Source organism: Microcebus murinus, chromosome 11 (assembly GCF_040939455.1).
Source record: "Microcebus murinus isolate Inina chromosome 11, M.murinus_Inina_mat1.0, whole genome shotgun sequence".
NCBI lineage: Eukaryota > Metazoa > Chordata > Mammalia > Primates > Cheirogaleidae > Microcebus > Microcebus murinus.
Window position 1 is genome coordinate 67,072,455 of NC_134114.1, and position 72,089 is coordinate 67,144,543.

General features: G+C 40.2%; 1 long non-coding RNA gene across 1 annotated transcript; it reads right to left on the reverse strand.

Annotated features, from left to right (window-relative positions):
* Window positions 1-31,570: 31,570 nt before the first annotated feature.
* Window positions 31,571-33,553, reverse strand: LOC105880426 (uncharacterized). The gene is made up of 2 exons (XR_001158225.2): window positions 33,144-33,553; window positions 31,571-32,895 (listed from the first exon to the last, which is right to left on the reverse strand). It is a non-coding gene; the product is annotated as an uncharacterized LOC105880426 (long non-coding RNA).
* Window positions 33,554-72,089: the final 38,536 nt, after the last annotated feature.

Below are 72,089 nucleotides of genomic sequence, written 5' to 3' on the forward strand. Positions count from 1 at the left end.
GTGCTGCAGGCCTCAGAAGCAGGCCTCAGAAAACACAATCTCTATCTTTGTTCTCCTGCTCTCCTTTTTCTCCCCAAGGCAGGACTCTAATCTTCTTTTGCCTTCCAGAAGGGGTCCTGCCCCATACCCTGGAGGAAGAAATGCTGCACACAGAGGCCAAGAAGAATCTGAACAGACAGGCCTTACTGGGTTTCCCCACTCAGTCTATTAGTAGTAGATCATACCCTTTTGTCCAATCACATTTCTACATAGTTGTCAATCACACCTGTCCAACGAATTCTCCATAAAAGGCCCAACAGGATAGGATTCAGAGAGATTCTGGAGAGCTGAACACGTGGATGTTCCCAGAGGGTGGTCTGCCTGGGGAGGGCATGGAAGCTCCTTGCCCTCTCTCAAATGCTTTCCCCTATGCATCTCTTCATCTGTATCCTTTGTAATATCCTTTATAATACAATAAAAGGTAAACAATGTAAACAAGTGTTTCCCTGAGTTCTATGAGTCGCTCCAGGAAATTAATTGAACCCATAGAGCCAGTCATGGGATCCACAGTTTATAGCCAGTCAGAAGCACAGGTTAAACCACCTCGGGCTTGCGACTGGCATCAGAAGTTGGAGAGGAGCAGTCTCCGGGACTGAGCCCTCAACTGTGGGATCTGATGCTATCTCCAGGCAGATAGTGCTGGAATTGCATGAGAGGACACCCAGCTGGCGTCCATTGCAGATCTGACTGCGTGTTGGGTATGTGGGGAAATCCCCCACCCACACCCACACACACACATTTGGTCACTGAAGTCTTCAGTGTTGACTGTTGTGGTGTGGAGAGCAAAGAAGAAACAGTTTGTGCTTTTTCCACACAATACTCCACTATTTTCTCTGCTATGAAGAATATTCATATAGTCTTAACAATGCAAATGTCGTTTAAGATTTTTTGACTTTCACTGTCAACCTGCAGACAAACCCCAGAACAGTTAATTAGGTAAATGTTGTCAATCACCATAAGGTAAAAGGACAGATGACAGAACTTAACAGGTACAAAGAGAAAAGAGAAAGATGCGGCACATACGCCCTCTTCTAACAAAGTAGTTATTTCATATTGTCTGTCATCGATAAAAAAATATTTTTCGGCTTAATGTCACAGGTGACGTAAGAGACTAAATCCTCACCTACCACAAGCAGGATAACAATGAATAATGTAGTTCCAGGCACATGATATGCCCTCGAAAATGTCATTCCTTTATTTTGATCAAAATCCATTAAAGAATTATGTTTCAGTACAAAATCCTTGCCATGATATTCAAGAATCACTGTTACTTCAAAACAGTTACCATTTTGGATTTACCTTCCCTGTGCTCCCCTACACTGCAGTCAAATGAAACCATAACCACCATGCAACCATAAGCACAAGCCAGTGAAGAGAAGGAGACTTATAAGAGTAAACAGTAAGGATTTTTATACATTCTAGGAAATGTGTCTAGGTAAAAAAAAAAAAAAAAAAGAAAGAAAAAAAATTTAATTAAAAAAAAATAAGAGTAAGGATTTTTGAGAGGCCGATATACCTTGATCAAATTAAATTGTATCAGGAGAACTCAAAAGACACAAATTTAGTGTTGGCCAATATGAAAGCTTTAGGCTAATGTTATATTTTTGCTTGAAGAGAAAAGATCACATACAGTGACTCTGTTTCTTATTATGTCAATTAGCTCCTTGGTAAAATAGCTCTAATGAGAAACTTTGGAGCACTTTTCTTTAATCTCCTTAATATTACAAATACCGTGAAAACCTCAATGAGGAATTGAAGACAACGTAAAGAAGATTAGTGGTGTCTACCACTAGCATAATAAGAGAGATTGCCTCATTTGCACCCCTTGGCAATTTGGGTCATTAGAAAGGAAAGAATGACTCAGCTTGAAATATAGGGCTAGGGTGTTGCCTATAGTCCCAGCTACTGGAGAGGGTGAGGTGGGGGGATTGCCTGCGTGCAGGAGTTTAAGGCTGTAGAGTGAAATGATGGCATCTGTGAATAGCCACTGCACTCCAGCCTGGGCAACATAGCGAGACTTTGTCTCTAAAATCGCTCAATAAATAAAAATTTAAAAAATATATATAAGGAAGCTGGGTGTGGTGACTCATGCCTGTAATCCTAGCACTCTGGGAAGCTGAGGTGGGAGGATGGCTTAATCCCAGGAGTTTGAGATCAATCTGAGCAAGAGCGAGACGCCGTCTTTACTAAAAATAGAAAAATTAGCTGGGCATCGTGGCTCGTGCCTGTAGTCCAGCTTCTCAGGAGGTTGAGGCAGGAAGATCACTTGAGCCCAGGAGTTTGAGGTTGCAGTGAGCTATGATGATGCCACTGCACGCTACCCAGAGCAAGAGCAAGACTCTGTCTCATAAAAAAGTATATATATAGTATATGGTAATAATAATAGCTGGTAAAATCAGTAGACATAAATTGAAAAGAGCTTTGTTATGTTTCAAGAGTATGCATTTTATTTATCTTGAATATAGACTACTATTTCAGGTTGTCTTATTGGGACAGCTATAGACATTATGTGTTCTCCCATCAACATGTTTCTAGTGGTTAAGTTTCTTTGTAAGCAATAGAAACCAACTGAAGCTAACTCTTGGCTCCATTAAAAAGAACTAAAAATAAATTATAATTAATTTAAAATAACAATATAAAAATAAGTTAAAAATGAACACTGAAATTCAAAATTTTTAAATAAGATAATATTTGACAAGATACTAGGTAGATTTTAGAACAAAAGGAAGAGTTCAACAATCGGGACTGGGGGCGGGGACAGCAACTAGGGTTGCTCTGGGAATCTCGGTGGTAAAACAAACAAAACACCTAGTTGGTGTCTTTGAGCATGACTGGTGAGCTGACTCAGCTGCAACCACCTTCTGCATTTTTGAGACTCCACTCCATATTTAGATGCCCAGGACACAAAATAAAGAGCCCTGTGTCTCACCCTTGAGGGGAGGGGCAGGAGGAAGGGAAGCACTGTGGCTGGCCCTCCTACACAGAAACATGAGCCAGGACGCCTGGAGGCTTCTCAAAGGAAAGAGGAAGAATGAATACTGGGCAGACAAAAACAGATGCCCACTACAGATTGTCAAGGGCTTTTAAAAACATAATCACTACTGTGGAGCTGCCTCTGTAGTTCTACTCTTACCCTTTCCTGGCGTTATAAGGATTCCCTTTACTTTCTCACCCTGATCCTAAGATATTTCCAGTTTGTCTGTCAATGTGGTTACAGGTTCAGCTATAATTATGGGTTTTCCTTTATTTTTAGACCTTACTTTTTATGGTCAAACTAATTTCGTTGTGGTAGGGTTTTGTCTTGCCCTGTACAATAGATAGATTTAAACATGTGAGATTTTGAATATATGCCCAGTAGTATGTCATAGCTTTGCTAATCATCATTAATAGATGCTGATTTCTTCCTATCAACTTGGCATCATCTTGTAAGGGATGTAAATTGCCTTTAGAAAGAGTTGACTAACTATCTAGCCTGAGAGAATACAAGATAAAAACTGTGAAATAACACCCAATGGGAGAGAATGATATATGATTACTTTATAAAATAAAATCAAATTATTTTAAAATAATGCTTTTTTGTTTTGTTTTGTTTGTTTTTTGAGACAGTCTCATTCTGTTGTGTAGGTTACAATGCCATGGCATCAGCCTAGCTCACGACATCCTCAAACTTCTGGGCTCAAGTGATCCTCCTGCCTCAGCTTCCCCAGAAGCTGGGACTACAGGTGTGCACCACCATGCCTGGCTAATTTTTTCTTTTTTTTAGTAGAGGCAGGATCTCACTCTTGCTCAGGCTGGTCTCAAACTCCTAAACTCAAGCAATCCTCCTGCCTCAGCCTTTCAGAGTAATAGGATTAAAATCGTGAGCCACCATGCCCTGCCAATAATGGTTTTTTAAATATTATTTTTCACATAATGCATTTCCACTTATTAATAAATCTCCGGATTTCCCTATTATGGGTTGAATTGTGTCCCCCAAAGAGATATGCTGAAATCCTATGCCCTAGTACCTATGAATGTGACCTTATTTGGAAATAGGGTCTTTGCAGATATAATCAAGGTGAGTTCATTACGGTGGACCTTAATCCAATATGTCTGGTGCCCTTACTTTCTTATTTTTACTTTTTTCTTAGCTACCCTTCACAAATGGTATCCTTAAGGAAGGCCATGTAAAGACAGACACAAAGGGAGAATGCCATGTGAGCACAGTGGCAAAGACTGGAGTAATACAGCTACAAGCCAAGGAACTCCAAGGATCCATGGCCATTCCTGGAAGCTAGGAAGAAGCAAGGCAGGATTCCGCCCAGAGTCTCACAGGGAGAATTACCTTGATTTTGAACTTCTAGTCTCCAGAACTGTGAAAGAATAAATTTCTATTGTTTTAAGCAGTTTGGGGTATTTTGTTATAGCCCTAGGAAACTAATACAAGCCCCACTGGACTCCTATTTTTTCTTTTTTCCTCCACTACCAGTCCTAGATGGAATAAGTATAGTAACTCCTAATGGCTGGGTGGTGACTCATGCCAGTAATCCTAGCACTCTAAGAGATTGAGGCAGGAGGATTGCTTGAGCCCAGGAGTTTGAGTTTGCTGTGAGCTAGGCTGACACCACGGCACTGTAGCCCAGGCAACAGAGCAAGACTCTGTCTCAAAAAAAATGTATAGTAACTTTTGCCATTACTATAAGACAGTGGTGCCCAAATTTTAATATACACGTGGATCACCCAACATCTTGCCAAAGTGCAGATTCTGATTCTATAGTTATGTTCAGAGTCTGAGAGGCTGTGTGTCTTCCAAGCTCCCAGGTGATGCCCATGCTGCTGGACCAAGGACCACACTTGGAGAAGCAAGGGTATAAAAGAGTCAGCAAGGAGATGCCTTTGTTGGGCATATGTCAGATCTGGGCTTTTTGCCACAATACCAGCAGAGATGAAGTGGAAAAACGTATCCAGTGAGATGAAAAGAAAATGATTAAACAAACTATGCAAGGGGAAGAAAAATAAGGAAAATTGCAAAATAGACTCACAGATTACTCTCCAAACACTACCAATCCACACGCACACAAAAAGATTTAGAATACAAAGATTTCAAACTTGTGTGAGTCTATAATAATAAGTTGATTATTTTATGTGGCCACTTTTAATGTTATTTTTTAGGTGATGATTTCAAAAAGAAACACTGCAGACTGAGAGATGAGTGAGTACCATAATGGACCAATACAGGCCACCTACGCTGGAGTTAATCAAGGTACTATTATACTTGGAAATATATAGTTGTGGCTAGAAAAGATTCATAGACTAACTTTGGAAGCTTTTCAAAAATGTCTACTTTAGGACTTCTTCACCTTCAAGATAAGAGTTTCATTAATGCCTGGGGTCTGGCCCAGGAATTAGAGTTTTTCTAAAGCTCCGTGGGTAATTCTGATTCAAAGTGAGGTTTGGGAAATATTACTCTGAAATTAAAAAAAAAAAATTTACTCTAGAGGAAGGACTTTGATTTTATTTTATACACAAAGTTCCAATTAAAAAGAAAGAAATCTGTCTATATTGATATATAGTTCAAACAAACACAATATAATTCATAAAACCAAATTTAGAAATGCTTCCCTCCCATCAGAACTTCAAAACCAATTTTAGAACAAAGTGTTCTAGATTGTAAGGATTTCTCCTGGAGTCTAACACAGTACAATGTCTCACATCCTCATCCTCTTGCTAGTGGTTTTCCAACCTAAGCGTACCAAAGAATCACCAACAGATTGGTTAGTAAGATAGATTTCTGGGCCCCATCCCAGGACATTTCGAGTCTGTAGTTTGAAGTGGTGTCTAAGAATCTGCATTTTCACCCAATACTCGCAGCGCTTCCGATGCAGGTGGTCCATGGGCTACCCGGTGGAGAAATGCCGCCCTACTGCTGTGGTCCATATTGAACTCTGGGGAGGATGAAATGCGCATGGCCACTCATGAATGCAGATTTTGTTTTGTTTTTGATGGTAGTAGGTATTTTTATTTTTCAGCACATTATGGGGGTACAAATGTTAAGGTTATGTATATTGCCCCTGCACCCCCTCCCCCCTCGAGTCAGAGCTTCAAGCGTGACCATGCCCCAGACGTTGCACATGTCACTCATTATGTTTGTATATACCCGTCCCCTCCTCCCCCACTCCCACCGGCCCGACACCTGATAAGTGTCTGTCCACTTAGATTTTAGAACTCAGTCTCGATCCATCTCAGGAACTTTCAAGGGTGGTGACAGACCGAAAATGGGCACCTTATCTAATCAGCAGCTGAGATGGCAGATAAGAACGTCTTTACCTTTACGGAGGAGGCCCCAGGTTTTACAGTAAGTCCCTCAACGCCCGCCTGCCTGCACACGATGCCAAGTTCCAACTTGATCTGCGTCACCACCGTTGTGGCTTTGTCCCAAAAGGTCAGTTATCAAACACATGAGAAAGATAACTTCACAAAACGTGGGACAAAAATGAGACGAGCGCTTGGTACTACAGAAGTAAAAAAAAAAAAAAAAAAAAAAAAAAAAAAAAAAAAAAAAACCGGCTGGAGGGAGGTCATCTCTAAGTCACAAGGGAAGAAGGACGACGATGATGTCAGGGATTTGTCCCAACAAGCTTTTGATGAAAGAATTTGATTTTGCGGACTGTTCAGCTGCTCTTAGGGGCAAAGAAAACAAAGCAGGGCAATTCCCTGCCTGGTCGGGATTCAAAAGCAATAAAATGTGTCCTCCCCCGCTCTGTCTAAGGCCGCAGGGCCGACCTGCGGTGCAGGAAAGGACTCGGGGCAGCGCGCGTCTGCAAAGCCCTGCGAGCTCCCGCCGGCCGCGCAGCGCGAGGGGCCGGGGAGCTCCGGGGCCGCGAGCGCAGTGACTCAGCGCTGAGTCACGCTCGCGCTACGTGCCGGCCCCGGCGGCCGCGGCCCCAAGCGGCAGCCGCCAAGTCAGCCGAGGTCCGCCGCTTCCTGGAAGACGCCCCCTCCTCGCGCCGGGAGGGCGGCGTCGCCTCCACGCCCCGCCAAGGCCCCCGCTGTCACACACTGGCCTGCACGCACGGCCTCGTCCTCGCTCCAGCCTGGCGACGTCCAGGATTCGCCTCCGCTGGGGGGGAAGAGCCACATGTGACACTTGGTTAGAGCTTGGGCGGATGCTTTCATCCCATGTGTTTCCTGCAAACTGAGATTCCAATTGCTCTTGCTTTTTTTTTTTTTTTTACCACCCCCCCCCATGTCATTTGGTTTCTAACTTGTTCTCCCCCCCCCCTTTTTCCTGGCAAGGGATGAACACGCTGATCTTTTCATAGTTTCCAATATTTTAAATGAAGCACAAGCAGATTGAATTAATAAAACGTGTTGAAAGTTAATGCATCAAATCGTCACACCGCTTTGGGGTCTAAAATCACTATAATGTGGCTATCGTCAGAGCTCTGAGTGTTGGGTAACTGGGGGAGGGGTAAAAGTTATTATTAACTCGGTTCTGATTTGCTGTATGTTAATGAAAAAGCAAAGCTTTGCTGTTTGTCCCATCACCTTGATAATAACTAAATTATTCTAAAGACTAGAGACATATTTGATAATAATTTGCTGCGGGGTTAACAAAGAACAGGGTAGTCAATGCCTTTGTGTGCTGTGGACCTTAACTAACATCCTGTTGTCTTAATGGACGAATGATACTTTGTTGGTTTTTAAAAATAATATGGCAATGTTTAGTTGTGTGCCGAAAGTCCATGGCAGGTATTATGTCATTAAGCGTAGCTAGTAGTGAGCCAGCCCTGATACAGGTGGGGTCATTACAATTCAGGGTCAGTTGTGAGGGTGTTTTCAAGACAGTCAGACTAGGTCTTTAGAAGTTGTGCCAGCTGTTGCCGGTTGTTATGCTTCTTTGGGAGAATTATATCCCTCCTTATCCCTGTGTGCGTGTGAGATGATGCAAAACAGTAGAGTGTTCTTGTAATTTGAATGCTTTTCTTGCAGGGAAGGAGACTGAAGTAATTAGAGATTGAAATGACTCACCGAGGTTATAGAGAAGCGTGACTACCCAATTTTTTAAAGGAGGGAAAAGCTACCAGACTGAAATAAAATAAGGAAACATAAAAACATGAGAGATAAGAGCACAGAAAAGCAAAATGAATAGTATAGACCAGACATGGAATCTCATCTATTTGAACTGTTTATAACAGGAAGTGTACTTAATATGCTAGCCTTTACAAAAAAAAAGTTATTCTTGCATAAAATATTTTAAAATTTAAATAAGTATATATACATCATTTGATGTTTAAAAACTGTGCCTGATTCTGACTCACTATTCTTAGCTTATCTATATTGATACTGTCTGTACTTACAGAGTTGGACAAAAGTTCACTTTGAAACCCAAGTTCACTTTATAACAGTGTGAACTTGGGCTAGTTCCTTAGGTTCTCTAAGGCTGTTTTCTTCTCTGTAAACAGGAGATGAATATCACCATTTCACCAGTTTGTAGGCAAGATTAAATGAGATCATGCCTATAAAAGGTTTAGAACAATACCAGGCACATTAAAAAAACAACAACAACTCAGTAAACGAAGCTTGTAACACGATGTCATTATTATTGAACTTGATTCAACTATTAATTAGGTCACAAAGATGAAGTACAGATACTTTGTCCAGATCATAAGACTAGCAAAAGCTGCAGGAATGTAGATTACAAACATGGTGGTTTAGTGACCTTGGGCAAGATCCTTGGACAAGATTCTGAAACACCTGGGTAAGTGTTTAATGTTCTTTGATTATGAGAGGAGAACTGAAAGAAATAAGGGAAGTCTAAATCAAGAGACTGTCCCCCTACCATCATCATTTGGCCAGAAAAGTGCTAAGTGATGCAAAACAGCCAGGCAAGAGCCCTTTTCTCTCATGCTCAGGGAGAGCTCCTTGACAGAGTAGCATAGCAGTCACTCGGTAAAGAGGATACAAGCCTTGCCTTTTAAATTATAGATCAGGCCGGGCGCTGTGGCTCACGCCTGTAATCCTAGCTCTTGGGAGGCCGAGGCGGGCGGATTGCTCAAGGTCAGAGTTCGAAACCAGCCTGAGCAAGAGCGAGACCCCGTCTCTACTATAAATAGAAAAGAAATTAATTGGCCAACTGATATATATATAAAAAAATTAGCCGGGCATGGTGGCACATGCCTGTAGTCCCAGCTACCCGGGAGGCTGAGGCAGAAGGATCACTTGAGCCCAGGAGTTTGAGGTTGCTGTGAGCGAGGCTGACGCCACGGCACTCACTCTAGCCTGGGCAACAAAGTGAGACTCTGTCTCAAAAAAAAAAAATAAATAAATAAATAAATAAATAAATAAATTATAGATCAATCCCCTTGATATACAGGAGTTCATTGTTTTGCTGAGACAGAAATTTGGTTCTTTCCAGGTGTAAGGCTGATGAGCTTAGCTACTGATGGGGGTTAGTGACCAATCTCCCATCAACTCCTCCAAGCAGCTCACAAGGGGTAACAGTCATTCTTTTGAAATAATAATTATTTGACTTAGCTCAGGCTGCCATAACAAAATGCCACAGACTGTGTGGCTTAAACAATATAAGTTTACTTCTCACAGTTCAGGGGCCTGGGAAGGCCAAGATCAAAGTGTCAGCAAAAGATAGGTTTCATTCTGAGGCCTCTTCTCTTGGCTTAGAAGTGGCTGCTGTCTCACAGGGTGCTCACATGACCTCTTCTTTGTGCATATGCAGGGTGGTGGGGCTGGGTGTCAGGACTTCATCATATGAATTCTGAGGGTGTTAAAAGATAAAATTACAACATATTTAAAATGTTTTTTTGTTCGTTTGTTTGTTTTGTTTTGTTTTGGAGACAGAGTCTCACTTTGTTGCCCAGGCATGAGGCCAGTGGAATGATCATTGCTCACCACAACCTCAAACTCCTGGGGGTTCAAGCAATCCTTCTGTCTCAGCCTCCCCAGTAGCTGAGACTACAGGCATGTACCACTAGGCCCAGATAAGTTTTCTATTTTTTTTTAGAGACAGAGTCTTGCTGTGTTGCTCAGACTGGTCTCAAACTCCTGACCTCAAACTATCCTCCCACCTCAGCCTCCCAAAGTGCTAGAATTACAGGTGTGAGCCACCGTGCCTGGCCAACAAATTTAAAGATTTAGTTGACTTTTTTTTTTAATGATCCAGCCTTTGTAGTCACTTTATTGAGAAACAGAAGACTATAAAATATATTCCTTCTTAATCAAATCAACAAGGAATAATTACATGATCCACATCATCACTATCTCCAAGGAAGAATAAATAGGGCTCCCTGCCATGAGTTCAAATTATGACTTAAATCTTCTCAGAACCCACTTTTCCTCAGAGAATGAGAATCTCTGAATGGATAGTCTGTGAAATACATAAAAGAATAGCCATGAACTCCCACCTACAGGAGTAAGTTTTCTGCTTGAAGAAATAAAGTCAAGAGAGGAATTCTAGGGCCCACCAGGACAGTCTTTGACTATGCTCTATCCTTGAATAATCTCCAGGAAATGTCCTTGGTGGGCTCCTTGTAGACCCAGGCAGCCCTTGACCCATTAGGTGCTGAGGGCCGTCCCAGGACCCCTCTGTGGGAAATAAATGATACGGCAGGATGCTGATGCTGATGACCTCATCACTTGTCCCCAACCAAGATATTCCTAGATCTACTCTGGACTTTCCACAGCCAGACCAAAGTATAAAGCTGGCATTCACCACAGTAGATGAAAATGTGTTTTAAGTCTCCTGAGCCATTCCAGGGACCCTGAGGAAATTTCAGTAATAGCAAAAACAAACAAACAAGAAACAAAACCCAGACTCTTTCCCATGGCTTCAAATGTCAAGAGAGTTGACCTTAAAGTTAAAAGTGATCGTTTACATTTACAACCTTGTATGTATTTACTCAACAAGTATACATCATATGTTGTTGTAAGTGTGACTAGAGAATGATTCACTAGCACTTCTAGAGGAGTTCTGAAGAATACAGGAACTTGGGGGTATGTTTAATACCACATGTATATGCCAAGGGACATTTATTTTTATTGATAATTGTAAGAAAACATTGTTCTGCTTATTAAAATACTTGCCAAATGTTGATCTACATACAGCTTTTCTTTTCAACACGATAATCAGATGAAGTGAAAGATCCGTGTGCATTGAGTAAGCCTAATTCAGCCGACATCTGGCCATGTGCATCTGTCCTTTTTCATCTGGCCAAGTCTATACCTGCCTCTAAACTGCATACCTTGTAGGAGAGAATGTTCTTTCTAATGGAAAAGGAAGAATTTTATTTTCAGGATCTAGGAGTGAAATATTTAGAGACCCAAATGAATTAAAGGTCTATTTTGAATAGAATCCAGAAACTGCTGGGCTTGTGGCATGGGCCTGTAGTCCCTGTTACTACTCTGAAAACTGAGGCAGAAGGACCCCTTAAAGCCAAGGGTTCTGGGCTGTATTGCGCTATGCCGATTGAGTGTCACACTAAATCTGGCTTCAGTATGGTGACCTCCTGGGAGCAGGGGGACAGCCAGATTGCCTAATGAGGGGAGAACCAGCCCGAGTTGGGTGCAGAGCAGGTCAAAACTCCCGTGCCGATCAGTAGTGGGATTGCATCTGTGAACAGCCACTGCATGCCTACCTAGTTAACATAAAAGAAAAGGAAAAGAAAGGAGAAAAATCTAGAGGCCCAGGTTGAATGCTAAGTCTACATTTATTTCTTTGAGGATTCTTCAGACTGTTTTCCGTAGAGGCTGTTGTATTAATTTGCAGTCCCACCAACAGTGTATAAATGTTCCTTTCTCTTTGCATCCATTTTTTTTTTGACTTTTTAATAATGGCCATTCTGACAGGGGTAAGGTGATATATTTCATTGTAGTTTTAATTTTCATTTCCCTGGTGATTAGTGATGTTGAGCATTTCTTCATCTACCTAAATGAAAAGAAGTCATTTTATAAAAAAGACACCTGCACTCAAATGTTTATTGCAGCACAATTCACAATCACAAAGATGTAGAATCAACCTAAGTTCCCATCAATTCATGAGTGAGTTAAAAAAATATAATATATACACCATGGAGTACTATTCAGCCATATAAAGGAATAAAATATTGTCTTTTGCAGCAAGATAGATGGAATTGGAGACCATTAGCCTAAGTGAAGTATCTCAGGATTGGAAAAACAAACACCACATGTACTTTGTAATAATTGGGAGCTAATCAGTGGGCACACATGGGCACAGAAAGATATAAAGGTCATAGGAAATAAAGAAGGGGGAGGGAAAAGGAGGGAAGTGGTAAAAGCCTACCTATTGGGTACAATGAACACTATTCCAGTGATGGGCACACAAAAAGCCCCAACTTAAGCATTATAAAAGGTACCCATGTAATGAAAACGTTTGTAGCTCCTTAATATTTTGAAATTAAAAAAAATCTAGAAGCCCATTGTTAAAATGCTGCTATCTGTACTTTACATTAATATAGGGAATGGAATAGTAAACAATAAACAAACCAGCTAATGGTTTATTCATATGGTGGATCAGTTTACCGTAATCAGTTAATCATTATCTGCTTAATGATAATCACATCATTTGCATAAAGATTCAACACGTAATCTCTAGATTAACATAATACTCCATTGAGGCAAACTGGCACAATATCATTATCCCCCTTTTACAGATAAATTAAATGAGTCAAAATATTAAATGCTTTTTTGAAGCCACCCACAGATCAGGTAGACTTTATGCCTCTTCTGCCAAATACAGCACAGACCACTGGAACCTATGACTGAGTTTTATCACCTGGGGACAGGGATTCTTGCAGGCTTTGCACTTTGAAAGTATACAGGGTGGAACTGCGATTGCCCAACCACCCGTGGATAAGAGATGTGGGATGCTTAGGCCAGAAGCATCTTGGGTGCTTTGTCTAGAGAATTTCTCCAATCAGAAGGATGCCCCAGAGACCTGGCTGTAGATAGTGCTCCCTTATCAGAAATGTTGAAATATAATAAATACTTGGTTACTATATAAGGGCTGTTGCATTAATAAACTCACCTCATGACTGAATCTCCTTCCGGAGCTTTGGCTGGAAACCTCACAAGAAGTTCACAAGAAGTAGCACTCTTCAGTGAGTGCGAAGTGGGAAGAGCTTGGCAAAGTAGAAACCTCCTTTAGACCACCCATCATCCTTCCCCCCAAGTGATGAGGGGCGAGGCTGTCGGGGACAGACTTTCCTCACTTAAAATTTAAATTTCTATCTTGGCTCAAAAGAAATTTTACCTCAAATTTCCCCAAATCTAGAGGTACCTACCCCTCCCTGAGAGCAAATTCTCAAAAATAAACAAATACATAAATAAAAATATAAAAGGAGGCCTGGTGCGGTGGCTCACGCCTGTAATCCTAGCACTCTGGGAGGCCGAGGTAGGCGGATTATGGAGATTGAGCACAAGATAAAATCTTTACTTTCGGCCTGGCTCCGTGGCTCACGGCTATAATCCTAGACCCCGTCTCTACTATACATAGAAAGAAATTAATTGGCCAACTAATATATATAGAAAAAATTAGCTGGGCACGGTGGCGCATGCCTGTAGTCCCAGCTACTCGGGAGGCTGAGGCAGCAGGATTGCTTGAGCCCAGGAGTTGGAGGTTGCTGTGAGCTAGGCTTACACCACGGCACTCACTCTAGCCTGGGCAACAAAGTAAGACTCTGTCTCAAAAAAAAAAAAGTATATATATATATATATATATATATATGAAAGGAAATACACCTTAAACCTGTGTATGGATGTCCACTTAGCCTCTAAGCACATATAGTAGGGGTAGCTGGATGTGTGTGACATGCTATATGCACAACAGGTAATTATATCTTGCCAGTCAAAATAAGCAACTACACAATGATAATAATAATTATTATTATTCAGTATTATACAATTATAATTATAATTATGATGATTATAATCACGACAAGGGCTTACTACATGCCAGGTCTTAGAGTAAGCTCTGTGTCTCATTTGATCCTTACAACAATCCCGGGAGGCACTATTCTCATTACCACTTTACAAAAGCAGAATCTTGGATCAAGAAATTTGCCCAAAGTCATCCAGCAATTAAGTGGCTGAACCAAGATTCAAGCCCAGGTCTGTTTACCTTCAGGGCTCATGATATTATTAAAAAAGACACAGACATAAATACTTAGTCGTACATATACCTGTATGCATATACACAGTGGCATGAAAATTCCAGACACAGACTCAGGTATGCTAGCATGTGGCTTTGTTTCTCTGTCACTGCCCTTAGCCTAACTCCAGAGACTAATTTTTCCGGCCAGTGAAAAACCACATTTTATTGATTCCAAATTCAATCTTTTTTGGGTAATTCTCACTTAACTCAGGATTACTCTTTCTCTGCCTTCTCCCATCCCCTTTCTGGGGGATGGGATGGCAGGGGAAGAGGAGAGCAGATATATATATATATATATATATCATCCTGATGTCAGATGGGAATGGGGCCCTTGGTCTCCCATCTTCTCCATCTCTGCTGGTCTCTGTTGAAGTAGAACCAAATCCCCCTGGCCCTCTTTGCCTCTGGTGCTCATGCCCACAGTCCACACATTGCAGACACAGGTGTTAAGTCCAGGCACTCTGCGTCTTCCTCCTGGGGTCCTTTAGCTACTCTCGGCCACCCTGATGCTTCTCTTAATAACAGAGGAATCTGATGGCTGCCGTCCTGCACAGGGGTGAGGCTCCTCTCCGATCCACCCACCCACTCGGATCCTTCTTCATCTGCTGTGCTCTGGTGCCTTGCTGGACAAGGCACTTCTCTGAAAGACTTGGCATTCCCTCTGGCTACACTCCGAGAACAGAGGCAAAATTCCTGGCATTCTCCATCTCCAGTCTCCTTAAAGCTTTTGAGGGTTTCTAGTGTCCCCGCTCAGGGACCCAACAGCATTTAGGCACTAATCGGGTCTCATTGATTCTCTCCTTCCTCAGTGGTGGAAAACTGAGCCATTTTACCCACTCTTTGTTATGATAGAAACTCTGTTCTGGCTGCTTCAGGTTCTTAGTCTTATGCAGCTTAAGAACCCTTTTCTTCACTTGTAAACGTTGGCTTTCAAGATGATTTTCTCTACTTTAGCTTTCAGAAAAGCTATTAAGTAATACACTTCTTGAGTCTGTATCCTTCCTCTTTCTAAGCCCACATTTTCCACTAACCTACTGGTCAATGTGGGTAAACGAGAAATGTAAGAAAGGAAAACCTCAGACATTATCTCAAAATACTAATTTGCAATATTTCTATACAGAGATGTGGGTATTTGTGTGAACTATAATTTTTTTTCCTTCATTTTATTTTATTTTTTTATTTCGGCATATTATGGGGGTACAAATTTTTAGGTTTCAAAAAAATGCCCTTTCCCCCTTCCCCCCACAAGTCTGAGTTTCCAGCGTGACCATCCCCCAGATGGTGCACATCTCACTCATTATGAACTATAATTTTTTATAATCATCTTCTATGAGAGCAGTGTCTTAACCCCAACTTTCCCAATCAGTATGAGTCTTTTAGTCACTCTTCACCAATATTCAGGATATAACATCTCCCAATGAAATAGAATTTATACTATTTGTGTGATGGGCACACTTACAACTTTGACTCAAGCAGTACAAAGGCAATCCATGTAACTAAAATATGTGTATCCCCGTAATATTCTGAAATTAAAAAATTAAAAAGAAAAATACATTTTAAAAAATTCTCTTTCAAATTGACACCCTCATAAATATATTATGAAGATTTTTACTGCATATTCATTAGTGAAATTACCTAAATGGACTTGTAATCCATATCTCATCACAAATTTTAGATTATAAATGGTTTTGATAACTTTCAGTTTTAGGCAATATTTTGTTTCTGTTTTAAATAATTTGGCCATTTTTGTGAGTTTTACTTTGTTGGAATATTCTTTAAAATCAATTATGCTCTTACGAAATTAATTCTAATTCATTATTTAATCTCTAATTGATTTTGACTTTGTTTCTGCTTAACCTTTCTGAAAAAGTAACACATTTCAAGCATATCGTTCGTATTCTAAATGACTCTTCTGTTTTATTTTATACTTACAAAGGTCTTTTCAATTATACATATAAAATTCATGATTTGCAGTTACAATTTCTTTAGCAGAAAAGCAATTAAGATGTGTGGAAAGCACTTGTGTTTGTGTGTGGAAACTATGAACCAGGCTATCATTTTTCATAGACATTGTAATTGCCTTTTTTTTTTTGAGACAGAGTCTCACTTTGTTGCCCAGGCTAGAGTGAGTGCCCTGGTGTCAGCCTAGCTCACGGCAACCTCAAACTCCTGGGCTCAAGCAATTCTCCTGCCTCAGCCTCTCAAGTAGCTGGGACTACAGGCGTGTACCACCATGCCCGGCTAATTTTTTGTATATATATTTTTAGTTGGTCAATTAATTTCTTTCTATTTTTAGTGGAGACGGGGGGGGGGGGGGGGGGGGTGTCTCACTCAGGCTGGTTTCGAACTCCTGACCTTAGGCGATCCGCCCGCCTCAGCCTCCCAAAGTGCTAGGATTACAGGCGTGAGCCACCGCACTCGGCCTGGAAATTGCCTTTTATGCTAATGCCAGTGCAAATGTGAACCATAAAATTTTAGCCACTGGTAAGTTTCATTCCAACTTCATTGCAGTTAAATCATTGAAATTTTTATCCATAGGTTCCCACTAGCTGATTAAAAATCAGTCTGACATTAGACTATGCTAGGCCCTGAAACACAAGCACCCGCATCTTGGCTGTATGATTTGTATTTGAAAACCAGAAGTTCTTTGTGTCGGTGGTCACACCCTCGCTGCATGGCCTGGGTTCTGAATGCCACACTAGAAAGCTCTCCTCTGTCATGAGGTCGCACAGAGCCAGAGCAGAGGGCAAGCTTCAGAGGGAGGGAAGGGAGGCAGCTCATATCTGGCACCTCCTCCAACTGCCATCCGCACACACATGCTGACGGATGAAATCGAAATCCCATTTTTGTAAAATCAAAACAAAACCAAAAGACCCCCACAAGCCTCATAGACACAACTAGGTATATAATATTTATTTACATGTACTTAGAAAAAGTCCAGAAAAACACTTCGTAATGTTCAACAGTCATTACCTCCAGAGAGTGAGGGTGAAGACAGTTGGTGAGGTGGACTTTGCCTTCAATTTTTACAACTAGGTGCTGTTCTGTTTTATTTCCCCCCACGAGTATAGTCTACCGTGGTATAATATGAAATATATTTGGTCCTTGTCCCTGGTTCCTGTCACAAAGCTCTTCAAACACTGGGAATTTCCCAAGCGAGCGAGAGCAGTGTCTTTTTGTTATAATTCACAGCTTTGATAACACCTGAGTTTATGCTAATGAAGTGATTTAGGTGAGGTCTTTAATTCTATCTGTGTTGCTATAAAGGAATCCCTGAGGCTGGGTAATTTAGAAAGAAGAGAGGTTTACTTGGCTGGCTCACAGTCCCACAGGCTGTACACGACCATGGCGCCCACGTCTGCTTCTGGTGAGGGCCTCAGGAAATTTCCCCCACGGTAGGAGGGAAAGGAGAGCAGCATCCCATGGCAAGAGGAAGGAAGCAAATGAGAAAGCACAGGAGGTGCCAGGCTCTTTTCCACAAGCAGTTCTCAGGGGAACTAAGAGTGAGAACTTATTCCCAAGTGAAGGGCACTAGGCCATTCCTGAGGAATCCACCTCCACAATCTAAACACTTCCCACCAGGCCCCACCTCCAGCACAGGGGATCAAATTTCAACATGAGATTTGGAGGGGTCAAATATCCAAACTTTATCACCTAGATAGCCTCAGGATGTAGCCAGTCACCTGAAGGGCCAAGTGATTAGGCTTGGAACTTTTGGCCCCACCCACATACCTTCGGGAAAGTAGGGAGGGACCAGAGATAATGTCCTATAATAATTGTTGAAGAAGATTTGATGAACTTCTGGGTTGCCGAACACGTGGAGGTGCTGGGATAGTGACGTGTGCAGAGAGGGCACGGAAGCTCCGTGTCCCACCCCCCACCCCTTACCTCGACCTACCCACTTCCTCATCTGGCTATTCATCTGTATACTTTGTAATGGCCTTTATAATAAAACTGCAAAACTTAAGCGTAGTCTTTTCCTGAGTTTTCTGAGTCATCCTAGCTAATTTGTCAACCCAAAGAGGGGAGTTCTGGGAACCCCAGTTTATAGCCAATAGGTCAAAAGCACAGGTCACATCCTGGGACTTGTGATTAGCATCTGAAATGAAGGGCTGCCTTGTGAGACAGAGACCTTAAACTGTGGGATCCTACATGACCTCCAGGTAGATAGTGTCATAATTGCATTGAATTACAGGACACCCGGTTGGTATGCGCTGGAGAATTGCTTGGTGTGTGTGGGAAAAACCCACACATCTGGTCACAAAAATGCTCTGTGTTGAGTGTGAGACTAGAGAGTAGTTTTTAAAAGAGAAAAAAGAAAAGGCACCTGTTTTTATTAAAGAGAACATCAAAGGCCAGCAATATAAGGGGATACATGAGAAAGGCAGATTGGGGAGGTGTTTGCTTCCTTCTAATGTAGTCAGATTTGGGAACCCCTGCTATAGAAGCATTTGGTTATGCAAAAGAAGCAAAAGGAGAAACGTGAGCTCTGTATTCTTAACACATTAACTGCCCTGTGACTTGTAATTACCTCAAGCTAGTTTTGAGCCTGGGACCTCCTGAAGCAAAACCTGGGCAAAACCCTGCAGTTGGTTCCTGAAAAATCTTACTCGTTGATGTTCTTGTTGTTACAATTAATATCGACAAATTAATTCTAAAAACATGGATTAAATGAATAGAAATCAATAAATTTAATTTTTCATTAAACTAGAAAGGATCATTTTGTTTTAGAAGTTTTTATTCTATTTTTGTAATAAAACATGGTGGCCCCAAGGAAAAAAAAATTTTTTTTCTAGTGTGGCAGTCAGTGGATGAGTTAAGAAAGATGAAACAAAAGGGTACAAGAAACCAGTCTGAGCAAGAGCGAGACCCGTCTCTACTAAAAATAGAGAGAAATTAGCTGGACAACTACAAATATATAGAAAAAATTAGCCGGGCATGGTGGCGCATGCCTGTAGTCCCAGCTACTCGGGAGGCTGAGGCAGCAGGATTGCTTGAGCCCAGGAGTTGGAGGTTGCTGTGAGCTAGGCTGACGCCACGGGGCGCTCTAGCCAAGGCAACAGAGTGAGACTCTGTCTCAAAAAAAAAAAAAAAAAAAAAAAAAACGGGTACAGGAGACACTTTCAGGTACCCTGTGGAGAAAAAGAAGGACTGAAATCCACAGGCCACAGCCTGACTTTTACCCAGTATGTGCCTCCCAAAGCTGAGATAATAGACTCAGCATGTAAGTCACATCTTGATTCTGTCTCAACAGTGTCTCTGCCCATTCGCCCAGAAATCCAGTATATTAACGAAGTGAAGGATGTGTGGCAAGCCCAGCTCTGCGGTTGGGACACAGCCCTGGCATAGCTCCTGCTGACATGTGCCACTCCTGGAATGCTGGGCCACTCCACCCTCAAACTAACTTCTGGCTGAACTGGGGGTATCCTGGCTCCAGCAGAGGAGAGACTTCAGTCCTGGTTTTCACACTTGAACTTTTGGTTCAAGAGCAAAAGCCAAAAAATGCAACCTATCCAGAGCAACAGCCAGGATGCTGATGCTGCCAGGCAATTCCTGGCTCACTGGACCACCACCTCCTACTTTCTGGACCAAGAGGATATACCAGAGAACAACCTCCTGTGATTCAGACCTTGCTGACAAATCACTGATCCAGCCAGATTTCTTCTTTTGCTTAAGTTACTACCTGGTAATGAGCTGTGCACTTTGCAAAGGGCATTAATACTTTTAAAGTAGCAAGATATGGAAAAAACATATGCAGTATTTATGAAAAAATAATGGCCTTGGGGTCTAGAAGAGCTTTAGGGGAGGTGGAATTTTATTTTTAGTACCATATGTGCTCTAACAAGTCTAAAAATTCATGTAAGTTGCTACTGACATGTGATTCATCATATCATCATTGCAATTCTAGTGTGGTGGTGTTCTTTTTCTACACAGAAGTGTTAAGTACACAGGAGTTAATATGCTATGATAAGGCCACAGCTGAATGGTAGAATAATTTTTTGTTAATGTTCCAATCATGCAATTTGTAATTTTTCTTTTTTGGTCAAAAATGGTTTTATAAATTTATTTTTATTTTTTAATTTCAGCATATTACAGGGCTACAAATGTTGAGGTTATATATATTACCTTTGCCCTACTCAAGGTAGAATAATTCTAAATCCATATGGAAAAGTTGACCAAGACTTGAAGTAAACAAACCTGTTTGTGGTACCCATTTATACAATGTAGTATAGAAAAGATGAGAAAAATCTAAGAATATTGAGAGAATACATAGTTTAGAGTCCTTCAATAATAACGACCATCGCAAAGCCTTGCTTCTGGAACTGGAACACTTAATTTGGGTTTTATATCCATATAATCTAATCAGGCCACTTTGTATTTAATTGACAAATTTACTTTTAAGATTGTTTTATTCCTAATTGACAAAATAATAATTGTACAGGTATATATTTATGGAGTACAATGTGATGTTTCCAAACATTTATACATTGTGGAATGATCAAATAAGGCTAGTTAGCATATCCATCACCTCATATATTTATCTTTTTTTTTAAGATGAGAACATTTAAAATTTTCTCTTTTAGCTATTTTGAGATATGTATATAATACATTCTTATTAACTATAGAATGTGCTCTACTGTGCAATAGAACACCAGACCTTATTCCTTATCTAACTGTAACTTCATATTCGTTGACCAACAAAATCAGGAGTCACAGGAAAGTTAACCAGCTAATATTTTCCAAATAAATGCCCAAGAGAGACAAATTCTAACCATCTCCTAACACTAAACCAATTGTCATTTCCAGACAATTAGATTTTATTGATGCTATTTTTAATGCCATTTCAGAGCTTTAACTTTTTTCTTTTTTCCTTATCTATTATCACTGAGATGTTTATACTGTGCCAAAAATGCTCAACAGAGGATGGAAAACACACAGAATCTTGTGTTAACCCACAATGAGTGGGTTAACTGGCAAGTACCAGCAGAGACTCTCATAGTTGCTCGGGCTGGTGGAACATAAAAGAACAGGAATCTGTTTTCTTGTTCATAATTATATTGACCTTTTTATAACGTGAGAGCATACAGTATAAACTTTTAACCTGGGACTGAAAGAGGTTAATAATTTTAGTTTTACATATTTCTAATCTAGTCAGTTTATCTTTTAGTTCTGCAAATTTGCTGCATCTTTTTACCAACTATAAGAGGTTTGCAATCTTCATATGCATGCTGACTACAGAAATGATGAACACTGTTGGGTAATGAAAACTGAATTTCCCTTCACTTGTTCCAACTTTGACTTTGGAGAAGACAGAGAGTTTTCTTATTAGGCATTGTTTATGCTCATGTGTTCAGGTAAAGCAAGCTAGTAAATCTGTCAGAGAAAAATTTACCTTTCTCACGAGATCAAACATTACTGCCAGCCAGCATCCCATCAAAGAATATGACAACATATATGTACATATATTTGAAACTCTACTATTTCGTTTCTAGTTTCTTAAGCTTCAGTTCATGTGCTTATTGACATATGAGAGTCTTCCTTTCTGGAAGTCCAAATAGATTCAAAAACAAATTGTGAAATCACACCACGACAACACTTAGAAATATTGCCTCACTGTACTCCCTGCCTCCACACCCACCTCCTGCTTTGAGTTTCAGAAGATTTCCTAACTTCTTTTTTTTTTTTTTTTGTAAGACAGAGTTTCACTCTGTTGCCCAGGCTAGAGTACCGTGGTGTCAGCCTCGTTCACAGCAACCTCCAACTCCTGGGCTTGCTCTTGCTCAGGCTGGTCTCCAACTCCTGAGCTCGAGGGATCCTCCCGCCTCGGCCTCCCAGAGTGCTAGGATCACAGGCATGAGCTACCGTGCCCAGTCAGATTTCCTAACTTCTGAGAGCATTGTTAGTGTAAGCTGACATTTTAAAAGACTGAAATGCTTTTTAAAGCCCTCAAAGCATTTACCCTTAAAAATCATATATAAAATGAATTTATCACTGACAGTTAATCTCAAATACATTTGTGTCTTATTCCACTTCAAGCACAAGGGAAAGGAACACTGCTGTTTTGTCACTGAAGCAATATTAACCAGCCTGAGCAAGAGTGAGACCCCATCTCTACAGAAAAGTTAGAGAAATTAGCTGAGTGTGGTGGTGCACGCCTATAGTCCCAGCTACTCAGGAGGCTGAGGCAGTAGGATCACTTGAGCCCAGAAGTTTGAGGTTGCAGTGAGCTATGATGAAGCCACTGCACGCTACACAGGGCAACAGAGCGAGACCCTGTCTCCAAAAATAAAATAATTAACATGGCATTTCTGTTAGCTTACATATTGCTTCCAGTATTTGAATAAGTGAGAAACGAGTAAGTAAAGTTAGAAGAGTTGGTTCTAGTAACTTAAAATTACTACAGTAAAAAAAAAGTCACAGGCCAGGCGCTGTGGCTCACGCCTGTAATCCTAGCTCTTGGGAGGCCGAGGCGGGCGGATTGCTCAAGGTCAGGAGTTCAAAACCAGCCTGAGCAAGAGCGAGACCCCGTCTCTACTATAAATAGAAAGAAATTAATTGGCCAACTGATATATATATAAAAAATTAGCCGGGCATGGTGGCGCATGCCTGTAGTCCCAGCTACTCGGGAGGCTGAGGCAGAAGGATCGCTTGAGCCCAGGAGTTTGAGGTTGCTGTGAGCTAGGCTGACGCCACGGCACTCACTCTAGCCTGGACAACAAAGCGAGACTCTGTCTCAAAAAAAAAAAAAAAAAAAAAAAAAAAAGTCACAATGCAGTCAGTTCCTGTTGCCTTGACAAGAACAGTGAGCACAAATCCATTCTCATTGGTGGATGCATCACCAACTAGAAGTGGGCCCAACAACAGCTTGTTCTGTTAGAGAGCCCCAAAGCTGGAGAATTTCAGGCAGATTAGCTGTGTTATAATCAGTGGATGCAGCCCCAAAGGGAAGGCTAGTTCACACTGAGTTTTGACATTGTAGTCCACAAATAATTATTAGTACCTGCTATATTAGCTATTATTGTTATTTTTATCAACTTTGGTCATTACTATATTTCCAACACAGAAATAAGTGCTTGATCCATATTAATAGAAGGCAATCAATAAATATTTATTAAAGAATGGATGAATGACTTAATCAATTAATCAAGAGATAAGAGTTACTGCTGAGAGTAATTTTGCCCTTGTTTTACTAGGTACAAACAGCATCTGACTAGCTATATTTAATTTATTTTCTTTCAGACTCTTTTTTTGCTAAAACTTTACTTTTCTTCTATCTCTGCTGCTTTGAGTCAGTGAGGTGAGACTCTCAGCTTTAGGTTAATTTTCTTCCTATTTGTGGAGGAAATATTATATATATATATAGATATAGATATAGATAGATATGGTATCTATTATAAATATCTATGCCATTGCAGCCAATGTAATGGTTCCAAAATTCTTGTTGACTTCAAGAGCTTTTTTGAAGGGATGAGGAGACTGGCATCCATTGTGTGTCTTTTAGTGACTGAACTGTGTGGTACTGAGCAAGGCCTTTATCCTCGGCATGTCTCTGTTTATCCATCTAGAAAAAGAGAATGATACTCGCTAGTCTGGTATGAAAGTGATTACCAAGCACTTTGTGATCCACACAGAGAAGGTGACATTTTAGTTGCTACATATTGCAGATGTTTTCCTTTCATTAATCAGGTGTTCAGTTACAAGAGTATTTTGAGATGTGGAGCAAAAAAAAAAAGCAGAGATAGCCACATAGATTTTAATAACATTTACATGCTTCTTTAATGTGTTTACATTTGATTATTCTTTAGTCTATAGTCACAGATCAAAGGCCATTTAGTCCAGTGATTCTTTTTTTGAGACAGAGTCTCACTCTCTTGCCTGGGCTACAGTGTGTGGCATTAGCCTAGCTCACAGAAACCTCCAACTCCTGGGCTCAAGCAATCCTCCTGGCTCAGCCTACAGGGTAGCTGGGACTACAGGCACAGGCCACTGTGCCTGGCTAATTTTTTTTTCTATTTTTAGTTGTTTTGACTAATTTCTTTCTATTTATAGTAGAGACGGGGGTCTCGCTCTTACTCAGGCTGGTCTCAAACTCCTGAGCTCAAGCAATCCTCCTGCCTCGGCCTCCCAGAGTGCTAGGATTACAGGCGTGAGCCCCTGCGCCCGGCCTAGTCCAGTGATTCTTAACCAGGGTGTCCATACACTCTCCTGTGGGATCTTTAAGGCTACACATGCCCTAGGCCACTTTGTTTCCCCCTGGTTAAGAACCAGGGATCAAGACCAACCTCTTTCCTTTTTCTTGAAACACGATATTGAGGGCCAGCTGGTAAGTGTAGCATCATGACTAAAATCTTCATCTTCTGACATATTCTGATGGGTTTTTGTTCCTGGACAATATTAGGTCTCTAATTGATTAGTTTTTATAGATATATTTTAAGGTTACTTTCTATACATATACACACAACTTGGCAGTAACCACTGAAAGTTTGTACTGCTCAATAGTTCATAACTATTTTTCCCCTTCCATTTCTTATCTAATTTATAAAGCCTTCTAAGAGTCATCTTGTTGGAAATAAATTTAACCCCTTATAAATTTTCAAAGCACATTTAACCTATACTGGGGCACTTAACAATCAGTATGGTTCTGTATTAAAGAACTTTTGTCTTCCTTTCCCTAGTTCTCCTAGTTGTGAACCCCTCAGAACAATAACAAGTAAAGGCTTGTGTACCTGGCAATGTGTTAGACCACTGTTTCTCAAACTTTAGCAAGCATCAGAATCCCCTGGGGGCTTGTTAACCTACAGATTGCTGGGCCCCACACCCACAGTCAGCAGGTCAGTGATGGGAACAAGAATTTGCATTTCCAACAAGTTCCCAGGTGATGCCATTTTGAAAAACAGTCTTCTACATGGTTTAAATTTTAATATTTGCTACTACTCCAGTAAGTAGGTTTTATTATTCCTATTTTTGAAGAAGTCACAAAGCTAGTAAGTGGAACAGGCAAGATTGAAATCTCCATCTCTCGATGCCTAGTGCTATGGTCTTTCCCTTAGCAAACCCGCCCCTTGTCTTGGAGTTCCTCTCATATATCATAAGTTCTCAAGAAATGTATGTAGGACATCGTTAAATTGTTAGACGGGAGATAGGCCTAGATTCAGTTGTGGTCTTGAGCAAATTACTTAACCCTCTCCACTCCATACCTCAATTTTCTCATCTGTAAATTGAGAAGTAGTAGTATTTTTTTTTTTTTTTTTTTTGAGACAGAGTCTCACTTTGTTGCCCAGGCTAGTGTGAGTGCCGTGGCGTCAGCCTAGCTCACAGCAACCTCAAACTCCTGGGCTCGAGCGATCCTTCTGTCTCAGCCTCCCGAGTAGCTGGGACTACAGGCATGTGCCACCATGCCCGGCTAATTTTTTATATATATATATCAGTTGGCCCATTAGTTTCTTTCTATTTATAGTAGAGACGGGGTCTCGCTCTTGCTCAGGCTGGTTTTGAACTCCTGACCTTGAGCAATCCGCCCGCCTCGGCCTCCCAGAGAGCTAGGATTACAGGCGTGAGCCACCGCGCCCGGCCAAGAGAAGTAGTAGTATTTACATGTAGTTCACAGTGTAGTTGGCACTCCAAAATTCAATGTATTTCCCTTCCACTGTATGGCAGGCCATGTGGTTCAAGGAATTGCCCCAGCTCCAGGAGTAAATTCCAATTCACTCAAATCAATCAAGATAATCCCAATCCTCAGGATTCCGAAAGATGGGCCTTAGTTAATTAAATAACAGTTTTTCTTCCCACCTCCCAGTACTTAACGTTTTATATATAAGCAACTGACTAAAGGTAGGCTAACTAAATTATAAGTAGGAAAAGGAATTTTTTTTTCACATTTTTGATTATTTGTAGAGGTGCTCTCTCCCTTTTGCTAGATATAAATAAGGAAGCAGGTTTCCTGCTGACGGCCAGAGGGGAATTGGTATTAGGGGGACTACAATAGTGGGTGTCAGCACAGAGACAGAACGTGGGACTTGGGGACAATGTGGACACCCTGGATTCACTGACCACTGCTGAAACTACCCTCTCTCTCTAGACTCCCAGTTATGTGAACCAACAAACGCCCCTATTGTTTAAGTCAGTTGGAGTTTTTCTCCTGTAATTTATAGTCAAACACCCTAACTGATACCCTATCACAAAGGATTAGTATACAAAGTAAATGAGGTAATGCATAACGAGCTCGTGGCGTGCAATAAGGACTTAACACATGCGAGCTAATATCACTATCAGGGAAGTTCCTGGGCCCAACTGGGCCCAAGAGCACAAGTGACCTTAAATGCCATTGTTAGCTCCTGACGAAAGTTCCCTTAGAGGTGTTCTCACCAGCCGGATTAGAGAAGCCGGAACAAGCAGGTGAACATCGCTGTCAACGATGGACAACTTGGCTATAACAGGAAAAGACTGTTCTGGGATTTATGGAATCATGGAACAACAGAGAGAGTTAACTTTAGAGAAGCAATTCACAAAGTAAGTAGCAGGTATTGATATTGCTAGTCCGCAGTGGAAGAAACTAAGGCTCAGATTAAGTGAATTGCTCCAAGTCTCGCAGCAGAGATGGGTGTCATCCAAACCTAGCGCTCATGTTACTTGCAGTGGACGTCTGTTCTTTTGGCTCTCCTGCAGGCCACCCTTCCCTTCAGGGCACTGCTCTCCTACTACGTGAAACATGTGATGCATTTGGGGCTGCCAAAAAATATTGAGTTCTTTTTTTTTTTTTTTTTTCCCACTAGGCTAACAGGAAATTAATGTTTCCTCAATAATTATTTTGCATTTATGGTCATTACTTCACTCCCAAACATATCAAAATTAAAGTTTAAAAGAAAGAAAGGGTAAGTAGAGGATACTGATTATCTTTAGTCAATAGATAGTTCCATTATGATATCTTTTAGTGTCTGGAATACACTGACTAGTATATTAGTCAAAAATTTTATGATATAGGGAATGGATTCTTTTGAAATTAAAAAAAAAAACAAAAACCACCAACCATGATTTTAAGAGTAAATATTGGGGTGGGGAGAAGCTTGCAAGTCACCAGAATATGGCCTGGACTCTGGTATGTGGGTGTGTGTGTGAGAGAGGGGAAGTGTCTTGGTGGTGACAGTGTTGTGTCATTGCCTCATTCTTGGCACTCAGTCGGTACTCAAGAAAACCAGATTGAAAATTTGGAATCTGTGCTTCAGTGGATTGAAACTGGCCTCCAGTCACTAAGGAAAAATCAAAACAAAACACACAAGAATTTAAGACAGAACATTTTTCTGCCAAAAAATAATTTTTCCTTGATGTTATTTCTTACTTGGGCCAATATTCCAATGGAAAAAATAGATAGATTGGTCAAGAGTTCAATATAATTTTCTGTGACATTTGCCCTAAAGTAACATACTAAAAAAATTAATGACAGAAAATTGTGTCCTCTTCTGTTGATGTATGTGTGATTATTTGTCTCACATAGAATATTGAAAAGAAAAAAGTAAAAAAAAAAAGAGAGAATTAATCTAATGGTATTTTGCTTCAGTTGAAATGTTAACTCTTAAACTAATTTATTTATTCAATAAATATTTATTAAGCATCTACTCTATGCCTGGTACTATATGCCAGGTATAGATGCTTGAGTTACAATAATGAGCAAAACAACACCAATAACAAACTTATACATGCAGATGAGGCTTTAAAATATTGTTGGACTTCACGGCCGGGCATGGTCACGGCTCATGCCTGTAATCCTAGCACTCTGGGAGGCCAAGACGGGTGGATTGCTCAAGGTCATGAGTTCGAAACCAGCCTGAGTGAGACCCCCCGTCTTCACTAAAAATAGAAAGAAATTAATTGACCAACTAAAAATATATATACAAAAAATTAGCCGGGCATGGTGGCACATGCCTGTAGTCCCAGCTACTCGGGAGGCTGAGGCAGCAGGATCACTTGAGCCCAGGAGATTGAGGTTGCTGTGAGCTAGGCTGATGCCATGGCACTCACTCTAGCCTAGGCAACAAAGTGAGACTCTGTCTCAAAAAAAAATAAAAATAAAAATAAAATAAAATATTGTTGGACTTCTGAAACTGTTGTGAACCAATTTATTTCCTTGCTGTTTTTGCTATCGTAATTGTTGGCTAAACAGCTGTTATAATGCCTCAGTTTTGAAAACGTCAGTTAGAATCTAGTATCCTGTCCTTTGTTTAGCCAAATGATATGACAGGTAAAGAGAACTGGGGAGACTTAGAGGAGATTACATGGATCTTTATGAAAACAGGGAGATCGCATTTTGGGAGGCCCAGAGAGGAGGATCACTGAAGGCCAGGACTTTGAGACCAGCCTAGACAATAGTGAGACTCCATCTCTACAAAAAGCTGAAAAATTAGCCGGGCATGGTGGCATGCACCTATAGTCTTAGCTACTTGGAAGGCTGAGAATCACTTGAGCCCAGGAGTTTGAGACTGTAGTGAGCTATAATGATGCCACTGCACTCAAGCCTGGGCTACAGAGTGAGATGCTGTCTCTGAAAAAAAAAGAGAGAGAGAAGAAGAGAAGAGGAGAGGAGAGGAGAGGAGAGGAGAGGAGAGGAGAGGAGAGGAGAGGAGAGGAGAGGAGAGGAGAGGAGAGGAGAGGAGAGGAGAGGAGAGGAGAGGAGAGGAGAGGAGAGGAGAGGAGAGGAGAGGAGAGGAGAGGAGAGGAGAGGAGAGGAGAAGAGAAGAAGAAAAGAAAAGAAAAGAAAAGAAAAGAAAAGAAAAGAAAAGAAAAGAAAAGAAAAGAAAAGAAAAGAAAAGAAAAGAAAAGAAAGAAAAGGAAAGGAAAAAACACAGAGGAGTTGACTCTGGGTAACTTGGAGGATCCCGGGGAAGAAACATGTAGTTCAAGTGAGGAAGAATCTATGTGAAGAGAAATATTGGAATTTCTACAGAAAGTGGAACTCTGAGGGAAAGTGGTCAAGGTTTAAACATGATATTAAGTTATGTTTGTATTTTAATATTTACACTATACCTTACACTGTGAGGTACAGCGTAAATGCCTAAGCAGTGCTTTAAAAAAAATTCCAATAAAACCTCCAACACTCTTCAGTAGTTTTGGTGGGGATCTTTTTTTCCTTTGCTTCCCTTCCTATTTCTCATCCTCCTCTTACTCCTCCTCTTATCTTTTTTTTTCTTCTTTATGTCAAATGTGTAGAGAATAGCCTTAGGGCAGGGGCATGACAACCTCATCATATTCAGATTATATATCATTTTTTAAAACCTTCAATTTATGATATAATTTTATGTTTGGGGAAAAAATATTGATCACTTAAATTAAATTTGTGAAGCACTTTGTAAGCACATTTTAGTAACCTAGACAATATCTTCTTTTTTTTTGAGACAGAGTCTCGCTTTGTTGCCCAAGCTACAGTGAGTGCCGTAGCGTCAGCCTAGCTCACAGCAACCTCAAACTCCCGGGCTCAAGCAATCCTCCTGCCTCAGCCTCCCAAGTAACTGGGACTACAGGCATGAGCCACCATGCCCGGCTAATTTTTTCCATATATATTAGTTGACCAATTAATTTCTTTCTATTTATAGTAGAGACGTGGTCTCACTCTTGCTCAGGCTGGTTTCAAACTCCTGACCTTGAGCAATCCACCCACCTCGGCCTCCCAGAATGCTAGGATTACAGGCGTGAGCCACCACGCCCGGCCAACAATATCTTCTTGACAGGGGATTTCAACTAGAGGTCAATTTAAGATTTTTAAGATTGTCAAAAGAAGGACATGGGTTTAGAAAGGTTGAAACACACTGAGGCATGGACTTCTATCATTAAACATAAGATCACACCTTGGGAAAACTCTTGACCTTATCAGGTACAGTTATAAGTTACAGTAGTGGAAGTAGTAATGGTAATGATAATAAAAGAAATAGTAGTAGTGATGACTTATAGGAAGCCTACTGTGTGCCAAGCACCATTCTATCATAGACAATGGGTTATCCAATTCTCACAACTCTTCTATGAGGTGGGTAAATTACTTGCTCAATGTTATACAGATTTGCAGCCATTCTTTGACACCTTTGTTGGGCATGGACCACTAGAGGAAAGAGATGCTCCATTATTAGGGGTTCTGATCCATTCTGAGGAGAACAAAGAGCCTTTCACTCTCAGAAACAATACTCAGGACATCTACTGTTGACCTGGTCACAGAATGGGCCTCCCTGGCTCTGGAACTGTGATGGTTGAGAGGTCACAGTTGTCCTGAGGCACTGTACAATCTCCAAACCCACCTAAGTGCAGACACCTTTAATCTATTTGGAAATCTCATTCCAAAAAAATCTCCAAAAAACTTGTTGCTTAGATCTTCACTGGCAAACACAACAAAAAATATGGTGAGTTAACTTCTTTCCCAGCTGCTGCTCCTTCCTTTCTTCCCTCCCTTCTTCCTTCCTTCCTTCCTTCCTTCCTTCCTTCCTTCCTTCCTTCCTTCCTTCCTTCCTTCCTTCCTTCCTTCCTTCCTTCCTTCCTTCCTTCCTTCCTTCCCTCCCTCCCTCCTTCCTCTCTGTGTCTATTCAGCAAGCAAGTACTTAGAGGCTTCTATATGCAAGGCGGGGTGCTAGATGCTGGGATGTCACAGAGAACAGAGCAGGGCGCCTGCCCCCAGGGGGACAGAGGATAACTCCCACCCAGTATAGAACATAAGCACCGTGAGGTCAGGAGCCACAGTATTGTTTGCCACAGTACCCAGTACATGACATAGCATAGTACATGACAGTAAGTACACTCTCAAAAACTACGTGGAATGAATGAACACAAGTCTAGTTGCTCCACTGATTAAAGGGTACACTTGGAGCCTGGTTAGTGCCACCCTACGGACTGCCCGAGTTGCCCTCAGGGAAAACAGAACCCGTGTACATTCAGATCTGAAGAGCGGCCGTCCGGAATGCATACCTTCTGAAAAAGTAAGGATATTCGGGTTGGGTAATGAGACACTTGGTTTGCAAATAACACATGTTCGTTTCCATGTTGCTAAAGACTCCTGGCCAGGGAAACGAAACCCTTGTAACTGAATACACAGCGTTCTCAAGACGCGGAGGCCAAACCTCCTCAAGCTGCGAACGCCTTGGCTCAGAAGAGCCAGTCCGGGTCAGGGCAAGGCAGTCCTTGGCCTGTCGCTCCTCCGGAGCAAACCGCACAGCCACAGGAAGTGGTTTCCATGATTCAGTAGGTGGCACACTTCCTTTTGAGTCAGAACTGAATCACAGCTGTGAGAGGTGGAAAAGACCTATTTCTTTATCCCATACTTTTCCCCTATTCCCAGCAGTAAATTTATCACAGCCTGTCATATAGCGTATCCTGTTTAGTTTAGTGTGTTTAACCAAAAAAACACACAAAAAACAAAAAACCATACTAATCAACTACGAGGAAGCAAAAAGGGAGTGGGAAACACACGGCGGATTGAAATGAATCCAAACGTCATTATTTTGTCACAGGGCCATATTCTCAGAGGAGACTGAAAGAAAAGCCGGAGTCTGATTTCGCGGGGGTCACCCGGGCCCCTGGTTCTCTCAGCTCGGATCTGACCCGGTTCCAGTGGCGGCAGTGAGATCACACTCACATAAACAGTGTGTCTTTAAGTGCGCCCGCCTTGCTCTTCGCGCGCTGACCCCGGCTTGCTCTCTGGCGTGTCGCCGGGAGGCCGCTCTCAGCGCTGTCCCAAGCGTGGCCTGCTTCAGCTGTGGGTGAAACGATCCTGTTCTGAATGTACTGAATGCTGCTGGCAATGCCGTGAATTGTTTTGAGGCTTAAGGAAAAACCCCGTAGATGTCAACAAGTCATAAATGCAGGCATATTTTCTCCTCATCTTTCTCCCAGATCCTTTCCTTCTTCTTCCGTATTAAAATTTCTGGTAATGTAAACACATTTAACCATATCTTCCTCCGGTGAACCAGAGTTTAGCATGTTTGTGGCTGCCTTCCACACCAGTTTGTTCAGGTTGGTGGCGTGTTTCGGAACAAAGCTTCAGAAACTCAGGCTATACGTCCTATATTTATTTATATCACTCTTGGAAGACCGGTCATCGGACTGGAACCAGAAATTGTATTGCCATGTTAGCATTCCACTGCTCCTTCTGTGAAATATTCCAATAGTTCAAAGAATACAAAATTCAAAGGCATAGAGACCTATGTTGAGATTCAAGCTAAACAAAAATTGGTATAGCTGTGTGACCTTGGATAAGTCTCTTAACCTCTCTGAGCCATAATTATTCTGTCTGTATAGAATGGAATTCTGCCATAAGGACAATATTAGTGTGAGAACTAAATAAAGCTTTTACATACTACCAAGGGCAGCGCCTAGGTCATATTTGGGATTTAAAATAAGCTACTGACCTTTCTCTTTATTTACAATACCTTTCCATTGGGAGATAGGAACAGTATTTGACACAGCTGCGTGGGCACGCCCAGTCTCGCCCTTCCCAAAGACGTCAGTCACATTCAGCTCCTTTAGCAGTTTCATCAACAGCACCTGCAGTACATGTGATACCCAATGGCAAGTCATCAGGTTCCTTAATAGAGTGGCGGCGAGGAAGGCCAGCCAGGACTCGGGCTGCAAAGCCAATGCCAGCTCTTCTGGGCAGGACAGTTGTGGCTAACAGATGACAGCCAAATGTGACAGGGAGTCCTCATCTGACATATTGAGAGCACCTAGAGGACAAGCAGGGAAAAAGAACTATCAGCCATCAACAGCACTCACAGCCAGCCAGACCAGCAGTGAGGCCCCAGGCAGACAGGCAGAAATGCCAATAGATCGTCAGGTTTGAAAAGCCCTTGGAAAAAGTCCATCCTCCCATATCCCTTTGATGCCTCAGCCACATCCCTTCCCTTTTAGAAAAGAATATTGGTACCCTCTCCCCACAAAAATATGAACGTCCGGAACATCAGCCTGTACTTACCTGTCTAAGAACCATCACATTGTAGATGTGGTTGTCTGATGACCTGACAGCTTCTTCCTTCCGCCTGACAGTGAGCGCCTAAAGACAAGGAAAAGTGTCTTACTCACCCTTTAACCAACACTTACTTACCTATAGCTTAATGCATAGCCCACAGTAGGTGCTCAAGCAATGTTTGCTAACATTAGAGAAATACAAGAACATCAAGTCAGTAAGCCCCATTGTATTGGGAGAACACTTGAAAGAGAAATGGGTGGCTGTGGCACTAACTGAGAAAAGGAGCCAGAAGTTCTGACATAGTGTGACAATATGGGAAGAAAAAAAATGGAAACTGTTTTAAAATTGCATTTGTCTGGGTCAATTCAAGCTGGATACAGGATTTCTGAAGGCCTGGGCATTGTCTGAGTGGAGTGTTGATTGTGTGTCTCCTGGAGGCTTCTGTTTAAATAGCTACCACAGCAGGATGACTCAGCAGCTGGAGGATGAGATGCTTTTGGGCAGCCTTCCTCATTAAGTGACAAATCACATTGCCCCTGGTGTCTGTGGCGTTCTCTGATATGAAACACGCTCCTTTCTTGCCAGCCCATCAGCCAGGATGGCAAGTCACCCATTACTAATCTGGAGACTGACAGAAATGGCTTGACAGGCATGATCTCATGCTCCAAGTGTGGAGATGCACTTTTGTTTTTTTTTTTTTTTTGAGACAGAGTCTCAGTGCAGCGGCATCGTCATAACTCACTGCAAGCCAAACTCCTGGGCTCAAGCAATCCTCCTGCCTCAGCCTCCTGAGTACCTGGGACTACAGGTGTGGGCCATGACACCTGGCTAATTTTTTTCTATTTTTACTAGAGGCAGAGGAGGGAGGGAGGGTCTCAAACTCTTGAACTCAAGGGATTCTTCCAACCCGGCCTCCCAGAGTGCTAGGATTACAGGTTTGAGCCACCATGCCAGCTGAGATTCATCTTTAAAATGAACTCTTATCAATAGCTTTTGTTTCTAAAATTTAGAGGCTGATTGTAAGTTCCTAGTCTATCTCCATATCAAGGACTCCTGATTATCTTCAGCATAAAGGCCAAATTCAATATGCTGGCAATTAGGCTTCTGCAGGAACTGATCTGCACCTACTTTCCCAGCATGACAGACTCTAATTTGTTTTGTTTTGTTTTTTCCCCTTGATACAAGCTTGCTTCTGTTCACATCTTTGTTTCTGTCCCTGGCTGATAAATGGTAGCAAGACAAAGCTTTAAGACAGAGGCCTGGGAGGAAATCCTATCTGGTAGCAACTGCCTGGAGTTACAGAAGTTACCATTATTAAAATTTAGCACAACACTTTTCATATTGGTCATTAAAGAGCAGTATTCACTGGATTTTTTTGTTTGACAAATGCTGGTCAACTTTCAAGTAGGGATCCAAGCACAGCTCAGATACAAGGATCCAAAACTATACCTGCAGGAGCAGATAGCTTAAATTTGTGAATTGGACTAGCTGTTCAGTGCTATGCCTGAAATGAACTAAATAAGGTTTCCGACATATTTTTAAGCACTAGAGGTGCTTAACATGCCTACAGGGCTGATTCGACTTTCAAATTATATTTCTGGAACCCCCTGTCTTTCTTCAGATTAAGGGAGTAACAACCAACACACACCATCCACAACCCCACTTTTCACCTCTAATACCATCTTCCCTGTTCTCTCTAAACCGTTTTCCTACGGAGAATTTCCTCGGCTGCATCAGTTCTGGTGGGCAAGGACCTTGGATCACACACTGTGTGTTTCTTCAGAGCTTAGTTCAGTGGGTCTGGTAGAGGCAGTGGCGCTTAACGCCATTGATTCCATTTGACTTTGAAAGAGGAGCTCTCCACTTGCCTCCAACCTCCGCAGATTCTACTTAAGGATAATGGTGAATTGTGGCTTTTTTATTTACCCCCTAGGGTTTTCATTGTTAAGCTAATTATTATTTGCAATATTAATTTCTTTTGGCAGGCAGTGGTGATTTTACAAATCCCTGTCTATGGAGCCCAGAGAGAAATGCTGTTTCCACTTGAGATAAATGTTTGTGTAACAGAAATAAAGACAGAAAATATTCAGATTTTTTTTGTGATTCTAATTCACTTGCAAACTTTACTTCTTCTTTGAGATATGTAGTAGTTGTGTATCCTTAGAAAGTCCACTTTGGATTGCTTATAATAATTTTTAACACTATTTAAAAATGAAACAAAGTAAAAGAACACCTTGTTTCATTCGTTTATTATAGATATTTAAAAACATGTAGATAACCACATAGAAGAAACTTTGAAATATCCACAGTCTCAACCCCAAAATTACCATATTGGGGTTGTAAAAATTTACCATAGTAAATTTTACCATAGTAAAAATTTTACCATAGTAAAAAATTACTATGGTAATTTTTTTAACAAGTATGCAGATGCCATTTATTTGGTCCATAAGTACAGTATAGTCTTATTTGAGTTTTACAAAACATCAAATATAAATAACCTGAAACTGTAACAATACACAAAAATTGGCTTCTTACACAGACATACCAGGCAGTACAAGCTGAAAACTTGAGTAAATTAACATTGTTTTACATTAATATACATAGTGCCAGTTAACATTTAAAAACAAGTTTCAATGCATAGCACTTGATACTTTTTTTTAATCTGTTTCAGTCAGTTAAGAGTATGAAAATGGTCAGATCTAGGCTAAAAATAATTCTTCTTCTAGCCAAAAATAAAGGCATAATATTTATAACCAGGTATCAACTTTACTAAACCATAATATTTTGAAACTATTAAATGATACCTAAGGATATTTACATTAAAAAGGCAACATGCATCGTGTTCTTTCATCTCATGACTGGTTATGCAAACACTTTGTTCAAAGGGTTTTTAAATGCTATTTCTACTTTCAATACAGTTAATGTTGTGGAGTACTTCTTCACAGAGTTTTTACTCTATATAAGGAATTACACTAAACATACTAGTTTGTTACCCATTTTTTAAATGTAATAATAAATGATACGTCTCTTTCTATAGCAATTTAATGGTTATAATGATTTATTATTTTATGGCTGCTTCATCATATTTTTAACCAAACCTTATTTTCCAGCTATAATGCTACCAGGACCCCTTTGTAAATATTTGTCTGATCGTGTATTCAGCCCCTACAGGTAAACTTTCTGAATTGAAGGTCATAATTTGGCTGAAGCTTTTTTTGTTGTAATAATAGATGGCAAAATTTCTCCTCAGAAAATTTGTATCACTTTGTACTCCTATGAGCGATGTAGATTTTTAAGAATCATCATGATCATCTCTCTCTTTTGGCAAATATCTTTAAAATAAAGTGTGTGTGTGTGTGTGTGTGTGTGTGTGTGAATTAGCAAACATTTATTGCGCACTCCTAAGTGCCAGGCACTGTTGTAGGCACTGGAAGAGTGAACAAGGTAAGCAAGGACCCTGTTTCAGAGAACATAACTCTTATTGATGAAATTGTGCAATGGACAAAATTATATTTCAGGCTGTGATATCCACAGTGATGTGCTACATGCAGTGGAGAAGAGTAAAGCAGTATGTGTCTGCATTTCTGTGAAACTGAGTCAGGCGTGGGGTATTATTATTTTAAATAAATGGTCAGGGAAGCCCAGTGTGAGAATGAAAACTGTTTCTAAAACTAGTACCTATTAAGATTTATTTCAGAAAACTCTGAATGTTGACAAGTTTGAAGAGAAAATAAAAGTTAATTAATCCTTTGTTAATCTTAGCAATTTTATTTCTTTTATCTTTTCAGGTTTTGTTTCATTGCACACACACGTTTACACTACTGAACTCACTCGTGCAAACTCGCTCAGCACATGCAGACAGCAGCGGTCATCAACAATTTGTATGGTCAGTGGATCCAGTGAGGAGACTCAGGGCTCACAAATGTCGGGTTTTATTTTGTGGGCTAGTAGTGACTTGCCAAAAGTGTTGCACTTGCAACATTTCTCCATAATTCGGTTTAAACTATTCCTTGTCGTTCCTCATAAAAAGGCTGTGTGGCTAATACGGGGTTTGTTTTTTTAATTAAAGTAGGTTAAAATTCATCTCCTTGGGTGGAAATATTTGCAACATTCTGGAAATCCCTGGAGAAACCACAGAAGACCACAGCATAGACGCTAGGAATTACAGTGTTGAGATGAACACTACCTATAAGAAAAAAACTTGCTAAAGCAATCTTGTGAATTCTTGGAGGATATCCTGCCACTTCTGAAAAAAAAAAAAAAGCCACAGTCAATTCTGTCTATCTCTGTCAGACCTCTAAATAGCACCTTTCCGTTCCAGATTTGCAAAATGAGAAGTGTTCTGACACTTTTCACTCCTGTAACCCATATCCAATGCATCAGCAAGTCCTGTTGGCTCTACCTTCCATTAAATCCCAAGTCCAGCCTTCTCTGCCTCATCTGTGGGTACCCCCGGGGGGTGCACAGCGCCATCATCCTCACCTGGATGGCTGCAGTCAATTCCCATCGCCTGCTTTTGTACTAGCCTCCTTTCCCAACCTCCTGCCCCCTTTACCCGCATACTCCTCCCCCAATAATCTTTTCCCAAAAAAACACTAAATCAGCTATATGTATCAGTTAGGGTGTGGGCAAGAAAGAGTAAGCATACACAACCTGGGTAATTTGGAGAGAGGTTAATAAAGGCACAATTTACAAAGGTAAGGGCAGGTTTGAGGGAAATACAAAAGGAATAGTGTAGTATCTCAGAGCGTAGGAAGTGGTTGAGGGAATCCAGGCGGGGAACACCCAGACCTCAGATCCCGGCATTTTGATTTCCTTCTTAGAGTCCAATCTTCTTGCTCCCTTACCCCAGGGGCACAGAGAAATTCCTTTCCTTCTCTAGATGTGTCCCCTTCTCGATGGATAGAGGGATATACCTTTCCTCCTCTTGCGGTTTTCCTAACGAAGGATTATTCCTAAGCATACTGCTGGCCTCTTTATTTCCAGACATTCTTGGCTTCTGGGAAGATGGATAGACTTACTGATTGATCAATGTGGGGTGGAAAACCAGGCATGGCTCTTCACCCTCCTGGGAGGGTGGTAGCCAGCAGAGAGCAGCCACTCCCCTCTGCTCTGCCTTCAGGCAAGCCTTCCTCAGGGTGCCTGGGTCCCTGTCTGATCCGTGGTTCTTTCTGCCTGATATTGGGGTTTCAGTGTTAGCAAGTCCACTTGGCTAACAAGCCTAAAGCAGCATCTAATACCTGGATCTCTACCTGTCATAAAGCTAGTATGTTGGCTTCCATCTTTACTTTGATACTGAACTTCTTTCATTCACTCACCAAGTACTTTTTGAGAGCCTAGCATGTGCCGGGTACTATTCTGCTGCTTCTGGGTACATTAGAGAGGGGAAGAAAAAGAAAAACAGATAAAAATCCTTTGGTTTATTTTACCAGTTATTTAAAATCTGGGTGGGGAAGCGGGGCACAATTTATTGGGGATCTCTTCTGAGACCTTCAACTTTGTTCAGAGTAACATTCTGGTTAAAATATTAGTAGAAAGTTCTCCTTATGGCCTACAAAGCTCTTCCTGATACAATCCCTGCTCCTTCCACCCTCATCCCAACCATGCTGCCTTTCTCAGTCACGCTGGCCTCCTTGCTGCTCTTGGAACACGTCAAGCATACACCCTCCTGTGTCTTTTACACATGCTGTTCCCTCTGCCTGGATCACGCTTCCTCTTCATAGTCACATGACCTGGTGCCTCACTCTTGTCGGGTACCTGCCTAAACGTCAGCGTGACAGCAAGGTGTTTCCCATCCACCTGTATAAAATGATCCCCCTCCACCCATCTCTAGTCTTTCTCTATTTCTCTTCCTCAGTTTTATTTTATTATTTTTTTTCGTATCCCTTATCACCACCACATACACATGTATGTGTTCCGTGTTCCTCTGTGCCTAACACAGGGGAAGAGCTTTGCGTGCTTGCTATGTTGACAATGATCATGATGATGAACACATATCTTGTATCATGCTTAGTGTCTGTCAGGCACTGTTCTAAGTGTTTTACAATGATTAACTCATTAATATCATATCACTTCATATCAACCTTCTAAGGTAGGGACTGTTATCATCTGTACTTTACAGATAAAGAAGCTGAGGCACAGAGAGATTATGTAATATGCCCAAGGTCACAGAGCTAGTAAGGGGTGGAGCAGAGTTTAAACACAGACAGAAAATACCCCTGATGAGAATTATAAACTGTGGCAAAACAAGAACTTTGTCTTGTTCTTGTTCTACCCCCAAGGGCATAGAATAGTGCCTGACACTTAGTATCAACGAATTGATAAATGAAAGGATGGTGCAGGGCAGTGGGGGTAGAGTGGGGTTGGGGAACCTGTTCCTACCTGCCTTCCAGTTAAGCTTGGGCTGTGTTAATACCCCCTCTCTTTAACTTCTGAACAGCAATTAGATACTGTAATAGGTTCTCAACTTAAAATTTGAAGAGTAGCTCTCAAGGTATGCTCAAATCTATCAAATGTACAATTGCTGGACTCTGAGCAGGAGTATTACATTCAGCGCTAAAATTAAATAATGAAATTTTCCCAACTTTCAGAAAACATATCAAACAAGTGGATAAATTTTTTTTTTAATTTTAGGCTTTTCTCCCACATATTTTTCTTAAAACATCAGCTACTGCATCTTATCTGCTGGATACAAAAGTGAGTGAACAAGTAGCAAATACTAACAGGAAAAAATGGAAACAGCCCTAGTTGGAAATCAGGAAGCAGCCATGTTTTATTTATAAATATAAGATCAAGGGAGTGTAATTTACAACACCAACACTGAATACTCTTGGAATATCAATTAAATAAATGCACAAATATTTGTTTATCTATCTAAATATATGCGTCTAGATTTAGATACATATATATCTTTTTGTACTAATTCAGAGTTTTTTGGATTGAAATAAATACATCTATATTTTATTGTTTGACACAAAGAGCACCTTCAATTCCAGGATGTTCTGCTTCCTGAACAAGTTAGAGAACCATTGAATTAGGAAAGCAAAAACAAGGAAAAAGTAAAAACCTGGCAAACTCGGTGTTAGAGATTTCCCACCGGCTCCTTCATCACTTAAATGCCTTCCCACAAGGACTTCAGCAGAACTGTATTTGCAGTGTAACTTTTGGTCTGAAGTTTCTTCTCCACCCAAGTGGAACTCATTCAAATGTTTAGAGTGCCAAGAACTGCAGTTCTACAGTATTACTCATACACTATAAAGATAACTCATAGAGTATTATTTTTTTCAATATAACCGTCAAGAAAATCATGACTATTTTGGTTTTTAATTAATAAAGCCTATAAAAAAAAAAACCTAACATACATCTTTTAGAAGTTATCCAGGAGCCTGGTATTATCTTGCTTAATTAATTTTGCAAAGTAATCACCTCAATGCAGGCACTGGATGGCAAGAAAAATTTGCAACTTAAGAGTAAAAATGTGAAAATAACATGTCATTTGAAGGGCCTAATTATACTTTTGGAAAGGGCACTGAACTGTAGCTATTTTCATTAGTGGGCATTGACTGTGCAAATTCCCACTTCAATCGAGCTTTGCCATTGCCCCCAAACCATGCCCTTCGTGTAAATATTAGTGTAGTTTCTACCGCAAGCATAAATCATGGGGATATTAACCAGATCTCCTTGAACAGTTCCACTGAGTTCCTCTTGGCCATAATGAATCTCCCCTAGCAGTCAGCTGAAACATGTTTATTTAAAATATTTAAACATTCACTTGGTACAAAATAAGGGAGCAGCAACAGCATGTTTAATGGTAATTTTCTTAGCAAAAAGAGGAGAAATAAACTTATGCATTTACAGTAATTCCTTCTTCTCTCACAGAAAGATACATCCCAAACCTAAAAAAGAGGAAGATATGAAATTTTCCCCAAAATATCACTTCTCAAAAAAAAAAAAAAAACAAAAAAACAAACATCAAACAACAGAAAAAAAAAAAAACCCAAACTTGGAATGTCCCTTCTCCCTAGCTTTCCTTTCCTCTTCAATGTTGGCATGCCATAGCTCTCTCCAGCGCATCTTTCATGCTGGTAAATCTCCTTAGATTAAAAAAATGGAAAATTTCTTCTTTAGGCTATGTTACTGAAACCAGTCTAGTCTCACCCATATGAGCTAGGCAGCCATGGGAGTAATTTGTCCCTCTAACAGAATGTCCCTCTTACAAGCAAGCAGCAAAAGACAGGTTACTGGGTCTAGAGATTAGTCTGAGATCTGCTCTATCTTCCTGGAGCAGTTTCCACATCTGATAAGAAAGTTGTGCATGCTGCGCTTCAGAAAAAGCATACAGGTAGAGTTGGAGCTGGAGGGCGCCCTGTTTAATAATAATATTATTAATTAAACAGGAGGGCGCCCTGTTTAATAATATCACAAGCAGCCTCGTATTGTGATCACAAGATACAGATGCTTCTCACTAGTGTCCAGCCTTATATAAGACATGACTCAGCTTCTGTTGCATTTTAAATACATCTGGTCACCTCACACAGCAAAATAAATAGATAATCCCAATATCTGTATTTCAGTTGTCTTGTAAATTTTTTTTTTAAATTTTTTTTTTATTTTGGCATATTATGGGGGTACAGATTTTAAGGTTTCCAGTAAATGCCCATTTCCCCCCCTCCCCCCAAAAGTCTGAGTCTCCAGCATGACCATCCCCCAGATGGTGCACATCTCACTCATTATGTATGTATATACCCGCCCCCCTCCCCCCTCCCCCCTCCCACCTGCCCAATACCCTATTACTGTAGTACCTATGTGTCCACTTAGGTGCTAGTCAGTTAATACCAGTTTTCTGGAGTGTCTTGTAAATTTGTGTTTCATATGCCAAATAGCCCATTTTGTAGTGCCTCAACCTTGCCTAGAGCATAACACAAATGTAAGCCTCAATATACCTGAAGAGCTAATGCTTGTATTTCATTTTTTCCTATATCTCCATTCTTTAAAAGCTGTGAATGTTTAAAAAAAAAAACAGTATGTAAAAATCATCGGTATGTTTCTACACAGAATGTGAAAGAATAAAAAACTGTACTTAACATTTCTAAAAATAAAATTAGGAACATCCAGCTTACAATGTAATTAAAAGCTACAAAGGATTGTAGCAAGTTAGGAAATTGCATTTGCAGCATGTAATTGGCATTGACAATGCAGAGGTTTACAAAATTCAATTGCTACTCCAATACTCTGACCACATCAGGCTGTCATAAACTAACCTCTAGAGAACTTGTAATACAAATTCACATTTTGCACTTGTGCACACTGAATCTCAATGATAAGCTGTATTTTCAGTTCTAAACTCAAGAATAGTCTCAAAAATTTTTAAAAGACAACAGTGAGGGCCGGGTGCTGTGGCTCACGCCTGTAATCCTAGCTCTTGGGAGGCCGAGGCGGGCGGATTGCTCAACGTCAGGAGTTCAAAACCAGCCTGAGCAAGAGCGAGACCCCGTCTCTACTATAAATAGAAAGAAATTAATTGGCCAACTGATATATATATATAAAATTAGCCGGGCATGGTGGCGCATGCCTGTAGTCCCAGCTACTCAGGAGGCTGAGGCAGAAGGATCACTCGAGCCCAGGAGTTTGAGGTTGCTGTGAGCTAGGCTGACGCCATGGCACTCACTCTAGCCTGGACAACAAAGCGAGACTCTGTCTCAAAAAAAAAAAAAAAAAAAAAAAAAAAAAAAAGATGAAGCACATATTAAAAAAAAAAAAAAAAAAAAAAGACAACAGTGAGGTTGGCCAGAAAGTCACTAAGTCTATTTCACTTTTTAAATTTTTATTTTTTTCTTTTAAGCTCTGCCTCTAATTTTTCTAATATTTCACTTTTAAAGCTTAAGATTAGTTGCTATTGTCTTCATTACATCTCATCAACTTTGTTAATCCAGTTCATAAAAATTTTTCGCAGTGTATCATATATGCTAGTATCTTCAAGTTTAGGGCTGAAGATAAGGACCCGAAAGAAAAACAAGTGTCAAGCATGATTTATGGGTGAAATGATTTCTCTATTTTCCACACCCTCACACAAAATATACCATGAACTCCTATCTATTCTACATTAAAGATCTACCTCTCGTCTCCCTTGTGACCATCCCTCCCACCTAGTTTCAATTCTCTGTCACCTGGACTAGAGCTACCTGACTGTCTTCCCACCTTTACTCTTTCCCCTGTTAATCTATTCTGCACACAATAGCCAAAGAAGTATTTTGAAATTTGAACCAAATTGTCTGATCCCCCTTGTTGAATCCTCACAAAGCCATCCCTTTGCACTGAGAGTAACATCCTTACTCTTTGGCATGGCCCAATTGTGACACATCCTCTGGCTCCTCCTGTCCTTCTACACTGTTTTTCATTTACTGCGTCCCAGCCATCAATTGGTCCTGGTCCTATTTCTCCAATGTGCCAAAATTTGCTGTTTTCTCTGCCTGGAACAATTGCTTCTCTGATTTTTATTTTTTTCATCTATGCTAAATTTATTATTGTTTAAATACAGATAGTATCATCAAACGGGAAAGGTATTGTTTTGTCATTCCCTTTTCTTTCAGCTATTGGGGAGATATTACTGGTTGATCATGATCTGTTTTCCTCTCTTTCTAGGGCATACAAAAGACAGCTGCCTAGCCGGCTTGTGGTAGGTCAAGGCCATGTGACCAGTGCTAGCCAGTGAAATGTGAGCGTAAGTAAGGTATATCACTTCTGGTCTGAGACAGTGGACCCTCTAATCTTTGCATGACTCATTCTCCATCACTGTTCAGGCCGTGGGTCAAATGTGACTCACTCAAGGATCCCCTTCACCCCCAGCCCAGTCACTTTACCTACATGATCCTCTTTTCCCTCCTCCATAGCACTTTTTACAATTTGGAGTCATATATGTGATTATTTGTTTCTTTAGTGTCCTTTCCTCCACTAAAAATATTAAGTTTGATAAAACAAGGAACTTTTTTAAACTTTTGCACTGTTTTATCTCCTGTGCCTACCAGGTGCCTGGCACATAGCAAGTGCTCAAGAAATATGTTTTAAATAATGAACAAAGTGGATATCAGAAACATTTGATTCATTCTTGCTCATGAAGTCCTAAAATGTTAATATGGTAGGCAAGCTTCTTTTAGTCAATCATTCATCCATCCATCCACCCATCCACCCTCATACATGCATTCATTCATAAATTCATTCAACAACTTTTACTGAGTACCTAGTCAGGCACTGTACAAGCCAATGTAAAAATGGGTAAAACAGAATCCTAGCCCTTGAGGTGCTCATATTGTGGTGGGACAGTAAGACGTAAGAGCATATAATTATGATAAATGGAGTATGTGGTAAAATAGAGATTGGGGCAAATTGCTACGGGAACAGCATGGAGAAAGGAATTAGTTCTGAGACATCTAATGAACTATTTAGTTAATATTCATATATTATGCAATATTTTAATATAGTAAAAGTGATAAATTGTGAAGCTTATGCTCCGTTGTGATTACAATACTACTTCAAATATCCTAAGAAAAGAATTATCAATCTAATAAGATGTCAGAATTTGGCAAATTCAAAGTTAAATTGCATGACACTTTTTTTAGTAGAGGTAACATTCTATTCACATCTAGACAATATGTTTGTCTTTGTACCTGGGCCATACCATTAGATATTGAAACTCCTGGTCTTTACAAATTGAATTTGTGAGAGTGGATAGCAATTTAATGTTTTGTGCTTTGGTTTTCCCATTGATAGAAAGCAATATCAGAGAAATTCCTGCTGTTAACTTCCAGTTAATGTTATTTGAGCTAAAGTGTTAAAAGAAAAACAAAAACAAACCTTTTGCATGTCTTAGAAGGATATTTAAGTTGTCTTAAAATAAATCTTGACTCCTTGAATCCCTGTTTTGACATTTGGAGTTCCGTGATCTTGGGCAAATTAACAATATTGCTAAATTTTAATTTCTTCAGCTGCAAATGTGGGATAATGTATTTATCTCTGGGATTATTTTAAGAATTAAGTGAGCTATTGAACATGCCATGCATAATAAAAGCCTGCAATAAATGGTAGCTATATTATTCATATTCTTAGTGTATTATTATTAGTATTGAATATAGTTGATCCCCATTATTCCAGGATTCTGTATTTGTGAATTTGCCTGCTTGTACAAATTTATTTGTAACCCCAAACTCAATACTTTGCACTTCACAGACATGCACACAGAGGGGTGAAAATTTTGAGTTACCTTATACACAGGTTGCCAGCTGAGGTTGAACAAGGCAAGGCTCTGTCTTCTTGTTTCAGTTCTCATACTGTAAACAGATGTCCTTTTCACAATCTGTTTAGTGCCACGTTTTTTGCATTTTCAACCTTTTCGTTGGGGATTTATTTCACTCTTTAAAATGATTTCGAGTGTATAGTGTTCCTACATGCAAGAAGCTTGTGATGCATCTTATAGAAAAATACATGCCTTAGATAAGCTTCATTCAGGCATAAATTATAATGCTGTTGGCTATATGTACATTAAGTTGTCTTTGAACATAAAAACACATAAAACAAGGTTATGTCCTCATCAGTTGAGTAAATGTTGTGCTAGAGGTTTGTAGGGACCTAATCCTGTATTTTCCCTAGCAGCAATGGTTCAGTATTCACTAATTCAATGTTCACAGAGACGCTGTAGAATATAACTGCCACAAATAATAAGAATCAGCTATATTTATATTAGAGCCTTGCTTTAAAAACACTTGCTCTTTAGTGGAATTCTATACAAACAATAACATTGGAATTCTCAGAATAATTTTATTCTTATTAATATCAGAAATTCCTACTTATGTTAATATTTGACCTATAACCCAGCAAATATTAAGGATCAAGGACAAATCCAATTTATGCTATTCTAACTAGGGTGCTCTTGGCTTTGTCTAGGCCAGCCTGGTAGGTAGTGAAATAAAATGTAAACTTAATGTACAGGAACATAGTTTTCATTTCCAAATACATGACTTGAAAGAGAAGATATTTTGGAAAGAAATTTTGTTCCTTAAAAAGAAGCATTTTTCCCCTAAGTCAAACTCACCCCCAGGACAGGACATTATAGGGGAATTCAAAGGGAGAGTGTTGCAAATTCTCTTCCTGTAAACCTGCACATATGTGGGTAGTTACTGCCATTGGTTATCAGTTTGTGTAAAGGTATTGAGTGCAGTTATGGAGAGGAGATCTTGGGAGTGAACACATGAAAACGTTATCCATAATTATTGCCTAAACATCTCTTGAAAGATTAACCTTGTCAGAGAAGTGGGTCCAAGGATGTGAGAATTAGGTGAATTTGGATCTGGGATCAAAAATCTGGACTAGAACAGTAGTTCTTAAATGTCAATGGGATTTAAAATCACACACCAGGATCAAGCTAAAATGCAAATGACCAGCTCTATTTTCAGGCATTCTTACTCAATAGGAATAAGTAGAGTTCCAGAAATCTGCACTTTTCCAAAAGCCCCGGATACTCCAGTGCACACACTTCAAGGACCCTGGGCCACATTTTGAGACACTGATGGGATGGGCAGCCAGCTCCCAGGAGCTGGGGCACCTGCTGATGGGGTCCTTCCTCCCTCCATTCCTGAATATAATGCATAAATGGAGTGATTCTCTGAGAGAAAAAGACTTACAAGGAGGTGCTAAGCACACTGGAATGATAACAGGTCCTGAAAACAAAATTCATCCATGTATACATTTTCCCTGTTCTTGTTCCTTTTTGGGGCCTAGAGGTGAATGAAAAGGTGGTATGTGGGTATTGTGTTGGGATGAGAGTTTCCACAATGAATGTGGTAATAATCATTGCTTCTAAATTTATATTTGAACTTTAGTGATTTGCAGAGAAAAAAAATTAAGTCCTTAAAATTCCAAATGCTTATATCTGCATGCCAAAGAGCGGCGGTGCTCAATAGTAATAGAGTCCATTTAATTTTATGAAGAATTTCCTGACTTAAAAAACCTGCTGCACTCATTCCTCAGGGTCGCTACAACCTCTTATACTTTTTTGCATGTATTCAATAAATGTGTATGGCACGTGATATAAATTAGTGTTCAGAAGCTTAAATTCTAATGAAAGACAGACACTGAATAAAATAAATAAGTAGTAAATTATGTATCATATTAGATAGTGTTAAGTGCTATGGTAAAATATATATGGAGGGAGAAAGAGAGAGAGAAGAAAGAAATGGTTTCAGATGGACTGGGGTAGTAGCAGTTTAATAATTTAAAATAGGGTTTTAGGGCAGGCCTGTGATTTGAATAAAGATTCAGAAGAACTGAGGAGACAGCCATGCAGAATTTCAAGCAGAGGCAATGCCCAGTGCAAAAGCTCTAAGGCAGAAAAACATGTGTGGAATATTCGAAAAGGGGCCAGTAGTCAGGCATGGGTAGAATGCTGTGTGTGTGAGAAAGTAGTTGGAGAGTACAGTTGATAATGCCAAGGGACAAGGTCCAGAGGGTAGAGGGCTTTGTAGATCACTGTAATAAATTTGGCTTTCATTTTGAATGGCTTTCAGAAAACAAATGATTTGATCTGGCTTTTCGTTATAAAGGAGCTCTCTGGCTGCTGTTTGAGAATAAATTGCTAAAGGGGCAAGGGTGGAAGCAGAGAAAATGTTTGAGAGGTCAGTGCAATAACCCAGTGGTGAGGTGACAGTGACTTAGACCGGGGTGGTAGTAGTGAAGATGGTGAGGAATGGTTGGGGTCTGGGTGTATTTTGAAAGCAGAGCCATGGAAGCTTCCTGACAAGTTGGACGTGAGATGTAAGAGAAAGACAGCGTTCAAGGATGTTTCTCTGGATTGAGCAAACAAAGTACAGAGTTGGCATTCGCTGAGAGGTCGTCCTGTTTTTTACCTACCGCTGCACTGTATTCCAAGGCCAACCAGGCAGTGCAAACGTAATCAAATCGAGGCATGAATGAACATCTGTTAGCCTCCAGAGAAAGATTGCCTGGGTTTTAATCCTGGCTCACTACTCACTAGCTGTGTGATCCTGAGCAAGTTATTTAACATCTCTGTGCATCAGATTCCTTTTCTTTGAAATGGAGATAATGGTATTACCTACCTCATGGAGTTGATAAGATTCAGGGAATTGATATGTGAAAGCACTTAAAAACAGAACCTTATATATTAATACATTAGCTAACAGTGTGATTTAAATAGTAGCTGTAAAGAGGTTGTAACTCTTTTACCTGTATCCCGTTAGAGTTAATATTTCCCTTTTCTTATGTTCTATAATGACTCACTTGGTGACTTTTAGTTAGGATGTTGCAAACCCTTCTGGGAACTTCGGAATAAAAGGTAAGTACAATTTCCCCTATCTGTCAGATAAGTGTTAAAGGAACAAAAGAAAAAACACTTGGGCAAACCAGAGGAAATGTACACACATTGAAACATTAAAAAATTAAAAGCAGTTATTCTCAGATTCATGCTTCAGCCTTTAATGATGTTAGAATGAATAAAGGAGGGAAATTTCAAAAAAGAGACCTTAGATGTCATGTTGCTTAACCCTTCCTTTACTCATTTTACATTGTTATGTAATCTAGATGCCAGCACCTGTCACCTGCTTGGGAGCAATTAGACTTTAATATTTAAGTAAGATTGACTCATGCCCTTTTTATAATATAATGAAAACCTAGCATCCTAGTAATCCCCCAGCGGCTTGTATTTCTAGTCATTCTACTCCAATTTGCTGTGACCTGTTGATATCTCAGGCTCTGCCCCTCCCTGATGTCTTTTTTCCATCCTGTTCCCAACATTGGAGACAACCTGGATTACTCCCATTTCATAAAACATTACTAATACGAGGTCGAGTGTGCAAGTTTTATGAGATTTTATACGAACAATAAAGGGTTAGGGAGCTGCACAGTACAGGAAACAACTTTGAAGTCATTAGCATGGCTGTCCTAAAATCTAGTAGTTAGTCCTTATCATAAAGAATTTCAATAACTCCTTAATATATGGCTTCCCTTACAATTTTGAGGCCCCAGGTCTCTCCTCCCCCAGTCACCTCCCATTCTCAAGCCTTTAATTCTTATTGCATTATGCAAAGCAGTTTAACACTTTAAACTCTTTTTACCTAACCTATGCCTTTCAGTATTTCTCCTTTCATAGCAAGCAGATTTATTAAGGCATATTGACGCACGTAAGACATTTATCCCAGACCTTATCAGTTGCGTTAACTTATACTAGAATGCAAAATATGGATCCATTCATTCAATACTATCAATCGAGCTACTATACCAGGTACTGTGCTGGGTCTTGGAGAGGCAACAATGAGCAACTTAGGTAGGGACCTTGCTCTCATAAAAATTTATGGTCAGCTGGCAGTGAGAGATGTTATTAAAAAAAATACACAAGTGTATAATTAATGCGAACTGTGAAGAGTATAAAGAGAAAAGTACAGGAGCTATGAGAGCTCATAGAAGATTGACCTCACCGGGAGAAGATGGGTTGAAGAAGGCTTCCTGGAACTGAGGTTAGATGTGAAAGATAAGCAGCAATAGAGGGGCCGGCAAAGCCTTAGGAGCAGCCCAAAGAAAGCCAGGGTGGCTCCAGGCTGTGCAGAGGGAGGCACAAGAGAAATCCAGCAGGTCTCATAGGACGGGGACCTTAACATGACCTACAGCAATGGGAAACCACCACTCTGGCTGCTCCAGGAGAGAATAGAGGGCGCAGAAGAACAAACAAGAAGATCCTTGGAGAGGCTATTGGAGAAGTCCAGGCAAGAATTCACCGCCCGGCAGTTGAGGATGCTAGCTGTGCATGTGGCAAAAAGGGTTCGTGCACAATTGTTTTCTCTCCCTGTGCACTAAATTATGTCCCAAGGGCCTTGGGGCACATTACACATTTCAAATTAAAGAGAAACAAAGATATTTCTGTATCAAGGTTTTCTAACCTTGGTGTTATTGACATTTTGGACGGGATAATTCTCTGCTGTAGGGTGTTGTGTTGTGTGCTGTAGGATGTTTAGCGGCTTCCCTGACCTTTACCCACCAGATGCCCACAGCACACTATGCCCCCTTCAGTTGTGACAACTGAAAGCGTACCCAGACATTGCCAAAATGTTCCCTGGGGCTGGGGGGGGGGGTGTCAGGGAATGGGGAGAACAAAAGTGTCCCTCTTGAGAATAACTGTTCTGTAGGAACATAGACATTCATTTGTTGGAAGTAATCAGAGAAATCTAAAAAAATTCCAGACTGGCATCTCTGAAAATAATTCACATGAAAATGACAATAAGATGGAATGTTTTTGGAAGCATTCTAGAATAAAATTTAATTACTATGGGTAAAAAGAAAAAAATAAAACTGATTTGGAAAAGGGAGTTTTGTCCATTTATCAAATTTTATGTTTTATAAACAGAAGCAAAAACAAAGACCACATGATTCTTTCAATAGATGCAGAAAAAGCTTTTGACAAAATTCAACACCCTTTCATGATACGAACACTTAAGAAAATAGGCATAGAAGGGACATACCTAAAAATGATACAAGCCATATATGACAGATCCATAGCCAACATCATACTGAATGGGGAAAAATTGAAATCATTCCCACTTAGAACTGGAACCAGACAAAGCTGCCCACTATCTCCACTTCCATTCAACATAGTGCTGGAAGTCTTGGCTACAGCAATCAGACAGGAAAATGGAATCAAAGGTATCCAAATAGGGGCAGAAGAGATCAAACTTTCACTGTTTGCTGATGATATGATATTATATCTAGAAAACCCCAAAGATTCAACCAAGAAACTCCTGGAACTGATCAATGAATTTAGTAAAGTCTCAAGATACAAAATCAATACACAGAAATCAGAGGCATTCATATACGCCAACAACAATCTAATTGAGAATCAAATCAAAGACTCAATTCCCTTCACAATAGCAACAAAGAAATTAAAGTACATAGGAATAAACTTAACCAAGGAGGTAAAAGACCTCTACAGGGAGAACTATGAAACACTGAGGAAGGAAATAGCAGAGGATGTAAACAGATGGAAATCCATACCATGCTCGTGGATCGGCAGACTCAACATCATCAAAATGTCTATACTACCCAAACTGATCTACAGATTCAATGCAATACCTATTAAAATCCCATCAGCGTTCTTCACAGATATAGAAAAAATAATTTTATGCTTCGTATGGAACCAAAGAAGACCCCGAATATCAAAAGCAATTCTAGGCAACAAAAACAAAATGGGAGGCATTAATATGCCAGATATCAAACTATACTACAAAGCTGTAGTAATTAAATCAATATGGTATTGGCACAAAAATAGGAATATTGACCAGTGGAACAGATGTGAGAATCCTGATATAAAACCATCCTCATATAGCCATCTAATCTTTGACAAAGCAGACAAAAACATACGCTGGGGAAAAGAATCCCTTTTCAATACATGGTGCTGAGAAAACTGGATAGCCACCTGTAGAAGGCTAAAGCAGGACCCACACCTTTCACCTCTCACAAAAATCAACTCATGCTAGATAACAGACTTAAACCTAAAGTATGAAACTATTAGAATTCTAGAGGAAAAAGTTGGAAACAGTCTCCTAGACATCAGCCTAGGCAAAGAGTTTATGAAGAAGTCCCCAAAGGCAATCACAGCAGCAACAAAAATAAATAAATGGGACATGATCAAACTACAAAGCTTCTGCACAGCCAAAGAAATAGTCATGAAAGTAAACAGACAACCTACAGAATAGGAGAAAATTTTTGCATCCTATGCATCTGATAAGGACTGATAACTAGAATATACTTAGAACTCACGAAAATCAGGAAGAAAAAAATCAAATAACCCTATTAAAAAGTGGGCAAAGGACTTGAACAGAAACTTTTCTAAAGAAGACAGAAGAATGGCCAACAAACATATGAAAAAATGCTCAACATCTCTAATCATCAGGGAAATGCAAATCAAAACCACAATGAGATATACTTAACTCCAGTGAGAATGGCCTTTATCAAAAAGTCTCCAAACAATAAATGCTGGTGTGGATACGGAGAGAGAGGAATACTCCCACACTGCTGGTGGGACTGCAAACTAGTTCAACCTCTGTGGAAAGCAATATGGAGATACCTTAAAGTGATACAAGTGAATCTACCATTTGATCCAGCAATCCCATTGCTGGGCATCTACCCAAAAGATCCAATGACACTCTACAAAAAGACACCTGCACTCGAATGTTTATAGCAGCACAATTCATAATTGCAAGGCTGTGGAAACAGCCCAAGTGCCCATCAATCCAAGAATGGATTAATAAAATGTGGTATATATATATACCATGGAGTACTATTCAGCTCTAAGAAACAATGGTGACATAGTACATCTTATATTTTCCTGGTTAGAGCTGGAACCCATACTATTAAGTGAAGTTTCCCAAGAATGGAAAAACAAGCACCACATATACTCACCAGCAAATTGCTATTAACTGAACAGCACCTAAGTGGTCACATAGGTACTACAGTAATAGGGTATTGGGCAGGGGGGAGGGGGGAGGGGGGTGGGTATATACATATATAATGAGTGAGATGTGCACCATCTGGGGATGGTCATGATGGAGACTCAGACTTGTGGGGGGAGGGGGGAAATGGGCATTTATTGAAACCTTAAAATCTGTACCCCCATAATATGCCGAAATAAAAAAATAAAAATAAAAAAATAAAAAAAAAATCGTCATTTGTTTCTCTTTCCTTTGGGGTGTTTGCCTGGGTTTGCATTTAATCAAACTTAAGGAACATAAACAAAATCCTTTCCCTGGGTGTTGAGAAATGACTTGCCATGCGGCAGGCATCAGAAGCACAGTGCACTTGACCTCTTGGGGGCTGGAAAAAAAAAAAAAACTTATGTTTTATTATTTCGAAGTAGGTTTTCTGCAAGCCTTCTATCATTTTAAGAAAAAAAAATACCAAATAAAAAAAAATCCTTGTTTTTGGCCTAAACCCTTATAAGAAAATATTTCTCAAGGTTTTCTTCTTTTAACTCCAACATAATCTCCAAGAACGACCAAGATGCACTCCTGATTATTTACATAACATGTCCTGAAGAGGAAGCAGCCACATGGCAAGGGCAGACACAGAGAATAACTCAGAAGAACTCTGGCTAATGATTGTTTTTTCCTCTTCTTGAACATAGGGCCTGGATATTTTAGATTTGCACAAAAAATAATTCAGGTTTAAGGCTATTAGATACTTTACTTAATACTTTATTCTTTAGGACTGGCAAAAAATTGTGTTGGAGAAATTACTGTCTGAAAATCTCTAACTGTGACTTGCTTTTGAGATCACATTGGGAAAAAAATCTAGCCCGAAATTAGTTTTTTAAATAGTCATGACTTGTTTTTAAAAAAGGAGAATAAAATCAGGATAAGGATTTTAATGTCTTTGGTCTGACCGAGAGCAGGTCTCTTAGCATCTCTTAGCATCTAGCACAGAAGACTTTTTCTTGTCCCTGCCCCCAACTTCCATCCTCAACCCCGACCCTCTTTGCGAGCCCTAGTCGGTACCACCCATAAACTGTCAGCTTGGCAGACTGCTCTTGAAGGCCTCGTGGCAGGAAAAGTTTTCTTGGATGTTATCCTTTTCCTTCCATAGCCCCCATCATCCGGATAATCTGTGATTTAGCTTCCAGTTCATTATTGACAGATAACTGGAGTTTAAAGCAGTTTTAGTTTTTAAATTAAAGTGTTGCATTCTGAGTATAGACTACAGGAGCAAACAAACAAGAAATATGATTTACAGGGGTCCTCAAACTTTTTAAACAGGGGCCAGTTCACTGTCCCTCAGACCGTTGGAGAGTGCGCGCTGTGGGCCCTGGACTAGTTAGCTGCTAAGCAGGACAGGCAGCAGCAGCAAAAACACCCAGAGGGCTGGATAAATGTGCTAGGCGGCCTGCATGTAGCCCGCGGGCCGTAGTTTGAGGACACCTGATTTAAAACCTTTGGCACTGTGTGTTTTGCAGGTCAACCTAGCAAATGCATATGACTTTCCAGGGGCTGACAGGCTCTGATGGAATGTAGTTGTCATAAGCAGACAGAGCACATGTGCACAAGGTGTCTTTTCCTCAAATATATAATCTGTATCTTACATGACTGCAGTCCCTGCCTAAAATCCGGACAATTTTTTCCTTCACAGTGACTTGTTAATGTATTAAGTGAAAACACTTACCCTTGCCATATCATTTTATATTTCATATGTACTGTGTTTTAGCAAAAATATATATATATACATAACTTTCTATGGATGGCAAATACTATCTTCAAATTACAAGGACCCTTGAAAAACTGGTTCATGTACTGATACTCACCAAAAGAAAGGTAAAATATTGCAGTGTAAAGATCTCTCTTCTAGTCCTACAAAAAGTGTATATGTAAGTCATTTAGCATTTCTGATCCTGTTTGCTCTATTATAAATAATATCATAGTCCATAAACATCAAGACACCATTGACCGTAAGATGGACCATTATTTTATGTATCATTAAGAAAGGAAAAAGCCGGGCGCGGTGGCTCACGCCTGTAATCCTAGCTCTCTGGGAGGCCGAGGCGGGCGGATTGCTCAAGGTCAGGAGTTCGAAACCAGCCTGAGCAAGAGTGAGACCCCCGTCTCTACTATAAATAGAAAGAAATTAATTGGCCAACTAATATATAGAGAAAAAATTAGCTGGGCATGGTGGCACATGCCTGTAGTCCCAGCTACTTGGGAGGCTGAGGCAGAAGGATTGTTTGAGCCCAGGAGTTTGAGGTTGCTGTGAGCTAGGCTGACGCCACGGCACTCACTCTAGCCTAGGCAACAAAGCGAGACACTGTCTCAAAAAACAAAACAAAAAAACACACAAAAAAAAAAAGAAAGGAAAAAAAGTGATGACGATTGGACTATGACACAATAATTTTTAATACTTAGAACTTTCTCTCTTTTTTTGCTAGTTGAGAGTTCTTTCTGACTTAGACATAAATTTATTTCATATTGCACTCTTGTATATAGAGAAAGGAAAAAAGAAGCAAAATAACTAGTTAAGGTATTCCTAAAATTTCTTTGGAGTCTAGCTTTTCAGATTCACTTTTTGAATCAGATTTATCAATACCTTTGGATGCTGTTGCAGCATTTCAAAAAGACTGCTTTCCTACTATCATTACATTTCCCTCGAGTTTCTGACACCCACTCACAAGTTATGTTACGGCTTTCTTCGTCTTATCAAAAAGTATCAACAAAAGGTGTTTAAATAACAACCAGAACTCTAGTGGTCCTAACATGACAGGGGGTATAGTTTTCCACTCTTGCCACCAGAAATAACTAAAAATTTGTGTATGTACAGTCAACTGTAACTGCATCATTACTGCCTGGCTGACAAATACTGCAAGATACTATCTAATATCATAGGTGCTAAAATGTGAAATAAAAGTATGTTTCTTAGAATCAAAACATTGATTAAAAAATTAAATGGGGTTGTGAGTTTTTAAAGTAACTGTGAATTTTAAGCATAATACATACATAACACTTTTAAATTTAGGTATTCCTTTGTTCACCAGAATAATAAGAGGCATTGCCATGGAGAATATTGTGCCTGCTGCTATGCTTTTGAAGAAAAATGTTGGACTCCAAAGTCTAAGGCAGCTCTTTAAAGGGGTATTATTTTTAAGGGTGTCAAAGTGGCCACCTTGCCCCCATGTATCTCTTATATCCCTGCCAGAGTCTCCAAAATTTCATACTATTTAAATTCTTTTAGGTAAGATATACGGTAAAAAATAGGTAGTCTGGAAACAGGAATGTGTTAATCTTCGACTGGTCAATAATACCTTTGGTTAAGGTTACCAGAATAATTATGGAATCTATAGCCTAGTTAGGGAAAAACTAATCCATACACATGTAATAAGAAGATAATAATTACAAAGTAATAGACATGTACTAGTGACAAAGTATGGCACAAATTAAATACATAAATGCTGTACATGCTAACAAGATCACAACCTATCTACAGCCAACAAATGACCACCATAACTGACCTGAAAGGTCTTGAGATGGACAACTGATTCTGGACTGTTTTCCATGTCTATCAGTTCATATTCTCAGGGCATTTTAGAAAGTGAGTATCTGTTCTTTAAAAACATAGCTATTGTAGCATAGTGGATAAAAAACAGGTGACTCCCAGAGTGTGACATTCGGAAATTTGCTGCACCTGTTTAGGCCTTACCTTTCTGTCTGTAGTGGAGATGATAATTCTACCTACCTGTGTCTGTGAGTCACTTTGTTCTCCACTGGCCTCCCTTATGGCTGCCAAATGCGTGCTGCAGTTTGTGGCATCACATGTAGACAAAGCAACATCCAGTGTGAGAAGATAGACTGTTTTTTCCTCCTGTTTTACTTTAAGAGAGAGGAAACGTTTTCCAGGTGCCTCATTGGCCAACCAGTTCATATGCCCTTCCTTACATAGTCACTGGCAAGGGAACAGGTTTATTGTGTCTCCTTATTAACCAGGATTCAATCTCAAGTCAACTGTGAGGGATGGATACTCTAAATAAAAAAGGAATTCCATCAGTAGAGAAGCAGGCTAACAATGATGGTAAACTGGGCCACTCAAAAATTTCATAGGATTATTAGAAAACTGCATGATATGTATCCTATGAAGTAGTTAGTAATATAATAGTAATGATAATGACCCCTCTGTGTGCAATACATTGTCCTGAACATATACAGCTTTACACATACGGCAGTCCTTACAACAGCCCCGTTGGCTGTGTGTGTTGCTGTTACCTCCGTTTTACAGATGTGGAAATTGGGACACAGGCAGGTTAAGTAACTTGTCCAGGTTTTTGCAGTTTTGTAAGTGACTACACTGGGATTAGAACCCACACAATCTGCCTCTGGAAGCTACACACTTAACCCATGTTCTGGTACTGAAACAAATGTGCTTATCCATACTCTGAATGCCACGGTTTGATATGTTCCCTAAAAAATTCAGGTGTTGAAACTTAATGGCCAATGTGATGGCACTAAGAGGTGGAGCCTTTAAGGGGCGACTAGGCCATGAGGGCCCCTCCCTCCTGAATGGGATTACGGCTTCACACAGCCCTCGCTGGTCCTTTTGCGGGATGCCATGTGAGGGCACGACATTCCTCCCTTCCAGAGAATACAGCACAAGGCACCATCTCAGAGGCAGAAGGCAGCCCTCACCAGATGACTGAATCTGCCAATGCTATGATCTTGTATTTCCCAGATCCTGGAACTGTGAGAAAATAAGTTTCTGTTCTTTATAAATTATCTGGTCTGTGGTATCCTGTTATAGCAGCACAAAACAAACTGAGACACCTGGCAGATAATAAGTGCTCAACCCCTACTAGCTGTTACCCTCGTCGATCCTATCCTACATGCCACAAGCAACATTTATAGGCTCGTTTTTGTTCAGTCGTTCCTCTGCAGACATGGAAAGACATTCACATTTTTAAAAAGTAATAGAAGGCCGGGCACTAGCACTCTGGGAGGCCGAGGTGGGTGGATAGCTCAAGGTCAGGAGTTCGAAACCAGCCTGAGCAAGAGCAAGACCCCTGTCTCTACTATAAATAGAAAGAAATTAATCGGCCAACTAATATATAGAGAAAAAATTAGCCAGGCATGGTGGCACATGCCTGTAGTCCCAGCTACTCGGGAGGCTGAGGCAGCAGGATTGCTTGAGCCCAGGAGTTTGAGGTTGCTGTGAGCTAGGCTGATGCCACGGCACTCACTCTAGCCTGGGCAACAAAGTGAGACTCTGTCTCACAAAAAAAAAAAAAAAAAGTAATAGAAAGGGTTTGAGTAAAAATTTAATAGAAGTAAAAGCAAAATAATAATAATAAAAATGTTTTGCTAAGTGTATATCCATAAGCTTATTAGTGGGCCATGAAATGTGGTGAGTCATGACCAGTGTTTTAAAAATAAAGTATAACATAACAAATAGAATAAAACAGTGGAATATGAGAAAGAAAAACATCTATTATCTAAAGGATGTGAGCCCCTTCAAATGATCAGGGCAAGAGAAGCATTTAAAATGTAATAACAGTCACTTTCCCCTAAGTTAAATAATCACCTCTTGAAGCCACTTGCTGAGACCAAGTGGCCATAAAATGCCATGCACCCTATAGTTCAACAATGTATAGCCAATCACTAACAATGTTAATTCCGTAAACTAAAGAGCACTCCTGACAAACAACTTTTGTAATCACTCCCCTCTCCTGATTCATCCCTTTTCTTTTAAAACTCGTGAGCCTCTCTTCTGTTCTCTGGAGCAATCCCCAAGGCAACTTGGAAGTGCGTCTTTGGGTGCAGTCCTCAACCTTTGCGCTTCAGTAAACTCTGTTCAACTACATTCTGACTCTTTGTGATTATTCCAGGTTGACAAATGGAATAAAAATATCAAGGTACATCCCATATAAGAAAATTAAGTTTTGTCTTGTGAAAGTTCTGTTTCAATGTCTTCTACATTGCCACGTAAAATGCAGTTGTGGTCAAAGAGTTTCAAGAACTTGTTCTAAAATCTTGCTGCTCAAAATGTGAACCAGCAGTATTATTACACATGGAAGCTCATCAGAAATGCAAATCTCAGGCTGTACCCCAGATCTGCTTGAGCCAGAGTCTGCATTTTAACAAGATCCTCAGGTGGTTTTTCCTTTGCACGTGGAAGGTAGAGAAACTATGCTCTAGCACTGTCATTGTCTGTTTAATTCCATATGCCCTACACAGGGTGTTCTCATGGTGGAGAAGAGGAGAGGAAATGAATGTAGGTAGAAAATGATGCTCAGGTGATCTATCTGATCCTCAGCATCTTTAAGATGATTTCTTTAAAGGCTAACTAAAGGAACATGGCTCACTGATTTCCTTTTTCCTTCTTTGAACAATGACTTTTTTGCCCTGGTTAGTTGATTTCTCTCTCCTACCTTTTACACTGTCTCTAATCCCTCCAAGCCCCGCCCACTATTACTGTGTTTACCCCAAAATAAGACCTACCCATAAAATAAACCCTAGCAGGATTTCCAAGCATTTGTGCAATACAAGCCCTACCCTGAAAATAAGAGCTAGTGTTGGGTGTGGCTATGCAGCATATCTGCACAACCCATGCATTTTGTCGCCAAGCAGTAAAGAAGACAAGCAGCCCTTCTCATCTGCCCCATCATGACAGCTACTATCACAAAGGTGATCTGAAAGGTGCAGGCAGCCCCACCAACAAGGTCTGCTCCCCCTGTAAGGTCCCGGCCATCCTGTGCATGCTGCAAGCTGAGGCTCTGAGGGGAAAGTCTCCTCAGTGAAGTGAGGAGCTGAGGAGCGGGACGCTCCACTTTAGGTATTGTGTGTCCCCAGGGGGAAGAAGGAAATCTGTGGCTGCCATTTTATTATGATGAACTATATTTGAATAAATGTAGATTGTTGTACCATACTTTAAAAAAAATAACACATTCCCTGAAAATAAGCCCTAGGGTGTCTTCTTGAGGAAAACTAAATATAAGACACTGTCTTATTTTGGGGGAAACATGGTAGGTAGATAGCAAGGGATTCCGAGTCTCCCAGGGAGGAAAGTGAAGTGGGCTCCCATCCTGGTGCTGCCCCACCTTAATCCTGTCCTGGGTGAGTGACTGCCATTCCTGGGGGAGGAGGGAATACCCTATGAATCTGCCAATCAGAACTTAGTGCGCCAACTGCAAAAGAATGCAGAGGACTCTCTAGCCCAAGAGAGGGCCAAGCAGCATAGGTACATAGAATCTGGAAACTAACCTAGAACAACCAAGTTTCAGAGAGGCTTATGGGAGATCCACATGCATAGTAAGACTCAGGTCATATAACTCCCAGCTGCCCAATCAAAGTGGTTCCAGGGTGATGTCTGAGCCATGAGGAAGGTCCCAATCCAGATACTATAAAACAAGACCGAGAACTAACCAAGCCCTTTTTTTCCCTCTCTCCCTTTTGCTTTGACAGTGGGTCCGTTCGTCATCTGTGGCATATGTATCATGCTCTGTAAACCTATAGCTAACTCTTGCTCTATAATCCTATCTTTTTCTCCTCAATAAGCCTCATTTTCATGCTTGCCTTACTTTGGTGCATCTGGTCATTCTTCAGCAATGAGTGCACCAACAACCAACATTACAGACTCCAAAACCTGACATTATCATACACACACATTTCCAGTTGTTTTTTTTTTAGCCAATTTCCCTAAGAGCTGGAACATTTCCAGCTTCTTTTGACAAAAATCAAAAAATGTAGCTGATGTTTCCAGAGTGCACTAATCAGCCGGAGTTGGGCAGCCCCTGTGCAGTTTGGACAGAGCACACATCCTCTGTTCTCTTCACTTCCCCGGGCACACAGTTCACCCATAGAACCTGCCTGGTCACTGAAGTCACTTGCGTTTATGACCTCTGGGCTACATCATCCTGGTTTTAAACTTTTCCTCCTAGATCTTAATCTGCAGTCATTAGATCCTCTTTGGACTTTCCCACTCAAAATGACTGCTTTAAAAAAATAGGCTTTTCTGTAGTCCCAGCTGCTTGGGAGGCTGAGGCAGGAGGGTTGCACAGGCCCAGGAGGAGTGTGAGGCTTCACAGTGCTATGTTTGCACTTGTGCATAGCCGCTGCACTCCAGCCGGGACAGCATAGGCAGACCACATCTCTTAAAAAAAAAAGTCTCTGATCTCTGACTCAGCAAGAGTTTAGCTAAAAAAAAAAAAAAAAAAAAAATACATCACTCTGGGCTTCTTGCCGCTTGTAATTGACTTCCAGTTGTTATATTGCTAGTTACCATTCTACTTCAAGGCCTTTTTACTCCTCAACTCCTCTTATTACAGTTTGGGTTTTTGTTTGTTTGCTTGTTTTATGAAGGGGGAATGTGTGAGGAGGCAGGGTTCAATTTCCTTTTTCTTTTCTTGGACATAGGGTCTTGCTTTGTTTCCTGGGCATGAGGGCAGTGGCATGATCACAGGTCACTGCAACCTCAAACTCCTGGGCTCAAGCAGTCTTCCTGCCTCAGCCCCCCCAGTAGCTGAGAGTACAGGCATGCGCCACCACACCTGGCTAACTTTCCTATTTTTAGTAGAGACAGGGTTCTCCCTCTCACTCAGGCTGGTCTCTAACTCCTGACCTCAAGCCATCCTCCCACCTCAGACTCTCAGAGTGCTAGGATTACAGGCGTGAGTCACCACCACGCGGGCTCTTAGTGGAGTTTTGATCTTCCTAAGTATACTCCCTTGCATTGCCTCTTCATACCTTCATCCTGTTATTCCATTTAGTCTGTCTGTCCGAAACTTTAGTCTCAGGTTTGTTGATCTGTGAGGAAAAATTAATGTACATTTCAATGTAATGTAGTCCAAGCTAAAGTGCCTCAGGCTTTGAGATGGACAGTGATTAGCATACACAGAGTACTGGAGAGTATGTACGAATGTCCTGACAAAGCATATGGGGTTAAATTGGATCAGGTGGAGACACAAAGAATGAGAAGGTCTGAGTTTTCTCTCGTAAATAATAATTTTCCCATTGTGATGGGCTTAGCCTTCTCTTCTACAAGGAGGATGTTATTGGCTGCAATAATTGAAGGCCAGACTCAAACTGGTTTAGGCAATGAAGGAAGTTTACTAGAATAGCTCAGAGAACTAAAAAGTGCAGGGGAGGTCAGGTTTCAGGTATAATCAGATCAAGTCTTCAGTTCTACTTCTCTTTGAAGTCTCTCAGCTCTGCTCCTGTCTGTGTCTGTTTCACTTTTAGCCTGACTTCCTTTACAACAAATAACAGCTAAAGTAGTTCCACACACAACAACTTCCAGAGGAAGACAGAACATCTGTCCTGACAACTCTTTGGCAAGAGCAAGGAAGTTTCTCAGAAGTCTTTACCAAATTCTTCTTATATCCCTCTGGTCAGCACTGGGTCATTTGCCTACCCTTGAATGATTCACTGTGGTCAAAGTAACGAGATTAAGCTAATCAAGGCTCGCTCTTTATTAGCTCATACACATTTCATGGCTAAAAGTTGTGGGGTAGGGAAAAATATTATCATGAAGGAGGGGTGCAAAACCAGACAGAGACACCTTCTTTACAATTTCTACAGCCAGGAATAACCTTCATTAATTTTGATAATCCTCTTAGTTGCTATTTCACATATAAGGAAAAAATACTATGTATGGAGCCCTTCTCTCTTCTTCATAAGGATGAAACCTTAATAGTATTAATAAAATAATAAGAAAAGCAGTATTGGTGACACCAACTTCTCTAAGTGGCTGTCTTTTTTTTTTTTTTTGAAACAGGGTGTCACTCTGTTGCCCCAGCCAGAGTGCAGTGGTGTCATCATAGCTCACTGCAACCTTAAACTCCTGGACTCCAGGGACCCTCCTGCCTCAGGGTCTACAGTAGCTGGGTCTACAGGCATGTGCCACCACATCCAACTAATTTTTCTATTTTTTGTAGAGACAGGGTCTTGCTCTTGCTCAGACTGGTCTTGGACTTCCAACCTCATGCAATCCTCCCTCCTTGGCCTCCCAAAGTGCTAGCATTACAGGCAAGAGCTACTATCTGTGGCCTCTAAGTGCCTGTCCTAATCAGCTTGGGATGCCATAACAAAATGCCATAGACTAGAGGGCTTAAACAACAGAAATTTATTTTCTTACAGTTCAAGGTGCTGGTTGACTCAGTTTCCTAGTCAGGGACCTCTTCTTGGCTTGCATATGACCGCCTTCTTGCTGTATCCTCGCATGACAGACACGAGGAGAGAGAGATCTCTTTCCTTCTCGTCCTCTTCTGGTAAGGCCATAGTCCTATCGGATTAGGGCTCGCTCTTATGACCTCACTTACATATAATTACCTCCTAAAGACTCTAACTGCAGATACAGTCATATTAGGGGTCAAGGCTTCAACATATGAAATTTGGGGGGCACACAGTTCAGTCCATAGCCGTACCCAAACATTAATGATTGCCCAAGTATTTTTTGAGCATATCTTTGTACTCAGCTTGGACCATGCATTGTGAAAGTTGGGGGTTGGTGGAGTGGGACGAAATACAAAGGAAGTGACATATTCAGTCCCTGCCTTCAGAAGCTTATGATCTCACTGGGGAGGCAAGACACATAGATTGTAAATTAGAACAAATGCTGTGAGGTAGAGTAAAAGCTGAGGGAAATCCTGAGGGACAGGGATCAATGAGAATTGGAATGGTCCGAAAACTTTATGTGGAGAAGTTGACACTTCAGTTGGGATGGTAGAATGGGTGGAAGGAAGGAAGGAGTGTGTGACAAGACAGAAACCTAGACCAGAGGGCAGCAATGGGAGTGGAGGGAAGGGCCAGGTACCATAGTGCTGTGACAGAGAACAAGAGGACTTCCTAATGGAGGCAATTGACTGAATGGGTGAGGGGAGAGGTTCCTTTGACAGAAGTCAGAAATTCCAGAAGGGAAGGTGTGAGAGTGTGGTTAGGTACACAAAGAAGGATAAGACATTCATTTTAGAAATGTTTGTTTTGAGAAACTGGAGCATTTGTCAAGTAAAATATCTGTAATGGCATTGATAATAAGAGCAAAGAGATGAGGAAAAGAACTGAAGAAAATGGATGTTTGACTCATCGTAGGGTTGATAATTGAAGATGGAGGAATGAAGAATCTTTCCGAGAAAATATGAGGAGTGATGTACAGAAGAAAGGGGCTTAGTATCCATCACAATCACCCTGAAGGATCTAGCAGTATCGAATGGCGTAATAGTGTGAGACTATTGAAAACGTAGTGTAGGAAAATTATCCAAGAAGAGAAAAAAAAGCTAATGGATTCAGTTCTGATTTCCTCGATTTCATGCACAGCATTTAGTGCTATGCAAAATGAATGTTTGTTGGTTGGCTTGATTATTGAATGGAGAAAGGTTAGAGTTAAAAATCCAAAATGCCTACTGTGCATCAGGGATGTTTTGAAGTCAAACTAGCTTTCCCACTTCCATTTAATTGAGTATTTTGAGCACTATTTATTAATCATGCACTGGAGAAAGAAATGAGTTGAAGTGGTTCTCCCATCTCATGATCGGGTTAACTGGTATACTTTTCAGAGGCGTCATCTGACTGTCAGACAGTCCAGGTACATTCACTGAGGCATTTCCAGTGGGCAAGGAGCCTGGGAAAGAGCTGCACTGCGACCTAGTTTCCCCTTGGAATCCGGTCCTGTCTCCTGGGTTTACCTTGGCTGCTCCTGTCTCTTGGCATGTCCACTCTCACTGACCTTTATCTCTGTACCAGCAGCTGCTGCTGACAGTTTATCCTTAGTTACCTCTTTGAAAACAATGTGTAGTGGTCTGCCTTTAAATTTCCCACTCCCATTTGGACCTCCCTTGGTTGCTCAGGGCTGCTCATATTTGAACCCAATATTTTAGATCTTATATCATTCTCTCCTCTCTAACTGGCAATATTTACCATTCTGGAGTCTAGTTCTTGTGGGGTCTTGCTTGTGCATGACTGTTATGGGAACAGGGGGCTTTCTGAAGACAAACTCTTGGGTCAGCTAAGAGGTTACTTAATAACATATGTACTGTTATAGTAAAATGCAAGAACTTTAAATTCAGACACTCCCCGGCGGGTGTGAATCACTTTTAATTATACAGGTGGGTGATTTGAGACATTTGCTCAACTTGTTTTGAACATGGTTGCCCCAGTTGTTAAGGTTTTAAGTATGAAATGTCCTATTTCCTTAACTACTAAGTTTGACAGTTGTTGATATCTGTGACATTTCATTTAAACACTTCTTGTTTTATTTTTATTGTGAAGGTACATTCTCATTTTTTCATATACATGGTTTGGCTTGTGATTATCTTTAAAATTCTTTTTAGAGAAATTTTTGTGAAACTATGGATAAGTCAAAAATTCATGTTATTTTTGAATATGAGTTCCATCATGAAACCAATGCAGTGGTTGGGAAGGATGTGGATAATGACCAAACAGTACACTGATGGTTTCAGAAGTTCCCTTCTGGTGATTTCAGTCCTGAAATTGGGCCACGTGGACTATCTGAGACCAAGGTGGATAATGATGAGCTGAAAGTTGTAGGGGAAGCGAATCTATCTCAACCTCTATGTGAATTAGTAGCAAGGTTTGACATTACTATTCTAACAATATTGGACCATTTGAAACAAATCAGCAAGGTAAAGAAGCTGGATAGATGGGTACCGCATGAATTCAGAAGAAAAATCGTCTCCAAGCTTGTCTCTCTTTGTTATGACATAAAGGTGAACCATTTGTATGCTGTATTGTTACTTGTGGTGAAAAATGGATTCTTTTTGACAATCGCAAGTATGTAGCACAATGGTTGGATAAAGATAAAGGGCTGGAACACAGTTAAAAACCGAATATTCATCAAAAAAAGTTAATGGTGTCTGTTTGGTGGTCCAGCGCTGCTATATTATCCACTACAGCTTCATGAAACATGGTCAATAGATTACAACAGATGTCTACTGCAACCAATTGGATGAAATGATGAGGACACTTGCCATTAAGCAGTCGAAATTGATCAATGGAGACAGGCCAATCCTCTTGCAAGGCAATGTTCGATCACATGTCGCACAATGCTGCTTAAGCTACAGAAGCTGGACTTGGAAGTTCTCTGTCATCCACCATATTCATCAGATCTTGCATGAACTGACTACCACTTCTTCCAGGCTTTGGACTACTTCTGGCAAGGAAAATATTCAATTCTCAACAAGATGTGGAAAATGCCTTTGGCGATTTCATCACCACTTGCTCTCCAGGCTTCTTCACTGCTGGGATAAGTAAGCTACCATTAAGATGGCAAAACTGTGTCGATAGTTTGGGCACATACTTTGATTAATTGTACTGCTTCTTGTTTGAGATATAATTAACTACACTTCTGATTAGAAATTGGACATTTCATATTTAATGACCTAAATAAATAATAGATCTAACACCAATCTTGGAAAGTTGTTGTAAAGATCAATAAGATAATGTACGTAAAGAGACATTGCACACTACTTGACATATTGTAGGAGCTTGATAGATTAGTATTTATATAACTGGCCGAGAAAAATATTTGTTCCATTTTTACACTTCCCAAATCACCCTGCATGAATTTAGGAAGGAGATTAAGAAAGACAGACATACAATCTTTTCTCTAATTTAAAAGTATGTACTCCAAGTGCTATCTGATCAGAGCTTTTCAATTTCTATGACGTTATTTTGTAAGCTAGTACTTTATCGTACTAAAGAATAGTGCCTTAGAGGACTAAACAAGTTAATAGATTTTCCTTAAATTGGAGCAATTTTTTCTCCTTTCTTGAATCAAGGAAGCTAACTGTCAAAGAGACATAGAATGGTGTAGGTAATACCCCAAGGTAACAAAACTCTATTATGTTGTATTCCATTAGAATTGAGCCAAAGGCGTTTTGGAAGGAAATCTCACGTGTAATAAGAAGGGATTGGTAGCAGAGACTTTAGGCTGTAATTTTTCTCCAGGTTTTTCTTCTCTGTACTTTAGTAGCATTGTCCCAGATGAAGATATCTCAGGTACCCCAGGCTCTCTTTTTCCTCTTTAAAGAATCTAAACGTTAATACTAAATTGGAGAATATCATGGAAGCGAGTGACAGTAAGATGAACAAAGAAATATTCAACCTCCTTTTCAAGGACCATTTCAACTCACCTTATTGTCTTCCTCCTTTTGCCCTTCTTCCATTTCTGTAATCCAGAGTCACTAGTACCCTTGTCATAAATAAGCAGGCAAGTGACTTTGCAGGGGCTCCTGAGTTCTAGCCGGCTCAGAAGTTTTACTCTCTCCTGACTCTTATGCCAACTAAAACTCAAATACTCTTTTTACGAATTAATATTTCCTGTCATTAAGTTTTACAAAACCAAATACATTCCCTATATACTAGTCATGTCCTGGAAGTTTTGTAATCTATATCTTGGCTTTAAGAGTATATATTAACATTGCTCAATACCTTGTAAGAAATACATATCTTCATGTTAGAATTGGGAAGATTTTTATTACCTTAAGTAAGAGGAATTATACCTAAGTAACCAAACTAACCCCAAATTTCATAGTTTGTGGCATTCTGAAAGAAGAGTCCTTTCTGAATTTCATTTCCATTGAAGAAGATTAGAATACTTAGCTAGAAAAATGTTCAAAAGTCATGGAAAAGTTTTACTTTATTTATTTTTTTAGAGACAGGGTCTTGCTCTGTCATCTGGGCTAGGGTACAATGGCATCATCATAGCCCACTGGAACCTCAAACTCCTGGGCTCAAGCTATCTTCCTGCCTCAGCCTCCTGAGTAGCTGGGACTATAAGTGTATGCCACCAGGCCTGACTAATTTTTCTATTATTATTATTATTATTATTTTTGTAGAGATGGGGTCTTGCTCTTGCTCAGGCTGTTCACCATCACCTGTCCTCAAGCAATTCTGCCACCTCAGCCTCCCAAATTGCTAGGATTACAGGCATGAGCCACTGAGCGTAGCCTGGTTTGTTTGTTTGTTTTTAATTTGAGACAGGATCTCACTGTCATCCAGGCTAGAGTACAGTAGCAAGATCATAGGTCACTGCAGCCTCGACCTCCTGGACTCAAGGGATCCTCCTACCTCAGCGTCCATCCTGGCTAATTTTTTATAATAAGTTTTTGCAGTGGGGTACTAGGGGATATGTTTCCCAGGCTGATCTCCAACGCCTGGCCTCAAGAGATCCTCCCACTTCTGCCTCACAAAGTGCTGGGATTAGAGATGTGAGCCGCCACACCCAGCCCTGTGGCTAGTTTTGAAAGAACAGGGTGAATTTCAACTGTTTTGAAATAAGGTAGTGGCCTACATAATATTATAAACTATTTCCTAGAGTGAAACTAAATTGTATAAAAGTTAAGCTAAGTATTGTTTAAAATCTAGCAAAATTATAACTTTTACAATAATATGAAATCTTAAAAGACCAGAGCCTGTACACAAGGCTGTGATATTTTAACCCAATTATAACAAGCACTATAAGTAGAAAGATTTTGCTGAAAGGGCCCCCAAAGACCTTTGTTTTATAGATGAGGAAACAGGAATTGGGGCCTCCAAGAACTTAAATGACTTGTTTGAACAAGTTCACTGAGCCTCTGAGTGGATGTGGGCCAGAGCTTAGTGTTCTTACCTCTCATTTTGAATGATCACACATAATAGTACCTGCATCGGGAAACAAGTTTCCTTCTACTGATTTTGCAGTTGAGGATCGAATCTGCTCTATAAAGTGAAGAATAGCTAATTGTATTTACCTTAAAATAGGGAGCTTTTCTTTATGGGTACTACATTGTTATCATGTTTTCTTTTGGGGAGGGGAAAAAGAGTGGCTGGTTATGGATTGAATTGTGTCCTCCAAAAAGATATAGTGAAGCCCTAAACCGCAGTATCTCAGAAGATGGCCATAAGACAACAAGGGCAGACACTGAAGTGATGCACTACAAACCAAGGAATGCCAAAGATTGCCAGCCACCGCCAGAAGCTGGAAGAAGCAAGTGGAGGTTTCCCCCCTCTACTCTTCAGAGAGATTATGGCCCTGCCAACACCTTGATTTTGCACCTCTTGTCTCCAGAGCTGTGGGACAATAAATTTCTCTTATAAACCACCCAGTTTGTGGTACTTTTTTTTACAGCAGCCACAGGAAACTAACATGGGGGCAATGGAATGAGAGAATTTATTGGGATTTTCCTGATCAGTCTCGATCTGTTCAAGGTTTATGAAAGCTGCTCAGCCTGAGGTATTTGTCCACAGCTTCCCTACATAGCTGTTTTTCTGATGGCTGTTTTTCTGTATTTCTGATGGCTGTTTCCTCACAAAGGTTTTCTAGAATTGACTTCAAATGGGAGAAAGAATAGTGAAAGAGGGAACATTTTTCTCCTCTGCTCTTCTAATTTTGGTGTTAACAAACTGGAGAAGAAAGCAAGTGTGATTTTGTTGTTGTTTTATGTTCTGGGTATGCTTTTATAGACTACCAGCATACTATTAACTTGCATGACGCATGTGCTGTTTCTTAGTGTTCTGTTATTTTCCTATTTTTCTAAACATCTTGAATACTATTCCTTGGGATTCAGACCTGTAAAATTGTCTAGGCTATAAAAGTATGTCTTAAAGTAGATGGAAAGTCAGCTAGAAACCTAGAAGATTGATTTTTCTTAAAACAAAAACAAAAACAAAGCAAATAAACCAGAAATAGGCTGCTCATTCTAACAATTTGCATTTCTATTATTAAGTTGTTAATTCATTTGACAAAACTTACCTAAGTACAAATTCCTATATTCAATATAGATCAGACAGCTTATCCTTTGACAAAAATTCATATTATCTAAAATAGTCAATACTTTGGTTCTCATTAGTTGTAGCATCACTGTTAGATCTCTAAGTCAGTGAAATTAACATCATTTTATAAAGTTAAAAATTAAGATAGTATATTTGGATCTCTCACATCTTTTGTCTTTTCATTGGTAAGACTGTTTTGTATAGCTAGTAAATAGACTCTAAGTTATACAAAGTTTTAACTTTATTAATGTTCAACTCACTGAACTCACTGTTTTAACTTTATTAATGTTCCCAGATCCCTACCAATGCCAGAAATATAATGCTGTTTGGATAGGAAATTGATGTGAGAGCTTATGTAAATCTTGAATTTAGAAATAGCAAAAATCCATTTCCAGTTAGAGTTAGCCATGATGTATCAGAAGTTTTTAATATAAATGTCATAACCATTTGTTTCCCTGAATAACATTAGGCTATATACTTTTAACGTATTGTCGACGAAAAAAAGCCAAGTCTGCAAAATAATTTTAAAGAGATTTATTCTGAGCCAAATTTGAGGACCATGACCCAGAGCCACTGCCAAGAGGCCTTGGGCAAGTGGACTCGCTGTGGCTGGGTTACAGTTTGTTTTTTATACATTTTAGAGACAAGGGTTATGGGTAAAGCCATCAATCAATGTGTGGGAGGTATACATTGGTTTGGCCCAAAAAGGAGGGCCATCTTGAAGCGGGGGGGGGGGGGGGCTTACAGGTTATAGGTGGGTTTAAAGATTCTTTAGATTGTAATTGGCTAAAGACATGAAGCTTTGTCTAAAGAGGTGGAATGTTTTAACATAAACTGTTTACCAGAGGTAAGCCACCATTTGTTGCAAATAGAAGGCCTGCAGGTTTGTCTTGCATACCCTCAGGCCTGTTAATAGGTTACAAAGGAAGTCTCCAAGAAGGGAGGGGGGCATGATAAGGCCTGTCTGACCTCCCTCCTCCTGGCAGGCAACTTTGCCCTTGAATATTCCTCTGGCCACGAGGGGGTCCATTCAGTCAGCCGGTAGGGGTTGAGGATTTTAGTTCACAGTATAAATGCTAGAAACTATTCCAAAGCAATTTTACTGCTTTTTTGCTCTATATACTCTTGACATGATTTGTCTAAGTTGGTATCTGTGAAGCAGATTTGAAAAAAAAATATATTTTTTTCCTTAAGTTTAACTTCATGTTGTCCAACAGTCAAATTCAGTGATACTGGTTCCATTCTCAGGCATGCTTTTGGATTTTCAAATCACTAGCTGTCTTGGATTTGAAAATGACTCTTCCATGTTCACTCATTTACACTACATTTCCTTGTTATTTTCCTCATTTTTTGTTGTTGTTGTTAAAAAAATTGCAGATTACATTCCTCAAAAGTCAAAATAAAGTATATCAATAACATTTTCCTTGAGTGACAACATTTGTTTCTCTCCTGTATTGGTTTTAAAATCAAGAAATAAAAATGCAAACTATGTCATTTTTCAGTCATGGAAATTTTGAGAAATGTTAATTGTTGACTTAGAAATTCTAAAGGTTTAGTTGCTAACTATCTCAGTAGTTGCAAAATTTTATCTAAAAATATCATCTTGGAACCATGTGAACAGGTAGATTCCGGGTCAATATTCTGGGGTAGGTCTTGATATTCTACTTTTTAAATGAGCTTCCATGTGATCCCACTGCTGCTAGTGTTTGAACACCACTTGAAATGGCAAGAATGTAGTGACCTCTTTCTCCTTTCTGGAAGCAGAACTCTCTCTGTTGGGAACCTACCGCCTCATTTTGTGTGGTATGAAACATGACCCAGGTATTGGTCAAGCACAGTATTGCTTAAGAAGTAGTTTGGGGACTCCAGATGGTTTTCCATCTGTGAGAAATAAAAGCTGGGGTCATCTTTCCCGGTCCATCTACCATGAAAAAATGAGCATGCCCCTGGGGCATCATTTGTATTCCTAGATCCAGATGTATTTAACCTATTTCATTCTCAGAATTACTAGTTAATACATTCAGTTTTTTACTTAAGGTAGTCTGAGTATCTCCCTGTCCTACAATCAAAAGTCCTGATAAATATACCAAGTTCAGTCATTCAATAAAGTATAATTATTGACGGGGGGAGTTTGGTAAGTGTAGTTAATGCAAAAAGTGGAATAAGATAACTCATGCCTTTGTGTAACTTAAGAGATATCTACTGAACTCAAGGTCTACAAGTATTCTGACACAAACTTAAAAGCAAGTGTGATAGATATCCAATGTAATTGATTTAGAACATTATTTCCTTAATTAAAAGATGCATAAACTCACACCTTCAGTGGTGAAAAGGACCTTGAAAACTACTTTTCCACTTTACAGATGAGGAAATCAACTTGCACATCTTGTTCAATGCCACACTGAAAGTTACAGAACCCAAAACCTAGGTCTTCCCTTCTCATCCTATAATTCTTTCTTCCAGTCACTTTTATTCCCTAATGTATTGCTGACTCTTAGTTGGGTGAGAAGGATGACAGTTAACTCGGTAAAACTAAGTAATTATAAATGTATACAAAATATGTCTCTTTGTAACATACTTTATGTGAATATGTACTTCAGAATAAATACTGGAGAATCAATATAGTAAGGCACATATACAACTTGATAACTCATGCATTAATATATAAGCACTG